Below are 72,089 nucleotides of genomic sequence, written 5' to 3' on the forward strand. Positions count from 1 at the left end.
TCTGCAGTCTTCATGCAGTTGTGCAAGCGTCCATGCAGATCTCTCTTGCACTTGACAATACACAGTCTCCAGAAGCACACTCTTAGCACACAGGCAGCTGATTTTCCTGCACTCCCATGCTCACTATTGAGCACTGTGTGGTATTTCAGATAGCAGTGTGTAACGCTAACACATTCAACATCACCAAGGCTCATTTCCTTTGCTCTAGTCTAATCACTCACCCATGTTCCACATGCTCATGGTCTCAAGTAGCTGTTAGAACATGTGCTCTTTTCTGCCTCTCTAAACTATAAGGAAAATGTGTCAGGCTGTTACAGTAATTATCACTTGCTCTACCACAGTGGTAAATGTGCTTTGAAATTGAAAATCAAATATCGTTTTCTGCCTAGAATCACACCATGAGTCTGTCTGCACACAGGAATTGTTGTCAGAGATTTAATTTGTTGTGCTCTTGTTCTATGAGACTTGCACTCGTAGGAAAGGGGCAGCTTGTTTTCTTGAACTGTGATGGTTAGCATTCAGCACAAATCAACATCTCACAAATGAGAGGCAAATGCTAACACATTTGAAATCAACATGGTAGTTTTTCCTTCCACTCCTGCAATGGGTGAGGTAGTTCCTACATGTTCAAAACTCCAATTAACCCTTACCACACATGTACTCTTACATACATCTCTGCAGTCTTCATGCAGTTGTGCAAGCGTCCATGCAGATCTCTCTTGCACCTGACAATACACAGTCTGCAGAAGCACACTCTTAGCACACAGGCAGCTGATTTTCCTGCACTCCCATGCTTACTATTCAGCACTGTGTGGTATTTCAGATAGCAGTGTGTAACGCTAACACATTCAACGTCACCAAGGCTTATTTCCTTTGCTCTAGTCTAATCACTCACCCAGGTTCCACATGCTCATGGTCTCAAGTAGCTGTTAGGACATGTGCTCTTTTCTGCCTCTCTAAATTATAAGGAAAATGTGTCAGGCTGTTACAGTAATTATCACTTGCTCTACCACAGTAGTAAATGTGCTTTGAAATTGCCAATCAAATATCGTTTTCTGCCTAGAATCACACCATGAGTCTGTCTGCACACAGGAATTGTTGTCAGAGATTTAATTTGTGTTACTCTTGTTCTGTAAGACTTGCACTCGCAGGAAAGGGGCAGCTTGTTTTCTTGAACTGTGATGGTTAGCATTCAGCACAAATCAACATCTCACAAATGAGAGGCAAATGCTAACACATTTGAAATCAACATGGTAGATTTTCCTTCCACTCCTGCAATGGGTGAGGTAGTTCCTACATGTTCAAAACTCCAATTAACCCTTACCACACATGTACTCTTACATACATCTCTGCAGTCTTCATGCAGTTGTGCAAGCGTCCATGCAGATCTCTCTTGCACCTGACAATACACAGTCTCCAGAAGCACACTCTTAGCACACAGGCAGCTGATTTTCCTGCACTCCCATGCTTACTATTCAGCACTGTGTGGTATTTCAGATAGCAGTGTGTAACGCTAACATATTCAACGTCACCAAGGCTCATTTCCTTTGCTCTAGTCTAATCACTCACCCAGGTTCCACATGCTCATGGTCTCAAGTAGCTGTTAGAACATGTGCTCTTTTCTGCCTCTCTAAACTATAAGGAAAATGTGTCAGGCTGTTACAGTAATTATCACTTGCTCTACCACAGTAGTAAATGTGCTTTGAAATTGCAAATCAAATATCGTTTTCTGCCTAGAATCACACCATGAGTCTGTCTGCACACAGGAATTGTTGTCAGAGATTTAATTCGTGTTGCTCTTGTTCTGTAAGACTTGCACTTGCAGGAAAGGGGCAGCTTGTTTTCTTGAACTGTGATGGTTAGCATTCAGCACAAATCAACATCTCAAACATGAGAGGCAAATGCTAACACATTTGAAATCAACATGGTAGTTTTTCCTTCCACTCCTGCAATGGGTGAGGTAGTTCCTACATGTTCAAAACTCCAATTAACCCATACCACACATGTACTCTTACATACATATCTGCAGTCTTCATGCAGTTGTGCAAGCGTCCATGCAGATCTCTCTTGCACCTGACAATACACAGTCTCCAGAAGCACACTCTTAGCACACAGGCAGCTGATTTTCCTGCACTCCCATGCTTACTATTCAGCACTGTGTGGTATTTCAGATAGCAGTGTGTAACGCTAACACATTCAACGTCACCAAGGCTCATTTCCTTTGCTCTAGTCTAATCACTCACCCAGGTTCCACATGCTCATGGTCTCAAGTAGCTGTTAGAACATGTGCTCTTTTCTGCCTCTCTAAACTATAAGGAAAATGTGTCAGGCTGTTACAGTAATTACCATTTGCTCTACCACAGTAGTAAATGTGCTTTGAAATTGCCAATCAAATATCGTTTTCTGCCTAGAATCACACCATGAGTCTGTCTGCACACAGGAATTGTTGTCAGAGATTTAATTCGAGTTGCTCTTGTTCAATAAGACTTGCACTAGCAGGAAAGGGGCAGCTTGTTTTCTTGAACTGTGATGGTTCGCATTCAGCACAAATCAATATCTCACAAATGAGAGGCAAATGCTAAGACATTTGAAATCAACATGGTAGATTTTCCTTCCACTCCTGCAATGGGTGAGGTAGTTCCTACATGTTCAAAACTCCAATTAACCCTTACCACACATGTACTCTTACATACATCTCTGCAGTCTTCATGCAGTTGTGCAAGCGTCCATGCAGATCTCTCTTGCACCTGACAATTCACAGTCTCCAGAAGCACACTCTTAGCACACAGGCAGCTGATTTTCCTGCACTCCCATGCTTACTATTCAGCATTGTGTGGTATTTCAGATAGCAGTGTGTAACGCTAACACATTCAACGTCACCAAGGCTCATTTCCTTTGCTCTAGTCTAATCACTCACCCAGGTTCCACATGCTCATGGTCTCAAGTAGCTGTTAGGACATGTGCTCTTTTCTGCCTCTCTAAACTATAAGGAAAATGTGTCAGGCTGTTACAGTAATTATCACTTGCTCTACCACAGTAGTAAATGTGCTTTGAAATTGCCAATCAAATATTGTTTTCTGCCTAGAATCACACCATGAGTCTGTCTGCACACAGGAATTGTTGTCAGAGATTTAATTTGTGTTGCTCTTGTTGTGTAAGACTTGCACTCGCAGGAAAGGGGCAGCTTGTTTTCTTGAACTGTGATGGTTAGCATTCAGCACAAATCAATATCTCACAAACGAGAGGCAAATGCTAACACATTTGAAATCAACATGGTAGATTTTCCTTCCACTCCTGCAATGGGTGAGGTAGTTCCTACATGTTCAAAACTCCAATTAACCCCTACCACACATGTACTCTTAAATACATCTCTGCAGTCTTCATGCAGTTGTGCAATCGTCCATGCAGATCTCTCTTGCACCTGACAATACACAATCTCCAGAAGCACACTCTTAGCACACAGGCAGCTGATTTTCCTGCACTCCCATGCTTACTATTCAGCACTGTGTGGTATTTCAGATAGCAGTGTGTAACGCTAACACATTCAACGTCACCAAGGCTCATTTCCTTTGCTCTAGTCTAATCACTCACCCAGGTTCCACATGCTCATGGTCTCAAGTAGCTGTTAGGACATGTGCTCTTTTCTGCCTCTCTAAACTATAAGGAAAATGTGTCAGGTTGTTACAGTAATTATCACTTGCTCTACCACAGTAGTAAATGTTCTTTGAAATTGCCAATCAAATATCGTTTTCTGCCTAGAATCACACCATGAGTCTGTCTGCACACAGGAATTGTTGTCAGAGATTTAATTTGTGTTGCTCTTGTTCTATAAGACTTGCACTTGCAGGAAAGGGGCAGCTTGTTTTCTTGAACTGTGATGGTTAACATTCAGCACAAATCAATATCTCACAAATGAGAGGCAAATTCTAACACATTTGAAATCAACATGGTAGATTTTCCTTCCACTCCTGCAATGGGTGAGGTAGTTCCTACTTGTTCAAAACTCCAATTAACCCTTACCACACATGTACTCTTACATACATCTCTGCAGTCTTCATGCAGTTGTGCAAGCGTCCATGCAGATCTCTCTTGCACCTGACAATACACAGTCTCCAGAAGCACACTCTTAGCACACAGGCAGCTGATTTTCCTGCACTCCCATGCTTACTGTTCAGCACTGTGTGGTATTTCAGATAGCAGTGTGTAACGCAAACACATTCAACATCACCAAGGCTCATTTCCTTTGCTCTAGTCTAATCACTCACCCAGGTTCCACATGCTCATGGTTTCAAGTAGCTGTTAGAACATGTGCTCTTTTCTGCCTCTGTAAACTTTAAGGAAAATGTGTCAGGCTGTTACAGTAATTATCACTTGCTCTACCACAGTAGTAAATGTGCTTTGAAATTGCCAATCAAATATCGTTTTCTGCCTAGAATCACAACATGAGTCTGTCTGCACACAGGAATTGTTGTCAGAGATTTAATTCGTGTTGCTCTTGTTCTATAAGACTTGCACTCCAGGAAAGGGGCAGCTTGTTTTCTTGAACTGTGATGGTTAGCATTCAGCACAAATCAACATCTCACAAATGAGAGGCAAATGCTAACACATTTGACATCAACATGGTAGTTTTTCCTTCCACTCCTGCAATGGGTGAGGTAGTTCCTACATGTTCAAAACTCCAATTAACCCTTACCACACATGTACTCTTACATACATCTCTGCAGTCTTCTAGCAGTTGTGCAAGCGTCCATGCAGATCTCTGTTGCACCTGACAATACACAGTCTCCTGAATCACACTCTTAGCACACAGGCAGCTGATTTTCCTGCACTCCCATGCTTACTATTCAGCACTGTGTGGTATTTCAGATAGCAGTGTGTAACCCTGACACATTCAACGTCACCAAGGCTAATTTCCTTTGCTCTAGTCTAATCACTCACCCAGGTTCCATATGCTTGTGGTCTCAAGTAGCTGTTAGGACATGTGCTCTTTTCTGCCTCTCTAAACTATAATGAAAATGTGTCAGGCTGTTACAGTAATTATCACTTGCTCTACCACAGTAGTAAATGTGCTTTGAAATTGCCAATCAAATATTGTTTTCTGCCTAGAATCACACCATGAGTCTGTCTGCACACAGGAATTGTTGTCAGAGATTTAATTCGTGTTGCTCTTGTTCTATGAGACTTGCACTCTCAGGAAAGGGGCAGCTTGTTTTCTTGAACTGTGATGTTTAGCATTCAGCACAAATCAACATCTCACAAATGAGAGGCAAATGCTAACACATTTGAAATCAACATGGTAGTTTTTCCTTCCACTCCTGCAATGGGTGAGGTAGTTCCTACATGTTCAAAACTCCAATTAACCCTTACCACACATGTACTCTTACATACATCTCTGCAGTCTTCATGCAGTTGTGCAAGCGTCCATGCAGATCTCTCTTGCACCTGACAATACACAGTCTCCAGAAGCACACTCTTAGCACACAGGCAGCTGATTTTCCTGCACTCCCATGCTTACTATTCAGCACTGTGTGGTATTTGAGATAGCAGTGTGTAACGCTAACACATTCAACATCACCAAGGCTGATTTCCTTTGCTCTAGTCTAATCACTCACCCAGGTTCCACATGCTCATGGTCTCAAGTAGCTGTTAGAACATGTGCTCTTTTCTGCCTCTCTAAACTATAAGGAAAATGTGTCAGGCTGTTACAGTAATTATCACTTGCTCTACCACAGTAGTAAATGTGCTTTGAAATTGCCAATCAAATATCGTTTTCTGCCTAGAATCACACCATGAGTCTGTCTGCACACAGGAATTGTTGTCAGAGATTTAATTCGTGTTGCTCTTATTCTGTAAGACTTGCACACGCAGGAAAGGGGCAGCTTGTGTTCTTGAACTATGATGGTTAGCATTCAGCACAAATCAACATCTCACAAATGAGAGGCAAATGCTAAGACATTTGAAATCAACATGGTAGATTTTCCTTCCACTCCTGCAATGGGTGAGGTAGTTCCTACATGTTCAGAACTCCAATTAACCCTTACCACACATGTACTCTTACATACATCTCTGCAGTCTTCATGCAGTTGTGCAAGCGTCCATGCAGATCTCTCTTGCACCTGACAATACACAGTCTCCAGAAGCACACTCTTAGCACACAGGCAGCTGATTTTTCTGCACTCCCATGCTTACTATTCAGCACTGTGTGGTATTTCAGATAGCAGTGTGTAACGCTAACACATTCAACATCACCAAGGCTCATTTCCTTTGCTCTAGTCTAATCACTTACAAAGGTTCCACATGCTCATGGTCTCAAGTAGCTGTTAGGACATGTGCTCTTTTCTGCCTCTCTAAACTATAAGGAAAATGTGTCAGGCTGTTACAGTAATTATCACTTGCTCTACCACAGTAGTAAATGTGCTTTGAAATTGCCAATCAAATATCGTTTTCTGCCTAGAATCACACCATGAGTCTGTCTGCACACAGGAATTGTTGTCAGAGATTTCATTCATGTTGCTCTTATTGTGTAAGACTTGCACTCGTAGGAAAGTTGCAGCTCATATGATAGGATTTGAAAAGCTAAAAAAAAATACAGTAATATATTTAAATTACATAAAGGTTTTTTTTTTAGTTTCTTTTAGGTATGGCTGAACAACACTGAAATAAATTAAACATGCCTATAAAATCAAGAAAGAGAAAAGAACAGCAAAAACATCTATATTTGAAGACAACTGGACAACACAAATTAGTTGAAGAACCTCATGTTGGAAAAAAGAAAAAGTCTTCTGGTAAGCAGACTAAGGAATTTTAAAAAAATATCCTGAAACATAGAAAAAATTTAAAAAATAGATCCACTGCAAGTAGAAAACAACAAGACAATAGAAAGAAAATACTAAATGCTGATGTACAATCAGAAGCAAGAAAGAATGACTTAAAAAGAAAAACAGAATTACAAAACATTCGTAGAAAAATGTTTCAGAGAAGAGTGATGTTCAATTTGCTAAAGGATGTGAAAAAATATAGGAAGAAAGCAAAATTTTATAAGAAAAAGAAACATATTGAATCAATTGTTGCAAAGGCTTTGGAATTAAAAAGAAAACTATTCATTTTAATTTTGAACAGGATCCGTACATTAGATAAAATAGTCAATGTAATGAAGTCAAAAAGCAAAAGGAAAAGAGTAGTGAAAAAAAATAACTTTTGTAAAGTGTTCTTAGGAGAATGGAAGCATAGTTCAAGTACTGAACCATTTTTTAATGAAGTGAGTTATCTTCAAAGTAATAGGTTGCTGCATGCAGTTGACACCAGTGGTCGAGCTTATGAAGTTAAAGATGGTTGTGTAATGGAAAAGGAGAAAATGGTTCCAAGAAATGAGGAAGAAGTGTTAGCTGATGAGGTTATGGGGAAAAGTCCTAAAGCCCCAGTGTACACTTGGAATCGTAGTAGTATTTGTACTGTACGACAAGAATCTATTACGTGACTTTCTAAGAGAATATAGTAAAAAAAAGTATTAAACAGAAGATTAAGGTGCTTCAAAGACTAGATCCATGCAGAGTGAGAAAGAATACTGGTTTGCAAGGACATTCTCTGGCTTGTCTTTCTAGGAAAGTTTGTCAAAGTGTTTTTCACCATTTTAGGATGCTGGCAGTACATCATACTGAAATGAGAAAGTTTGTGAGAAGATTGTATTTTGCTAAAAGTCCAGCACTAAAGTTAAATGAGTTCAATAGTGCTCTGTTCCGTGGATCTGTATCAGATGTAGAGAAGGTTACTGATGATATTCAGTTTTGTTACTTTGGTCCAGAGCAAGAAAGTGCAGGAATTGACGCAGTTATTGAGGAAAATGTGGAAGAGAATGTAGAACTCACTGTTAGTAAAATTTTTGAAGATCAAATGACAAAATTTAATATCATCTCTAATGAAAGACCAACTATTACTTGTATTTGTTGCCGGAGAAGCCATTATAAAACTCAAACAAGGAATGTTGATCTCTATAAAAAAAGTGAAAAAGAAAATAATTATGAGTGGAAGCATTTTGCTACATATTTATTTCTGGAAAATTGTTTTGATTTGGGTAAAGATCAGCGTATTTGTAAATACTGTTATAACAAGTTAGAAGAAAATAAAATGCCAGCTAGATCTGTACATAATAATTTAGAATTGGTTGATATTCCTCCAGAACTTTGTAATTTAAATACGTATGAGTCTATACTCATTCAATGTGTCCATCTGTTTCAGACTATAGTTCGTATGGAGCCCAAAACAGGTAAATTACCTCCTTCAGATTTACAAAGAGGTTTAAAAGGAAGAGTTGTCTATTTGCCATTAGATTTGAAAAAAAAATATTGAAACAATTTATGCAGATAGTTTGGAAACTGAACCATTAGTTATTCTGGTTAATGGTGTACCTACAAAGAATAAGAAAATTTGGCAGGAGCTAGTAGATGTACGAAAAGTACAAAGAGCAAATTTATATTTGAAAATAAATAATAAATGGTATGAATCAATTTATATGGATGAAGATGAAGAAGTTTTACTAGCAGACACAGGAATACCAACTGGGCAAATTGAAAAAGTGGATAAGTCAAAAGAAGAAGAAATTTATGAACATTTCAGCATACATCCTCTTCATTCTAAAGAAGTTATGGGAAACACTATTGATCTGTTTCAGATGAAAAAAGCAAAAGGAACTCCCGTGAGTGTATGGAAGGAGAGCTTGGAAGCTCGTTGTTTTCCCCAGCTGTTTCCTACAGGAAAAGGTGGACGATATGATGAACGTCCAGTACAGATTCCTGCTTCTGAGTATCGGACTACAAGATTATATGCAGAAGATCCAAGATTTCGTCAAACTATTCCTTATTTGTTCCATCTTTTATTTGAAAGTGCCTTGTCTGCACTATCTTATGCAGTAAATCACATTTTAAAAACTGGAGTACATCTACATAATGTGTCTGTAAAGGATTTTATGAACAAAGTGCAACAGCGAGATGATCATTTGGAATCTCAATTGATTAATCTGATGGCTTGTCAGCGTGGGAATAATGAATATTGGTACTGACGCCATGGAGAATTGAAATGTATGTTGCGGAATTTAGGAACTCCTACATGGTTCCTTACCCTAAGCTGTGCTGAGTACGCTTGGGATGATTTACTGGATTTTCTTCGAGAGGCAAATTCAAATATTGAAAACATCCAATACAAGACAGCAGGAGAATTGTGCTCATTGGATCCGGTTAATGTTTGCAGATATTTCAATCATAGATTTGAGGCTATGATGTCCTTCATCTGCAATAAAAAAAATCCACCTCTTGGAGAAGTTGTGGATTTCTTTTGGAGAAAAGAGTACCAAGCAAGAGGTGCTCCTCATATTCATATGCTGTTGTGGATCAAGGATGCCCCAAAATTTGGAACAGATTCTGATGATGCAGTTTTATCTTTCATTGAAGAATATGCAACATGTGCTATACCTAAAAGCACAGAAGAAAAAAACTTAAAAGAGCAAGTTTTACGTTTCCAAAGTCATCGGTGTGGAAAATACTGTCGACGAAAGTACAAGAGTAAAGATAAATTCTACACAAAATGTCGATTTGGATTTCCACGACCTGTTCTTTCAAAAGGAAGAGTAAACAGTTTTATGTCAGCTGTGCGACATACCATTACAAGAAAATCTCCGAAAAATACCTACAACCTAAGAAGAAAAGAAGAGTCAAAATATATCAATGACTACAACCCAGTCATTTTATCCATGTGGAATGCTAACATGGATATTCAGTATGTAGCTGACAATTCTATTGCTGTTGCTTGGTATGTCACATCTTACATCACTATATCTGAGAAAACGGAATTGAAACCAATGTGGGAAGAGATTTCTCACGAGAAGACTGTCAGTAAAAAGCTATACAGTTTCAGTTTAAAGATGTTATCGCATCGAGAAATTGGGTCATACGAATGCTCAGATAGGTTATCATCTGCAAGTCTGTACTCCAAATCCAGAAGAATAATTTGGGTAAGTTTAGGCCTTGCAGGAATGCGAAATCGGGTACTGAAATCTATTCGAGAAATTGAATGTTTAGCAGAGAACGAACCAGAAAGTACAGACATTTTGAAAACAAACATGTTGGACACATATTACCCAAACAGAAGTCATCATCTTGAGAACATGTGTCTCTATGAAGTGCTGCAGAACTACATTTTTAAACGGAATGCCACAGAAGACATCAACAATGGAAAATATAAAGTCATTGGTGAGGAAGGATGTTTGGTGAAACAAACAAAAGGAAGTTTGATTAATCACAGGAAGCTGAGTTGCGACACTACTGACAACAAGGAATTTTACTACTTAGCACTTTTACAGCTGTTTAAACCATGGCGTTCAGAGGATGAATTACTTGGAGATTTTCAGAGCTATGAAGATTCCTTTAATGCATGCAAAGATAACATAGAATGCAGTACTTTCTCAAATTATGTACAAATGTTAAATGAAGAAATTGAAGAAGAAGCTACAATTGCAGCTGAAGTAGCTAGAGACAGTTCTCAAGACAGTCAAAGTTCTGGTACGCTCAGTCAAGATCCCCTAGGACAACCAATCGTAGAAAATGAAGCTGCAATAGCCATGACTGAAGTGGAAACAGCTATGAATCAAGCTCAGGAAGATTTAATAGACTTACCAAATTTGGAACAACAACTGAATGATGAACAACAACAAATTTATGAAGAAGTCACAAAACAAATTGATCATGGATTACTACATGAAAATAAAGAGTGCTCATGCACATCATTTGAACCAATCAGAATGTATGTGAGTGGACAAGCTGGAACTGGAAAAAGTTTCTTAATTAAAGTAATTAGAAGCTACCTACAGAAAAAAACTGATTCAACTTTGTCTTGTGTTGTTACTGCTCCAACTGGGTTAGCAGCATATAACATAAAAGGAATTACCTTACATCGTTTGCTAATGTTACCAGTAGAGCATGAGAACAAAATAGAATACCACAAGCTAACAGGAGAAGCATGTTTTGAAGTTTCAAGAGTGTTGAAGAAAATGAAAGTTCTCATTATTGATGTAGAATGCAGCAAATTCTAAAGACAGACTATGACGTGTTATGTGTAGGAAAACATGTTATAGTTTTTGGGGATCTACTGCAGCTCACTCCAGTTAAAGGACAACCAGTAGTTAATACTCTTACACATGAAGACACGAAAAAGTTGTTAGGAAGTATAGGTAATGTGAATATTTGGTCATACTTTGAGTACAAAGAACTCATTACCAATATGCGGCAAGCAAATGATGATGATTATGCAAGTATTCTCAAAGATATGAGAATTGGTCTACTCACAGAAAATGGCAGAAAAGCTTTACAGAGTCGATTGCTATTTAATTTGTTTCCAACAGAACAAATAGTTCCAGAGAAAATATACAAGAAAATTGCAGAAAAAAATACTGTAATCTGCTTAATGCCAACACTACATGAATGCTCTATATTCAATGAAGAACTTTTGAAATTGGAAAATGAAGAGATTATGAAAATGGAAGCCGTGGATAAAATACAGCATGAAGGAATAACTATTACATTGACAGGCAAATTGAAAACTAAATTGGATTCTCTAGAGAAAAACATATCGAAAACAGCTGGTTTAGAAAAGAATCTTTATGTATGTATGAACTGTTGAGTAATTTTAAGACGTAATTTGAATGTAGAAAAAGGTTTAGTGAACGGAGCTATGGGTAAAGTTGTGGGTTTTGTTAACGACCAGAAAAAAGATGGAATTTAATTTTTAAAAATAAAATTTGATCAGATTGAAGAGGTTAAAGACATTAGTCGTTGTTCAGTTCGCTTGTGAAAGACTTATCTGTACGTAGGAAGCAGTTTCCGTTTTCTCTAGCATATGCTGTAACTATTCACAAATCTCAAGGATTAACTGTAGATAGTGCTTTTGTAAACATTGGATCTAGTGTGTTTAAAGAAGGTATGGCATATGTTGCTTTGTCACGAGTGAAAAAATTATCTGGTTTATTCATGATAGACTTTGATGACTCAAAAGTTAGTGCTGATGCAAATTGTGTAAAGGAGTAAAATAGATTAAGAAGAAGCTATGCTCCTCATTTAGGTCAGTATCCTGTGTTTGAAAAACGTGTTGTTTGTCGGAAAAGGAGAATTGAGAATATCTGTAATGAGGATGTACAGAAGAGAAAACAAAAGGAGAGTGACGTGATTGCAAGCAAAAAGAAAAAGGACAATGTTGAAGAGGTTGTTGGTTGTCATTTTGAAAATAGCTCTGGTGTCAACTGCTACGCTAATGTAGTGCTGAATGTTGTATTTTATCTTGAAAGTTTGCAAGAGCAGATAATACTAAATCATGAAAAAAGATTTTGTTCTCTGCTGAGTTTCCTTTATGAGAAGCTGAGTAATGATAAAACTAAAATAGAAAGTGCTTCTGATGTTAGAAATCTTTTAGATGTATGTTCTGGATGTACACAGTTTACTGAAAATGTCCAGCAAGATGCACAGGAATTCTTAATGTATATGCTTATGGTACTGGAAGATGAAGGGGTAGAAATAGAAAATATGTTTGGTCTCTCTTATAAATGGGAACATTGTTGTGAAAACTGTATGAACACATGCAGCACTAATGTTGATTCTGAAAGGTTCATACATTTAACAATACCAGAGAGTAAATCAGTGACTTTTAGTAAATTAGTTAAAGATGCAAATCACAACATGGAATGTTCTCAATGTAAATCAGAAATGTTATCAACGTTATTTTTAAAGAAATATGGACAGTATATAATTTTAATGATGCAACGTTGTAGAACTGATGGAACAAAATTGGACACTTTTATAAAGAAGTTTGTAGGAAATCAATTATCAATATCAGGGAAGACTTTTTTTGCAGTTGCAATAATTTTCCACGATGGACCTTCTATAACTTCTGGTCATTACACAGTTTATCTAAAATGTGAAAAAGGCTGGACACTGTGTAATGATTCTCAATTGATTTTCAAGCAACGTTTACCTACAGAATTACCAAATTCCTACTTAATTTTTCTAAAACCAAAATTTTAGATACAAATTGCAGCATCTGAAGAAACCATTATTTCGATTTTATAGGATTACCATTGAATATTTCACCTAAAAAGGGTTTAAAAATTACCATTTGGCCTCATGGAAAGGTAAATGTTTCTATTGTGGACTTCTCTGACGGATATTATTTTGGTGTATGTGCTTAAGCAACAAGATTTACAGACGTTATTTATTGCAAATAGTTATTGTTCTTAGAAGATATTTTTAATATATATGTTACATTTCTATCAAGGTATGTTTTACTGAGGATAGATTCAGGGCTTTTTTAAACAATCTTTCAGATTGTTTATTTTTTTGCCCGCTTTTAAGTGATGAATGCAATCGATATCACTATTTTCAGTGAAATTCAATATATTCTGAAAACAGCAAAAAAAGGGCAAAACATTACTTTGTTAAATATGAAAATATGTGTACTGTATTCTAAAATGTATTGTTAAATATTACTACTTTTTTTCTTTTTTTTCAGATCGAGAAAGAAAATTTAGGAAATTGAATCCATTTTTCTTGTAATTAAAAAAACCCATTTATTTCTAATTAAGTTATTTTGTTGGTCAGGTAAGTTTAAAATATCTGTATTTCTCACCCCTTCACTTTCATGCTCCCTTTTCTTCACTTCTCCTCACTCTGCTTTTCTCATTCCCCTTCTCTCTCTCTTCTTCCTTTACTGCTCTTTTGTAACTCCCTCACTCCTTCTCTACTACTCCCCTAGGTTTACTGCCTCCATCACTATTTTTTCAACCATGTTTCTCTCCCTGTCTCCATATGTCTCAGTCATTCTAACTGCTTTACTCCTTCTCAGTTCCTTGCTCTCTGTCTCTGTTTCTGTCTCTCTCCCTTTGTCTGTCTTACCCTTAATTTCCTTAACATCTCTGGTGCAGATTTACAAGCCCCCTGCGCCACCACTACGTCACGTACTGGTGGCGCAGGGGGCTCCTCCATATTTACAAGGAGAGGAAAAGCCACCCTGCGCGACTTTTCCTCTCCTCGTAAATACAGACACTTCACACACAGCACTGTGCGTTGAAGGGGCGTTCCATTGGTGTTGTTGTGGGTGTTCCCACGCAACAACCATAGAACTAGACACATCTCCAGATTTACGAGAAATCGTAACTCTGGAGATGCGTGTGAATGCTACGCCACCCTAGAGGTGGCGTAGCGGGGCACAACGAGGAGAAATGTTTTCATTTCTCCTCGTTTTTTCCTCTTTCAGTGCGTGCTGCATGCTACAGCACGCATTGAAAGAGGAAAAAGCCTCTTGTGATTGTTTTTGCACAGGAAGGTGTCCCTTCCTGCAGAAGAACAATCTCCCCACCACGCAGGCATCCTTGCAGCATGGTGCAAGGGACCCTGCGCCGGCGCATGGCTGCAGTTTGTGCGCCAGCGCAGGGGAAGCACAGAGATGCAACATATTCTTGTAAATATGTCGCATCACTGTGCTTCGAAACTAACGCAGCACGGCGCAGCAAAATTACTTGCTGCACCGTGCTGCGTTAGTTTGTTATAAATCTGCCCCTCTGTTTCTACCACTCCTCCTCTCTCCATCACTCATTTTCCATCTATGTTAATTTTTTAACCTTCTCCGTCATTCTCCTTCCCTCACCTTCCCTAACTGTCACTAACCTTTACTCATAGTCACTCCTATTCTCCTACTTCACTTCCTCCAGTCTGTATCTCACACCCCTTCACCTTTTCGCATTCTTTCCTTCACTCTCCCTCACTCTGCTTTGCTCATTGAAATCCTGACTCCCTTTCTCTCACTCCAGTTTTCTAAATCCCTCCATCCTCTCACTCCCCATCTCTCACTTTCTCTTACCCCCTTTTTTAATCTTCATACCTGTTATCTCACCATCACTCCACTTCTCTTACTTTCAATCCCTTTACCCTGCTGTACTTCATCCGCTTCGTCTGTTACTCCCTTTTCCTATCTCCGTCCCTTACTCCCCTTTTCTCACTCCCCCCTCCCTCTCTCTCCATTACTCACTGCCATTCCCTTACTCATTCACTCTTCTTACCTGTATCCTCTACCCTTAGTCCTTTTGTTGCAGTCAGTCTTTCACTTCCCTTTCATGACTGATTATACTTTCCTTTTCTCACTCATTCTGACAGTCCTTTCCTCAATCATTCTGTCAGTCCTTTCCTCCTCTTCACTCAGTCATTTCAATAATTTCAATCATTCATGTATACACTACACATTCATTCAATAAAATTTACAACACAGTATATTAGGAATATAGCTCTTCTTGGAGAAGTGAAGTGAGTTCTGAAAGGAACTGTTTTTTTTGTATTTTTTGTTTTGTCGTTTTTTTTTTAGTTTTTTAACAATTTTGTATTTTTTTTGATTTTTTTAGAGCAGCAAAAAAAAACAGGGAATGAAAAACTGTTCAACAGGAACAAAAACAAAAAATGAAAAAAACTTATGGGGTGGAGCATGTGTGCTGCTGTATTTTGTTCTCTATTAAGTTAATGCTGCTCTCACCATAACAGAGAACAACATTGCACACATTGCACCGTATATGAACCTTCTGGAACAGAGGGTGGATATCCAGAGGTCTTGAAGCAGGTGAATCTGCGGCCGCAGATGATGTGCTCGGCTGAGCAGCTGGAGGGTTGTCTCTTGTGGCTCTTCTAGACTCACGAGCATAAGCCACAGCATGCACTGTTTGGAAGTGCCTCAACATAGAATGAATACTAAAGGAGTATTTTTTTTTTGGATCTCCTCTAGATAAGACAACTCCACAAACAGTGCATGTGACTTTTGGGGCATTCACCTTCTTCTGGCCCTCTGGAAAAGTAAAGAACTTCCATATGAATGAGTCCTTTTGTTTTCTCTGCCTTGGTGGCACAAAGGTCTCCTCTTCACTCCCTGAAGAAGACTGCTGTTCTGCCATTTTCACGTACTGGAAAAGCTGTTCAGCTCCTTCTCCCAGGAAATAAAAAGAAATAATGAGGGGAGTGGGTGTGGTGTTTAAAGATTCTGGAACTGAAACTACTATGAACCAATGAAAAGTGTTGTTTTGTAATCACATGACTTGCCGTGCGCGCACCGTGCGTGCACCGTGCACGCACCGTGCGCGCACCGTGCGTGCACGGAGCACGCACGCATGCGCACACGGAGCACGCACGGAGCGCGCACGCATGCGCACTCGGAGCACGCACGGAGCACACACGGAGCATGCATGCATGCGCACACGGAGCACGCACGCATGCGCACACGGAGACGGTTTCGCGCACCGTACGCGCACGATGCGCGCACCGCGAAAAACCCTAACAAAAAAAAACTGTTTATAAGTTTATGGAAGATATTAACTATGCTGTTCAACTTTATCCAAATTAAAAAAAAAGAGCAGAGCCATTCCATATTACAGGATACAGTCAATCTATAACTATATATATAGGTAGTTTATTGTAAAATAAATATATATAAAATATGATAATACATGCATTAATTAGCATTTAAAAAAACTTGCAAATTCAGTTAAAAAATCATAGATTTCACACACGTTATAGTTAGGAATTAGCATTTAAAAAACCTTTGAAATTCACTGAAAAAACCATAGGTTTCACACACGTTATAGTTAGGAAATAGCATTTAAAAAACCTTGCAAATTCACTGAAAAAAACATAGGTTTCACACACGTTATAGTTAGGAATTAGCATTTAAAAAACCTTGGAAATTCACTGAAAAAACCATAGGTTTCACACATGTTATAGTTAGCTGGACATTTCACTCGTACAAAACCATTGAATTTCCCCCGTTATAGTTAGTTCAGCTAACTATAACTCGCGCGCCCGCAATCCACTGCTGATGACGTCACATATTACATCACTCATGACATGGTCAGTGACATCACTCATGACATCACTGATGACATCTCAAATGACATCACTGATGACATCACTGGTGACGTCATCCATGTGATAAATTACCGCATCTTCTCACACCCTAATATAACCTTTGATACACCGACTCAAAATTTCAGAGTTCCATTCTCAAAACCATAGATACTCCAATACCAATAACTACATACCCACTTATTAACTCTTAGGTCTACATACACCTCCACTCATTCACCTGTACAGTCACTCATACTTACAGTCACTCCATACAAGACTATCATATGCATTTATACACCTATATAGACACTCACACACCACCAATCATCCATAGAGGTACTCTCACACCTAGTCAGTCATGCAAATAATCACACTCCCATTTACTCACCTATGCGGTTATACACACTCAAGTTCACTTACTCATAAAAATAGTACCACATTGTTACGATCTTATAGAATCATTGATACAAGCCCACACTCATCCATACAGTCACTCTCACAATCACACACTCTCACATCTACCCACTTATATACTCTTACACGCATATATACTGCCTTTCACATAAGTAGTTAGTCACAAATGTACCACTGAGATATACATTCAATCCCTAACACACCCATACATACACTCACTCAACCATACAGTTAATCCTAGATGCACTCTTAAAACCATGCTCCCACTGAATCACCCACTCACACATCTAGTCTCAGAGTAACACACACCCTACCCACACAAACACTCAGGAACCCATACAGATACTCAGACAAGCAATCAATAACTCATATAGACACTCATATAGCTATTCACAAAACCATGCAGCCACTTATACACCAACATACAGACACATACAGACATTCACACAGTTTAGTCACTAGTCTGCAGTAAGATACATTTAATGACTCACTTATAGAGTCAGTTACGCACCACAGAAAATCATCCATTTACACACTTGTACACCCACCTATTCTTCAACAGGCCTTTCCCTATATATATTAAACATATTAAAACTGTTCAGAAACACATACTCAATGGATGACGTCATCAGTGATGTCATCAGTGATGTCATTTGAGATGTCATCAGTGATGTCATGAGTGATGTCACTGACCATGTCATGAGTGATGTAATGTGTGACGTCATCAGCAGTGGATTGCGGGCGTGCGAGTTATAGTTAGCTGAACTAACTATAACGGGGGAATTTCAATGGTTTTGTATGAGTGAAATGTCCAGCTAACTATAACATGTGTGAAACCTATGGTTTTTTCAGTGAATTTCCAAGGTTTTTTAAATGCTAATTCCTAACTATAACGTGTGTGAAACCTATGGTTTTTTCAGTGAATTTGCAAGGTTTTTTCAATGCTAATTCCTAACTATAACGTGTGTGAAACCTATGGTTTTTTCAGTGAATTTCAAAGGTTTTTTAAATGCTAATTCCTAACTATAACGTGTGTGAAACCTATGTTTTTTTTACTGAATTTGCAAGTTTTTTTAAATGCTCTTTTATGTATGTATTATTATATTTTATATATATTTATTTTACAATAAACTACCTATATATATAGTTATAGATTGACTGTATCCTGTAATATGGAATGGCTCTGCTCTTTTTTTTTAATTTGGATAAAGTTGAACAGCATAGTTAATATCTTCCATAAACGTATTAACCTTTTTTTTTTAGGGTTTTTCGCGGTGCGCGCATCGTCTCCGTGTGCGCATGCGTGCGTGCTCCGTGTGCGCATGCGTGCGTGCTCCGTGCGTGCTCCGTGTGCGCATGCGTGCGTGCTCCGTGCGCGCGCGGTGCGCACACGGTGCGCGCACGGCAAGTCATGTGATTACGAAACAACACTTTTCATTGGTTCATAGTAGTTTCAGTTCCAGAATCTTCACACACCACACCCACTTCCCTCATTATTTCTTCTTATTTCCTGGGAGAAGGAGCTGAACAGCTTTTCCAGTACGTGAAAATGCCAGAACAGCAGTCTTCTTCAGGGAGTGAAGAGGAGACCTTTGTGCCACCAAGGCAGAGACAACAAAAGGACTCATTCATATGGAAGTTCTTTTCCAGTGGGTCAGAAGAAGGTGAATGCCCCAAAAGTCACATGCACTGTTTTTGGAGTTGTCTTATCTAGAGGAGATCCAAAAAAAAAATACTCCTTTAGTATTCATTCTATGTTGAGGCACTTCCAAACAGTGCATGCTGTGGCTTATGCTCGTGAGTCTAGAAGAGCCACAAGAGACAACCCTCCAGCTGCTCAGCCGAGCACATCATCTGCGGCCGCAGATTCACCTGCTTCAAGACCTCTGGATATCCACCCTCTGTTCCAGAAGGTTCATATACGGTGCAATGTGTGCAATGTTGTTCTCTGTTATGGTGAGAGCAGCATTAACTTAATAGAGAACAAAATACAGCAGCACACATGCTCCACCCCATAATTTTTTTCATTTTTTGTTTTTTTTCCTGTTGAAAAGTTTTTCATTCCCTGTTTTTTTTTGCTGCTCTAAAAAAATCAAAACAAATACAAAATTGTTAAAAAACTAAAAAAAAAAATACAAAACAAAAAAGACAAAAAAAACAGTTCTTTTCAGAACTCACTTCACTTCTCCAAGAAGAGCTATATTCCTAATATACTGTGTTGTAATTGTATTGAACGAATGTGTAGTGTATACATGAATTATTGAAATGATTGAAATGACTGAGTGAAGAAGAAGAAAGGACTGACAGAATGAGTGAGAAAAGGAAAGTATAATCAATCATGAAAGGGAAGTGAAAGACTGACTGCAACAAAAGGACTAAGGGTAGAGGATACAGGTAAGAAGAGTGAATGAGTAAGGGAATGGCAGTGAGTAATGGAGAGAGAGGGAGGGGGGAGTGAGAAAAGGGGAGTAAGGGACGGAGATAGGAAAAGGGAGTAACAGATGAAGCGGATGAAGTACAGCAGCGTAAAGGGATTGAAAGTAAGAGAAGTGGAGTGATGGTGAGATAACAGGTATGAGGATTAAAAAAGGGGGTAAGAGAAAGTGAGAGATGGGGAGTGAGGGGATGGAGGGATTTAGAAAACTGGAGTGAGAGTAAGGGAGTCAGGATTTCAATGAGCAAAGCAGAGTGAGGGAGAGTGAAGGAAAGAATGCGAAAAGGTGAAGGGGTGTGAGATACAGACAGGAGGAAGTGAAGTAGGAGAATAGGAGAGACTATGAGTAAAGGATAGTGACAGTTAGGGAAGGTGAGGGAAGGAGAATGACGGAGAAGGTTAAAAAACTTAACATAGATGGAAAATGAGTGATGGAGAGAGGAGAAGTGGTAGAAACAGAGGGGCAGATTTATAACAAACTAACGCAGCACGGTGCAGCAAGTAAATTTGCTGCGCCGTGCTGCGTTAGTTTCGAAGCACAGAGATACGACATATTTACAAGAATATGTTGCATCTCTATGCTTCCCCTGCGCTGGCGCACAAACTGCAGCCATGCGCCGGCACAGGGTCCCTTGCACCATGCTGCAAGCATGCCTGCGTGGTGGGGAGATTGTTCTTCTGCAGGAAGGGACACCTTCCTGCACAAAAACAATCACAAGAGGCTTTTTCCTCTTTCAATGCGTGCTGTAGCATGCAGCACGCACTGAAAGAGGAACAAACGAGAAGAAATGAAAACATTTCTCCTCGTTGTGCCTCGCTACGCCACCTCTAGGGTGGCTTAGCATTCACACGCATCTCCAGAGTTACGATTTCTCGTAAATCTGGAGATGTGTCTAGTTCTATGGGTGTTGCGTGGGAACACCCACAACAACACCCATGGAACGTCCCTTCAACGCACAGTGCTGCGTGTGAAGTGGCTGTATTTACAAGGAGAGGAAAAGTCACGCAGGGTGGCTTTTCCTCTCCTTGTAAATATGGAGGAGCCCCCTGCGCCACCAGTACGTCATGAAAAGTGACATAGTGGTGGCGCAGGGGGCTTGTAAATCTGCCCCAGAGATGTTAAGGAAATTAAGGGTAAGACAGACAAAGGGAGAGAGACAGAAACAGAGACAGAGAGCAAGGAACTGAGAAGGAGTAAGGCAGTTAGAATGACTGAGACATATGGAGACAGGGAGAGAAACATGGTTGAAAAAATAGTGATGGAGGCAGTAAACCTAGGGGAGTAGTAGAGAAAGCGTGAGGGAGTTACGAAAGAGCAGTAAAGGAAGAAGAGAGAGAGAAGGGGAATGAGAAAAGCAGAGTGAGGAGAAGTGAAGAAAAGGGAGCATGAAAGTGAAGGGGTGAGAAATACAGATATTTTAAACTTACCTGACCAACAAAATAACTTAATTAGAAATAAATGTTTTTTTTTAATTACAAGAAAAATGGATTAAATTTCCTAAATTTTCTTTCTCGATCTGAAAAAAAAGAAAAAAAGTAGTAATATTTAACAATACATTTTAGAATACAGTACACATATTTTCATATTTAACAAAGTAATTTTTTGCCCTTTTTTTGCTGTTTTCAGAATATATTGAATTTCACTGAACATAGTGATATCAATTGCATTCATCACTTAACAGCGGGCAAAAAAATAAACAATCTGAAAGATTGTTTAAAAAAAGCCCTGAATCTATCCTCAGTAAAACATACCTTGACAGAAATGTAACATATATATTAAAAATATCTTCTATGAACAATAACTATTTGCAATAAATAACGTCTGTAAATCTTGTTGCTTAAGCACATACACCAAAATAATATCCGTCAGAGAAGTCCACAATAGAAACATTTACCTTTCCATGAGGCCAAATGGTAATTTTTAAACCCTTTTTAGGTGAAATATTCAATGGTAATCCTATAAAATCGAAATAATGGTTTCTTCAGATGCTGCAATTTGTATCTAAAATTTTGGTTTTAGAAAAATTAAGTAGGAATTTGGTAATTCTGTAGGTAAACGTTGCTTGAAAATCAATTGAGAATCATTACACAGTGTCCAGCCTTTTTCACATTTTAGATAAACTGTGTAATGACCAGAAGTTATAGAAGGTCCATCGTGGAAAATTATTGCAACTGCAAAAAAAGTCTTTCCTGATATTGATAATTGATTTCCTACAAACTTCTTTATAAAAGTGTCCAATTTTGTTCCATCAGCTCTACAACGTTGCATCATTAAAATTATATACTGTCCATATTTCTTTAAAAATAACGTTGATAACATTTCTGATTTACATTGAGAACATTCCATGTTGTGATTTGCATCTTTAACTAATTTACTAAAAGTCACTGATTTACTCTCTGGTAATGTTAAATTTATTAACCTTTCAGAATCAACAATAGTGCTGCATGTGTTCATACAGTTTTCACAACAATGTTCCCATTTATAAGAGAGACCAAACATATTTTCTATTTCTACCCCTTCATCTTCCAGTACCATAAGCATATACATTAAGAATTCCTGTGCATCTTGCTGGACATTTTCAGTAAACTGTGTACATCAAGAACATACATCTAAAAGATTTCTAACATCAGAAGCACTTTCTATTTTAGTTTTATCATTACTCAGCTTCTCATAAAGGAAACTCAGCAGAGAACAAAATCTTTTTTCATGATTTAGTATTATCTGCTCTTGCAAACTTTCAAGATAAAATACAGCACTACATTAGTGTAGCAGTTGACACCAGAGCTATTTTCAAAATGACAACCAACAACCTCTTCAACATTGTCCTTTTTCTTTTTGCTTGCAATCACATCACTCTCCTTTTGTTTTCTCTTCTGTACATCCTCATTACAGATATTCTCAATTCTCCTTTTCCGACAAACAACACGTTTTTCAAACACAGGATACTGACCTAAATGAGGAGCATAGCTTCTTCTTAATCTATTATACTCCTTTACACAATTTGCATCAGCACTAACTTTTGAGTCATCAAAGTCTATCATGAATAAACCAGATAATTTTTTCACTCGTGACAAAGCAACATATGCCATACCTTCTTTAAACACACTAGATCCAATGTTTACAAAAGCACTATCTACAGTTAATCCTTGAGATTTGTGAATAGTTACAGCATATGCTAGAGAAAACGGAAACTGCTTCCTACGTACATATAAGTCTTTCACAAGCAAAAAACGAACTGAACAACGACTAATGTCTTTAACCTCTTCAATCTGATCAAATTTTATTTTTAAAAATTCAATTCCATCTTTTTTCTGGTAGTTAACAAAATCCACAACTTTACCCATAGCTTCATTCACTAAACCTTTTTCTACATTCAAATTACGTCTTAAAATTACTCGACAGTTCATAGATACATAAAGATTATTTTCTAAACCAGCTGTTTTTGATATGTTTTTCTCTAGAGAATCCAATTTAGTTTTCAATTTGCCTGTCAATGTAATAGTTATTCCTTCATGCTGTATTTTATCCACGGCGGTACAAAAGGTGGTGGTGATGGACGGAGCATCAGAACCAATCAAACACTCACACCCAGTCAACAGATCTGGGTTTGATCCATCACCGTTCTTTAGCCCACTCTGCCATCCCAGTTCAGACATGACCATATGCAAATCAGTCTGACCCTGTGCCTCATGGGAACAGTCCAGCCCGAACTGCCAAGCCATGCCTTCCCTGGACCGGAAACAAGCTTCCTAGGACCGGTTTCTGGCATTTCAGCCGTCTTCAGCCATTTGCTTGCCGCATATTGGTTATGAGTTCTTTGTACTCAAAGTATGACCAAATATTCACATTACCTATACTTCCTAACAACTTTTTCGTGTCTTCATGTGTAAGAGTATTAAATACTGGTTGTCCTTTAACTGGAGTGAGCTGCAGTAGATCCCCAAAAACTATAACATGTTTTCCACCAAATAACACGTCTGTCTTTAGAATTTGCTGCATTCTTAAATGCACAAAGGCAAGCATTAAGTTTGATACCATGCTTACCTCATCAATAATGAGAACTTTCATTTTCTTCAACACTCTTGAAACTTCAAAACATGCTTCTCCTGTTAGCTTGTGGTATTCTATTTTGTTCTCATGCTCTACTGGTAACATTAGCAAACGATGTAAGGTAATTCCTTTTATGTTATATGCTGCTAACCCAGTTGGAGCAGTAACAACACAAGACAAAGTTGAATCAGTTTTTTCTGTAGGTAGCTTTTAATTACTTTAATTAAGAAACTTTTTCCAGTTCCAGCTTGTCCACTCACATACATTCTGATTGGTTCAAATGATGTGCATGAGCACTCTTTATTTTCATGTAGTAATCCATGATCAATTTGTTTTGTGACTTCTTCATAAATTTGTTGTTGTTCATCATTCAGTTGTTGTTCCAAATTTGGTAAGTCTATTAAATCTTCCTGAGCTTGATTCATAGCTGTTTCCACTTCAGTCATGGCTATTGCAGCTTCATTTTCTACGATTGGTTGTCCTAGGGGATCTTGACTGAGCGTACCAGAACTTTGACTGTCTTGAGAACTGTCTCTAGCTACTTCAGCTGCAATTGTAGCTTCTTCTTCAATTTCTTCATTTAACATTTGTACATAATTTGAGAAAGTACTGCATTCTATGTTATCTTTGCATGCATTAAAGGAATCTTCATAGCTCTGAAAATCTCCAAGTAATTCATCCTCTGAACGCCATGGTTTAAACAGCTGTAAAAGTGCTAAGTAGTAAAATTCCTTTTTGTCAGTAGTGTCGCAACTCAGCTTCCTGTGATTAATCAAACTTCCTTTTGTTTGTTTCACCAAACATCCTTCCTCACCAATGACTTTATATTTTCCATTGTTGATGTCTTCTGTGGCATTCCGTTTAAAAATGTAGTTCTGCAGCACTTCATAGAGACACATGTTCTCAAGATGATGACTTCTGTTTGGGTAATATGTGTCCAACATGTTTGTTTTCAAAATGTCTGTACTTTCTGGTTCGTTCTCTGCTAAACATTCAATTTCTCGAATAGATTTCAGTACCCGATTTCGCATTCCTGCAAGGCCTAAACTTACCCAAATTATTCTTCTGGATTTGGAGTACAGATTTGCAGATGATAACCTATCTGAGCATTTGTATGACTCAATTTCTTGATGCGATAACATCGTTAAACTGAAACTGTATAGCTTTTTACTGACAGTCTTCTCGTGAGAAATCTCTTCCCACATTTCTTTCAATTCCGTTTTCTCAGATTTAGTGATGTAAGATGTGACATACCGAGCAACAGCAATAGAATTGTCAGCTACATACTGAATATCCATGTTAGCATTCCACATGGATAAAATGACTGGGTTGTAGTCATTTATATATTTTGACTCTTCTTTTCTTCTTAGGTTGTAGGTATTTTTCGGAGATTTTCTTGTAATGGTATGTCGCACAGCTGACATAAAACTGTTTACTCTTCCTTTTGAAAGAACAGGTCGTGCAAATCCAAATCGACATTTTGTGTAGAATTTATCTTTACTCTTGTACTTTCGTCGACAGTATTTTCCACACCGATGACTTTGGAAACGTAAAACTTGCTCTTTTAAGTTTTTTTCTTCTGTGCTTTTAGGTATAGCACATGTTGCATATTCTTCAATGAAAGATAAAACTGCATCATCAGAATCTGTTCCAAATTTTGGGGCATCCTTTATCCACAACAACATATGAATATGAGGAGCACCTCTTGCTTGGTACTCTTTTCTCCAAAAGAAATCCACAACTTCTCCAAGAGGTGGATTTTTTTTATTGCAGATGAAGGACATCATAGCCTCAAATCTATGATTGAAATATCTGCAAACATTAACCGGATCCAATGAGCACAATTCTCCTGCTGTCTTGTATTGGATGTTTTCAATATTTGAATTTGCCTCTCGAAGAAAATCCAGTAAATCATCCCAAGAGTACTCAGCATAGCTTAGGGTAAGGAACCATGTAGGAGTTGCTAAATTCCGTAACATACATTTCAATTCTCCATGGCGTCGGTACCAATATTCATTAGTCCCACACTGACAAGCCATCAGATTAAACAATTGAGATTCCAAATGATCATCTCGCTGTTGCACTTTGTTCATAAAATCCTTTGCAGACACATTATGTAGATGTACTCCAGTTTTTAAAATGTGATTTACTGCATAAGATAGTGCAGACAAGTCACTTTCACATAAACGATGGAACAAATAAGGAATAGTTTGAAGAAATCTTGGGATCTTCTGCATATAATCTTGTAGTCCGATACTCAGAAGCAGGAATCTGTACTGGACGTTCATCATATCGTCCACCTTTTCCTGTAGGAAACAGCTGGGGAAAACAACGAGCTTCCAAGCTCTCCTCCCATACACTCACGGGAGTTCCTTTTGCTTTTTTCATCTGAAACAGATCAATAGTGTTTCCCATAACTTCTTTAGAATGAAGAGGATGTATGCTGAAATGTTCATAAATTTCTTCTTCTTTTGACTTATCCACTTTTTCAATTTGCCCAGTTGGTATTCCTGTGTCTGCTAGTAAAACTTCTTCATCTTCATCCATATAAATTGATTCATACCATTTATTATTTCTTTTCAAATATAAATTTGTTATTTGTACTTTTCGTAAATCTACTAGCTCCTGCCAAATTTTCTTATTCTTTGTAGGTACACCATTAACCAGAAGAACTAATGGTTCCATTTCCAAACTATCTGCATCAATTGTTTCAATATTTTTTTTCAAATCTAATGGCAAATAGACAACTCTTCCTTTTAAACCTCTTTGTAAATCTGAAGGAGGTAATTTACCTGTTTTGGGCTCCACATTGAATGAGTATAGACTCATACGTATTTAAATTACAAAGTTCTGGAGGAATATCAACCAATTCTAAATTATTATGTACAGCTCTAGCTGGCATTTTATTTTCTTCTAACTTGTTATAACAGTATTTACAAAAAATACGCTGATCTTCACCCAAATCAAAACAATTTTCCAGAAATAAATATGTAGCAAAATCCTTCCACTCATAATTATTTTCTTTTTCACTTTTTTTATAGAGATCAACATTCCTTGTTTGAGTTTTATAATGGATTCTCCGGCAACACATACAAGTAATAGTTGGTCTTTCATTAGAGATGATAGTAAATTTTGTCATTTGATCTTCAACATTTTTACTAACAGTGAGTTCTACATTCTCTTCCACATTTTCCTCAATAACTGTGTCAATTCCTGCACTTTCTTGCTCTGGACCAAAGTAACAAAACTGAATATCATCAGGAACCTTCTCTACATCTGATACAGATCCACGGAACAGAGCACTATTCAACTCATTTAACTTTAGTGCTGGACTTTTAGCAAAATACAATCTTCTCACAAACTTTCTCATTTCAGTATGATGTACTGCCAGCATCCTAAAATGGTGAAAAACACTTTGACAAACTCTGCTAGAAAGACAAGCCAGAGAATGTCCTTGCAAAGCAGTATTCTTTCTCACTCTGCATGGATCTAGTCTTTGAAGCACCTTAATCTTCTGTTTAACACTTTTTTTTTACTATATTCTCTTAGAAAGTCACGTAATTTATCAATAGATTCTTGTCGTACAGTAAAAATACTACTACAATTCCAAGTGTACACTGGGGCTTTAGGATGTTTCCCCATAACCTCATCAGCTAACACTTCTTCCTCATTTCTTGGAACCATTTTCTCCTTTTCCATTACACAACCATCTTTAACTTCATAAGCTCGACCACTGGTGTCAACTGCATGCAGCAAACTATTACTTTGAAGATAACTCTCTTCATTAAAAAATGGTTCAGTACTTGAACTATGCTTCCATTCTCCTAAGAACACTTTACAAAAGTTATTTTTTTCCCTACACTTTTCATTTTGCTTTTTGACTTCATTACATTGACTATTTTATCTAATGTACGGATCCTGTTCAAAATTAAAATGAATAGTTTTCTTTTTAATTCCAAAGCCTTTGCAACAATTGATTCAATATGTTTCTTTTTCTTATAAAATGTTGCTTTCTTCCTATATTTTTTCACATCCTTTAGAAAATTGAACATCACTCTTCTCTGAAACATTTTTCTATGAATGTTTTGAAATTCTGTTTTTCTTTTTAAGTCATTCTTTCTTGCTTCTGATTGTACATTAGCATTTAGTATTTTCTTTCTATTGTCATGTTGTTTTCTACTTGAAACACTATTTGCAGTGGATATATTTGTAAAATTTTTTCTATGTTTCAGGATATTTAAAAAAAAAAATCCTTAGTCTGCTTACCAGAAGACTTTTTATTTTTTCCAACATGAGGTTCTTCAACTAATTTGTGATGTCCAGTTGTCTTCAAATATAGATGTTTTTGCTGTTCTTTTCTCTTTCTTGATTTTATAGGTATGTTTAATTTATTTCAGTGTTGTTCAGCAATACCTAAAAGAAACTAAAAAAAAAATACCTTTATGTAATTTAAATATATTACTATATTTTTTTGAGCTTTTCAAATCCTATCAAAAGAGCTGCCCCTTTCCTACGAGTGCAAGTCTTACACAATAAGAGCAACACAAATTAAATCTCTGACAACAATTCCTGTGTGCACACAGACTCATGGTGTGATTCTAGGCAGAAAACGATATAGGGGGTCCGCAGGTAGCAGTTTTAAAAGCACTGCAATGTTCCTTGTAAAATTAGCAGTTTTCGAGCAACTATAAAAGTGTCAAGAAAATGCCAGTGATTAATGTACCTGCTGGAGAGAGATGAGAGTTTTGTCCAGTGGCAGCTTTTACTTATCTAATGTGACACAGAGGGTTAATATGCCTACTGCAAAGAACATGTACAATGCATTTTAAAAAACAGTATTTTATGTGCATAGGTCAGTGGGTTACTAATTTTGTCACAGAGATTCTTTTGTCACTGCGCAATTCATAAGGGACAATCATAATCTAGCAGTGTCCTATAACCTGTCATCAAAGAGCTGCTTGCAAACTGCATGGTAAAAGTTAGCAACATATGTTTATTCCCAGTCTATCATTATCCTGATGCTGCTATGTTCCCACTTCCTGCACATGAACAATTTTGTAATGCCGCTTTGTCACTTCTGTGTGTGCTGCCTAATGCAGCACACATGGAAGTTACAAAACGTCATTTTTATTAAAGATTGTTTATGTGCACATAAACAATCAAAGGTGTTTTGCTTTTTCCGTTGAAAAGAATCAAAAACGAGGAGAAATAAGGCATTTCTCCTCATTTCGCCAAGTTAAGACCAGGTTTTACATGGGCCTTAATTTTGATGCTGTCTCCTATTTAAGCTGACCTTGTAAATAGAGGGCAGCGTCAAAATCAATTGGTGTTGGAGTGAAACGCCCACTGCAACTCCCACTGCCCACCTTTTTCACCCTAAGCATTGCATGAAAGGGGGCTTAACTCTGCCTTGTAAATAAGGCGAAGTCCCTATTGCCACAGGAACATCGCAAAAAGTGACGTTCCCATGGCGATAGGGACTTGTAAATATGCCCCGAAAACCCTTAGTAATTTGAGTATTTGTTTTGTGTGCACATGTGTGTTTATTTGTTTTGAATTACTGTTTTAATGTTTGAAATTTAAATCCTACAAATTGCTCGGGGGTCCCTGGCTTTCAGTGGTGACTCAATGGGGGTCCTCAGGAGTCAAAAGTTTGGGAACCACTGGACTAGAGCAAAGGAAATGAGCCTTGGTGACGTTGAATGTGTTAGCGTTACACACTGCTATCTGAAATACCACACAGTGCTGAATAGTAAGCATGGGAGTGCAGGAGAAGCAGCTGGCTGTGTGCTAAGAGTGTCTTTCTGGAGACTGTGTATTGTCAGGTGCAAGAGAGATCTGCATGGACGCTTGCACAACTGCATGAAGACTGCAGAGATGTATGTAAGAGTACATGTGTGGTAAGGGTTAATTGGAGTTTTGAACATGTAGGAACTACCTCACCCATTGCAGGAGTGGAAGGAAAATCTACCCTGTTGATTTCAAATGTGTTAGCATTTGCCTCTCATCTGTGAGATATTGATTTGTGCTGAATGCTAAACATCACAGTTCAAGAAAACAAGCTGCCCCTTTCCTGCGAGTGCAAGTCTTACAGAACAAGAGCAACACAAATTAAATCTCTGACAACAATTCCTGTGTGCAGACAGACCCAGGGTGTGATTCTAGGCAGAAAACGATATTTGATTGGCAATTTCAAAGCACATTTACAACTGTGGTAGAGCAAGTGATAATTACTGTAACAGCCTGACACATTTTCCTTATACTTTAGAGAGGCAGAAAAGAGCACATGTCCTAACAGCTACTTGAGACCATGAGCATGTGGAACCTTGGTGAGTGATTAGACTAGAGCAAAGGAAATGAGCCTTGGTGACGTTGAATGTGTTAGCGTTACACACTGCTATCTGAAATACCACACAGTGCTACATACTAAGCATGGGAGTGCAGGAGAAGCAGCTGGCTGTGTGCTAAGAGTGTGTTTCTGGAGACTGTGTATTGTCAGGTGCAAGAGAGATCTGCATGGACCCTTGCACAACTGCATGAAGACTGCAGAGATGTATGTAAGAGTACATGTGTGGTAAGGGTTAATTGGAGTTTTGAACATGTAGGAACTACCTCACCCATTGCAGGAGTGTAAGGAAAATCTACCATGTTGATTTCAAATGTGTTAGCATTTGCCTCTCATTTGTGAGATAGTGATTTGTGCTGAATGCAAACCATCACATTTCAAGAAAACAAGCTGCCCCTTTCCTGCGAGTGCAAGTCTTACAGAACAAGAGCAACACGAATTAAATCTCTGACAACAATTCCTGTGTGCACACAGACTCATGATGTGATTCTAGGCACAAAACAGTATTCCTGAGTGATACCAATATCTTACAAGTTCAAGGCAGTTAAATATCTTCCAAAACATAAAATGTAAAACACAACTTTAAAAGAAGAAACACATTTCTATTATTTATATCAAAATGCACCACATACATCCCCTCTCAAATTCATAACTCACCTTTAAAAGTAGTTAGTTGAGAAAGAAATGTGGCACTCACACAGCAGATTATCCGAGCCAGAATCTCTGAGCTGTACACCTCTCACCAGAACCAGTAAATGGCAAACTTTCCCTCTCTTTTTTCACACATATACATGTTAACTTCAAATCACATTGCGTCCCACATTTTTTTCAAATGGAAACACACGTTTCTATTGGTTGCAAATTTCAACCCTTTCCAAATGATTCCTACCCCTAACATGACTTCTGCCTGCTAGCATAGCAACAGGTCATGGAACACTGGTGTGAGCAGAGAGGTCAGAAGTTCAGCACACAATGTTTCTAATCCAAGGAGCAAGAGTGCTTGACTTTTCAAACCTAACAGCAAATCCAAAGTAATGTTCTGTGGGAACACATTTTTCTGAACCAATACAAAACATGCTTGTAAAAATGTAAACATACAGCCTAGTTTTTAGTGCAGAATGGTGTGAAACAGCCAATGAGTTCTTTTTATTAAAAAAAAGTATGTAAGCCTCCATTTTACAACTATCTTTCTTTTCATATTGCCATTCTACTGAAAGACACCTTCTGAGTGCATCCAGATCTCCTTGAAAGATGTTCACAGTGTGGATTGTAGGTCATAGCTATGTCTTCTGGAGTGAAAAGTATGCAGAAAAAAGAGGTATTGTGAAAGACCTTGCTTTGCCAAATGTAGACATTAAATGGATTGGTCAGATCGGGTTTAAGTGGCACCAATTAATGCCTTTGGTGAAATCCTTTCTACATCTCCCACAGCCTGACCTTATAATTGTGCACTGTGGTGGAAATGACCTAGGCACTTTAACTGGGGTAGGTCTGGAAATGCTTGTTAAGGACACCTTTGTGCAATTGATGTCACTTTTTCCACAAACTACCTTTGTATATTCTAATATATGCCGAAGGCAAAAGTGGAACTGGTCCAACCAATATTGTCCATAGATTGAGAAAGCAAGAAAGCACGTCAATAAGTCTGTTTCCGCTTTCCTCAGAGACTATGGCATGGGTTCTATATACCACAACAACTTGCGTTACAACATGCAAGGCATTTATAAAGGAGACGGTGTACATTTCAGAGATGAAGGGAACAGAGTCTTCCTCTTGAACTTTAGACTGTGCATTGGTACTTACTTGTAGGTACCAAAAAACACTCAATGAACACAGTGGCTCTTTTTAGAGCCAACCAACATCTAAACTCTTCCACTTGATTTTTAATTCTATTTATTTTACAAATTTTTTGATGCCGTGCGCGCACCGTGCACGCACCCCGCGATTTTTTGAAAAAAAATAAAATGTTTTTTTCACCCTTCGGGATCCTTCAGAGACCCCCTGACAAAGGCTAGATGGTCAGGAACTCTCTACCTTGACCCCTTTTCACGTTCTCCACCTTTCTTTTAAATGGAAACACACATTTCTATTGCTTGCAAATTTCAACCCTTTCCAAATGATTCCTACCCCCACATGACTTCTGCCTGCTAGCATAGCAACAGATGATGGAACACTGGTGTGAGCAGAGAGGTCAGAAGTTCAGCACACAATGTTTCTAATCCAAAGAGCAAGATTGCTCGACTTTTGAAACCTAACAGCAAATCCAAAGTAATGTTCTGTGGGAACACATTTTTCTGAACCAATACAAAACATGCTTTTAAAAATGTAAACATACAGCCTAGTTTTTAGTGTCGAATGGTCTGAAACAGCCAATGAGTTCTTTTTATTAAAAAAAAAAGTATGTAAGCCTCCATTTTACAACTATCTTTCTTTTCATATTGCCATTCTACTGAAAGACACCTTCTGAGTGCATCCAGGTCTCCTCCTTACTCCCTGAAGTAGACTGCTGTTCTGCCATTTTCAAGTAAAATTGATAGCTGTTCAGCTCCTTGTCCCAGGAAATAAGAAGACATAGTGAGGGGAGTGGTTGTGGTGTTTGAAGATTCTGGAACAGAAACTACTATGAACCAATGCTTCTGAGTGCATCCAGATCTCCTCCTCACTCCCTGAAGTAGACTGCTGTTCTGCCATTTTCAAGTAAAATTGATACCTGTTCAGCTCCTTTTCCCAGGAAATAAGAAGAAATAGTGAGGGGAGTGGCAAGGCATTTATAGAGGAGACGGTGTACATTTCACAGATGAAGGGAACAGAGTCTTCCTCTTGAACTAAAGACTCTGCATCGGTACTTACTTGTAGGTACCAAAAAACACTCAATGAACACAACGGCTCTTTTTAGAGCCAACCAACATCTAAACTCTTACACTTGATTTTTAATTCTATTTTTTTACGAATTTTTTGATGCCGTGCGCGCACCCCGCGATTTTTTGAAAAAAAATAAAATGTTTTTTTCACCCTTCGGGATCCTTCAGAGACGCCCTGACAAAGGCCAGAGGGTCAGGAACTCTCTACCTTGCCCCCTTTTCACGTTCTCCACCTTTCTTTTAAATGGAAACACACATTTCTATTGCTTGCAAATTTCAACCCTTTCCAAATGATTCCTACCCCCAACATGACTTCTGCCTGCTAGCATAGCAGTCTTCCTCTTGAACTAAAGACTCTGCATCGGTACTTACTTATAGGTACCAAAAAACACTCAATGAACACAACGGCTCTTTTTAGAGCCAACCAACATCTAAACACTTAAACTTGATTTTTAATTCTATTTTTTTAATGAATTTTTTGCCGACGTGCCCCGCGATTTTTTGAAAAAAAAATGTTTTTTCACCCTTCGGGATCCTTCAGAGACTCCCTGACAAAGGCTAGAGGGTCAGGAACTCTCTACCCTGCCCCCTTTTCACGTTCTCCACCTTTCTTTTAAATGGAAACACACATTTCTATTGCTTGCAAATTTCAACCCTTTCCAAATGATTCCTACCCCCAACATGACTTCTGCCTGCTAGCATAACAACAGATCATGGAACACTGGTGTGAGCAGAGAGGTCAGAAGTTCAGCACACAATGTTTCTAATCCAAAGAGCAAGATTGCTTGTCTTTTCAAACCTAACAGCAAATCCAAAGTAATGTTCTGTGGGAACACATTTTTCTGAACCAATACAAAACATGCTTTTAAAAATGTAAACATACAGCCTAGTTTTTAGTGTTGAATGGTCTGAAACAGCCAATGAGTTCTTTTTATTAAAAAAAGTATGTAAGCCTCCATTTTACAACTATCTTTCTTTTCATATTGCCATTCTACTGAATCACACCTTCTGAGTGCATCCAGGTCTCCTCCTCACTCCCTGAAGTAGACTGCTGTTCTGCCATTTTCAAGTAAAATTGATAGCTGTTCAGCTCCTTGTCCCAGGAAATAAGAAGACATAGTGAGGTGAGTGGTTGTGGTGTTTGAAGATTCTGGAACAGAAACTACTATGAACCAATGCTTCTGAGTGCATCCAGATCTCCTCCTCACTCCCTGAAGTAGACTGCTGTTCTGCCATTTTCAAGTAAAATTGATACCTGTTCAGCTCCTTTTCCCAGGAAATAAGAAGAAATAGTGAGGGGAGTGGCAAGGCATTTATAGAGGAGACGGTGTACATTTCACAGATGAAGGGAACAGAGTCTTCCTCTTGAACTAAAGACTCTGCATCGGTACTTACTTGTAGGTACCAAAAAACACTCAATGAACACAACGGCTCTTTTTAGAGACAACCAACATCTAAACTCTTACACTTGATTTTTAATTCTATTTTTTTACGAATTTTTTGATGCCGTGCGCGCACCGTGCGCGCACCCCGCGATTTTTTGAAAAAAAATAAAAGGTTTTTTTCACCCTTCGGGATCCTTCAGAGACGCCCTGACAAAGGCTAGAGGGTCAGGAACTCTCTACCTTGCCCCCTTTTCACGTTCTCCACCTTTCTTTTAAATGGAAACACACATTTCTATTGCTTGCAAATTTCAACCCTTTCCAAATGATTCCTACCCCCAACATGACTTCTGCCTGCTAGCATAGCAGTCTTCCTCTTGAACTAAAGACTCTGCATCGGTACTTACTTATAGGTACCAAAAAACACTCAATGAACACAACAGCTCTTTTTAGAGCCAACCAACATCTAAACACTTAAACTTGATTTTTAATTCTATTTTTTTAATGAATTTTTTGCCGCCGTGCCCCGCGATTTTTTGAAAAAAAAATGTTTTTTCACCCTTCGGGATCCTTCAGAGACCCCCTGACAAAGGCTAGAGGGTCAGGAACTCTCTACCCTGCCCCCTTTTCACGTTCTCCACCTTTCTTTTAAATGGAAACACACATTTCTATTGCTTGCAAATTTCAACCCTTTCCAAATGATTCCTACCCCCAACATGACTCCTGCCTGCTAGCATAGCAACAGATCATGGAACACTGGTGTGAGCAGAGAGGTCAGAAGTTCAGCACACAATGTTTCTAATCCAAAGAGCAAGATTGCTTGACTTTTCAAACCTAACAGCAAATCCAAAGTAATGTTCTGTGGGAACACATTTTTCTGAACCAATACAAAACATGCTTTTAAAAATGTAAACATACAGCCTAGTTTTTAGTGTTGAATGGTCTGAAACAGCCAATGAGTTCTTTTTATTAAAAAAAGGTATGTAAGCCTCCATTTTACAACTATCTTTCTTTTCATATTGCCATTCTACTGAAAGACACCTTCTGAGTGCATCCAGGTCTCCTCCTCACTCCCTGAAGTAGACTGCTGTTCTGCCATTTTCAAGTAAAATTGATAGCTGTTCAGCTCCTTGTCCAAGGAAATAAGAAGAAATAGTGAGGGGAGTGGGTGTGGTGTTTGAAGATTCTGGAACAGAAACTACTATGAACCAATGCTTCTGAGTGCATCCAGATCTCCTCCTAACTCCCTGAAGTAGACTGCTGTTCTGCCATTTTCAAGTAAAATTGATACCTGTTCAGCTCCTTTTCCCAGGAAATAAGAAGAAATAGTGAGGGGAGTGGCAAGGCATTTATAGAGGAGATGGTGTACATTTCACAGATTGAAGGGAACAGAGTCTTCCTCTTGAACTAAAGACTCTGCATCGGTACTTACTTATAGGTACCAAAAAACACTCAATGAACGCAACGGCTCTTTTTAGAGTCAACCAACATCTAAACACTTAAACTTGATTTTTAATTCTATTTTTTTAATGAAGTTTTTTAGTGTATCATTAAGTGTATCTTAGTGAATACATGGCTTAGTGAGTAATGTTTAAATATGTAAATATCTGTATCAGTCTCTAACTTTCTGTATAAGTGGCTGCATGAGTTGGTGAGTAGCTACATGAGTGTCTATAAAGGTTATTAGTTGTTTTTTTGAGTATCAGTATGAGTGTCTGAGTGTCTGTATGGTTCGGGTGGGGGGTATTACGTAGTGCATAGGTGCATGAATGAGTGACTCACTGTTTGTATGTGTTGAAGACAGCATGTGTGCAGGACTGTATGGGTGGATGAGTGTGTGCATGGGTGTGTTAGTGAGTGAATGACTGTCTCAATAGTGTCTTTATGAGTAACTACATATGTTTTAAACTAGTATATCATGACATCACTGATGACATCTCAAATGACATCATTGATGACATCACTGATGACATCATCCAGTGAATGTGTGTTTTTCTGAAAATTCCATATCTTATATATATGTATATCTCAAGGTCGATGGCAGAATAAATGGGTATATAAGTGTCTAAATGGATGATTTGTTTTTGAAAAATTGATTGTATAACTGACTGATTAAGTGTATCTTAGTGAATACATGGCTTAGTGAGTAATGTTTAAATATGTAAATATCTGTATCAGTCTCTAACTTTGTGTATAAGTGGCTGCATGGGTTGGTGAGTAGCTACATGAGTGTCTATATGGGTTATTCGTTGTTTTTTTGAGTATCAGTATGAGTGTCTGAGTGTCTGTATGGTTCGGGTGGGGGGTATTACGTAGTGGTGAAGACAGCATGTGTGCAGGACTGTATGGGTGGATGAGTGTGTGCATGGGTGTGTTAGTGAGTGAATGACTGTCTCAATAGTGTCTTTATGAGTAACTACATATGTTTTAAACTAGTATATGTGACTATTGGTGCATATAAGTGAGTATATGTGAGAGTGAGAGATTGAAAGAGTTCCTGTATGAATAAGTATGTGTTTCTATAAGTGATTGTTTAAAAGACTAAGTATGTATAAGTTTCTGTAGAAGTAAGTGTGGTGGTGTGTGTATAACTGTATATGCAAGTAAATGGATGTTTGATTCTTTATTAGCATGAGTGACTATGTGTGTGAGTAACTCTATGGATGAGTGGTGTTGTGTAACAGGATGTATAGGTGTATGAGTACATATGATGAGTGAGTACATGTATGAGTGACTGTATAGGACTGTTGGTGAATGAGTGGATATGTATGTGGATCTTAGAATTACTGAATAGGTTGTTGTAACTGGTATTGGTATGTCCATTGTTTTGAAAATTTTAGTTTCTATTTTTGAATGTGTGTATCAAAGGTTATATTAGGGGGAGAGGAGGTCTGCCACTCTATCACAAGGATGATGTCATCAGTGATGTCATCAGTGATGTCATTTGAGATGTCATCAGTGATGTCATGAGTGATATCACTGACCATGTCATGAGTGATGTAATATGTGACGTCATCAGCAGTGCATTGCGGGCGCGCGAGTTATAGTTAGCTGAACTAACTATAACGGGGGAATTTCAATGGTTTTGTACGAGTGAAAAGTCCAGCTAACTATAACGCCCCTGAAACCTATGGTTTTTTCAGTGAATTTCTAAGGTTTTTTAAATGCTAATTCCTAACTATAACGTGCCTGAAACCTATGGTTTTTTCAATGAATTTCAAAGTTTTTTTTTTTTTTTTAAAACCTTTATTTACGTCAACATGGTACACAGCTATTCAGCCGACATCCCGGAGGTTCGGCAGCACGATGGGAACACTACGTAGGACGGTCCATATCCGTACATCAGGAGTAACAAAGGTTTCGTTTTAATGTAAACCAAAGAAATAAAAACACGAGCAAGGCAAAGCATATAATAAGCATGCGCTAGTTCTCAGCTAGGGCGAGGTCCCACTCCCATCAGCAGAGCGGTAGACCACGCCAAAGAAGTGAGGGGAAGCAGGGGTACGGACTCCAGGTTATGAACAGTTTACGTATATAGTTGGGAGTAGAGCTAGGGGGAAAGTTGCACATCGAGCATCTCAGCAACCGGGGGCACACAAATATCTCCCCTATAGTGGTTCCATTGCCCCCATATCTTATGCCACTTCTTAGGGCGACCCCGGGCACTGTACACCGTTTTTTCCCGGAACATGCCCCAGTCCATATTTTCCATCCATGTTACCAAGGTGGGAGGTCTCTGGGATCCCCACAGCTGCGCAATATCTCGCTTCGCCACCATATTCCCCAGAGTCACCCATTGGGTCTGAGCGGCATCATAGTCGGTGGGGCCCCAGACATTCAACAGGCATCGTCTTGCCTCCGGGAAGAGTGCGATGCCCGTGACCTCTTCCATCACATCATGCATTTGTTTCCAGAACTCTACGATCTCCCCACACTCCCAAATAATGTGTAGAAAGGTGCCCAACATCCCACAGCCTCTCTTGCATAAGCCATCGTCAGAGAAACCCATATGAATCAGGCGGGGCCCCGTGACATAAACCCTGTGAAGTATCTTAAGCTGCACCAGCCGCAGTCTAGCCGGGATCGCAACCTCCTTCGGAGAGGAGACGGCATATTGCCAGTCCTCATCGTCCAGTTCGAGACCATCCCTAGTCCATTGTTCTCGCACATCAAGGAGGAGGTTGGTCCGGACATTTACAAGCTTTTTGTAAATCAAGGAGATTGTACTCTCCGGCATATGACCATCCAGAATCCGATCCTCCAAAGGAGAAGACTCAGGCACGGCCTCCCCCTCGGCACGAACAGATAGCAGAGCGTGACGCACCTGGGCATATCGAAAGTATTCAGTACCCCCTAATTCGTACTCCGTCTGCAGCGTCTCAAACGATTTCACCTTACCCTTAGTCAGCAAATCGCCAACTCTAGAAATCCCAATTAGGTCCCACTTCTCAAACCCTTTCGTGTGCCATAATTTCCCTAGGATATCGGATTCAAAAAGCGGAGGAGCCTGGGTAAGTCTGTCCTTCCAGCCCAACGCGTTTGTAACCGCCTTCCACACATGCACTGCCGTCTTGGTCGGTCCTGTGAGGGACCCATCCAATGATTTGGAATACAGCGCCCTAAGGTAATTACCCCCGCGCAACAGCCACCGATCCATAGCAAACCCAGGGTTCAACGCCGGACCGTAAACTCCATGGTTGATCGCTCCCAATTGGGTAGCCCAATAATATCTTCTGATGTCAGGGAGTGCTATCCCTCCGTCATACCATGGAAGTGTCAACTTTGCTATAGCTATACGCGGTCGACCGTCCCATAACAGCGAACGCTGGAGGCTCTCCACCTCACGAAAATAACAGGCAGGAACTAACTCTAGGGTGTTCTGTAAGGCGTAGAGAAACCGGGGAAGAGACATCATTTTAAACAATGCGGCGCGGCCTAGGAGGGAGAGCGGTAGCCGCCTCCAACCCGCAACATCCCGACAAAGGTTTTTTAAATGCTAATTTCTAACTATGCCTACAGAGATAGGACATGTGAAGAAAGAAGAAAAACGCACAGAAAGAAAACAAAGAAATGCAGAAAGAAGCAACAGAAGTCTTCAAAGAAGAAGAAAAGTGCAGGAAGAAGGATAACGTGCAGAAAGAACAAACAGAAGAGCAGAAAGAAGCCTTGTTGCAAAATCATCCAGTACCCTCAACTTTTTCAGACAGATATTGGTGGTAACTGAGTCTGACTAACCAGTCCTAGAGCCAGTGCTATGTTAAAAGACACTCAGAATACAGTGAAAACACCTACATACACTAGGGAACACTATGCGTTGGGGTCCCCCTGTGATTAGCATGACCTGCTCTGTAAGCCCCTAGTATATAATATGGCAGGGGATTAAAACTACATCTTAAAACGCGCCACAAGGTGTGTTTGCACACTTCACCTCAGGCCCCATCCCCTCCCTTCCCCACTGTGTAAACACGCCCTGTGGCCGTTTTAAGTTGGGAGATTAAGTCCCCTTGAATCCTGAGGGTCCCTAGGGTTCAACTAGACCACTAGGTACCTCCAGTAAGCGCCACAGAGCTGCGTTGCTGGGAGATGTAAAAAGGGGCACGGCCTAGATCACCTCTCTGCAACGCAGCGCAGTGGCGCTTACTGGAAGCACCTGGTGGGCTAGTTGGCCCCCAGGGTCCCTCAGGATTGAAGGGGAATTATTTCCCCAATTTAAAACGCGCCACGGGGCTTATTTCCACACGTTAACTCTGGCCCCGTCCCCTCCCTTCACCACTGTGTAAACACGCCCTGTGGCAGTTTTTAGTTGGGAGATTAAGTTCATTTGAATCCTGAGGGTCCCTAGGGTCCAACTAGCCCACTAGGTACCTCCAGTGAGCTCCACAGACCTGCGTTGCAGAGAGGTGTATAAAGTGGCACGGCCTGGACCACCTCTCTGCAACGCAGCTCAGTGGCGTTTACTGGAAGTGCCTGGTGGGCTAGTTAGCCCCCAGGAGCCCTCAGGATTGAAGGGGAATTATTTCCCCAACTTAAAACGCGCCATAGGGCGTGTTTGCACACGTCACTTCAGGCCCCGTCCCCTCCCTTCCCCACTGTGTAAACACGCCCTGCAGCAGTTTTTTAAGTTGGGAGATTAAGTCCCCTTGAATCCTGAGGGTCCCTAGGGGCAAAATAGCCCACTAGGTACCTCCAGTAAGCGCCATTGCAGAGAGGTGTAAAAAGGGGCACGGCCTGCACCACCTCTCTGCAACGCAGAACAGTGGCGCTTACTGGAAGCACCTGGTGGGCTAGTTGGCCCCCAGGGTCCCTCAGGATTGAAAGGGAATTATTTCCCCAACTTAAAACGTGCCACAGGGCGTGTTTGCACACGTCACCTCAGGCCCCTTCCCCTCCCTTCACCACTGTGTAAACGCGCCCTGTGGCCATTCTAAGTTGAGAGATTAAATCCCCTTGAATCCTAAGGGTCCCTTGGGTCAAACTAGCCCACTAGGTACCTCCAGTAAGCGCCAAAGAGCTGCGTTGCATAGAGGTGTAAAAAGGGGCATGGCCTCAGAACACCTGTCTGCAACACAGCTCCCTGGCGCATACTGGAGATACCTGTTGGGCTAGTTGGCCCTCAGGGACCCTCAGTATTGAAGGGGAATTAATTCCCCAACTTACAACTGGCCAGGGGGCGCGTTTGCAGAGTGCTGCAAGGAGGGGGCGTGGCCTCCGGCGCGATGCCAATCTTTTATTTATTTAATTTTTTTAAGAAGGAGGGCTGTGTGGCCCCCCTTCTTTTTCTAATTTATAGGCACTGGGGACCCCACATCCCAGGGCCTGCACCCTAATTGTTTTTGTTGAAAAAAATAAATGTGGCCCTCCCAAGGCCTTAATCGGCCCCGGGGACCCCAACCCCCGGGTCATGGCCTCGTTGCCCCCCTCCTCAGGCCACTTATGGCCCCGGCAACCCCATCCCCCGGGGCCGGCCTTTGTCTTTTATTATTTAAAAAAAATATATATTTATAGAAACACCTAGGACATGCTGGACAAACCGTATGTACCTATCACCATGACGATTTGCGTGATATTCATTAAAAGGCGACTATGCATACAATGAATCCACGTGGAATGTATTTACACCGCTAGTGAAGCTCTGATGTGTCAGATGCCCTACCGTGCCTAATCCCGGCGCCCCCGCTGGTGGGTACTCTCCAAGTAGACACCCTTGTCGTTTATTTATAAAAAACATGGGTAGCTATTGACGGGCACATTTAATACACACGCACATCAAGCCATTCACAGAGGATTCGACAAAAATTCGACCAAACTATTCAAGAAACCCCCCTCACTGTTAATAAAACACACATCCACCGCCGGATGTGTAATACTTTTTATTTTACTCTCTGGAAAGGAGACAAACCTCACTTGAGAGTCACAGCGTGCTCCTGGCTGAGCCCAATGCTGTGTTACACCCACCAGTGCCCGCCGAGTGCCACACACCTCTGTGTTGTATTCCACCAGCTAGTGCGTATGCTATGACACTCTCTAGCCCATGTGCACTGTAACACCACCCCGTGAATATGTCATGCCACACTTGCCTTCGCACGGGTTATATTGCCCCATCTAACGTGCCTTCCTCGAGGCCTATGTTATAACGCACAGCGCTATGCCATACATATTACAATCTGGGATCCATGTCTTTGTCACAGTGCATATGCAACGTTACACTCCCCAGCACATATTTTATAATACAACTTTAGAGACTAGTTAGGTTACACAACACTGCCCTGTGCATATTACACTCCAAGGCGCATATCGCATAGCACACGCTAGTGCCTGTGCTATATCGCGCTCTCCAATGAATCTGTCATTGCGCACAATGTATTGCATATTATATTTCACGCCCTGGTTCATCTTATATCACACTTTTTGGTGCATAGTTTATACCATATACTATATCTAGTTTTCATTTTCAATCATGCTCTCAGGACTATGTTCTATATAACACTGCGTCCTACCCTTTTCACGGGCATTACATTTTGCGATGGGGGTGGAGGGTCAGGGGGTGTTTCTGCCAAGTGAACCCGGAGACACAGTCACAAACGTCCTCTTCTTCCTGAATAAAAGTGAGATTATGCTGCATACTTGTTCATATTTTAAGTAGTTCGCACAGACACACATTTTAAAAACAATAAAGTTCCTAATACCCATCGTCTCTGAACAGTTAGCTTGCTGCCCCATCCACCTCCTCCCTATCCTCTGTTGTCTGAATCCATGGACTCCCTCCTGCCATGCATGGTCTGATGTTCTACCACTGCCCTCCATTTAGCATGATGTACCAGTCCACTCCTCCTGCCCTCCATTGCCTAATTCTATGGCCCATCATTGACCTCCAGCTTAGCCTCTGTGCTTAGCTTGCTGCCCCTATTCTCCTTCCCCCTGCCCTCCGATGTCTTTGTGCATGCCCCTGCTCCATCCTTTTTGCCCACCATGTTCCATGGACCTGCCACTCCTATCTACTCTGAGTGTTCTGTTGAGCTGCCACTCCCCTCCCACCTGCCTAGCATTGTCAGATGACTGTAACCTGTCCCTGCCACCTCCACACTGCCTGTCCACATGCCATGCCCCTATCCCCTTCCTCCTGTCCTCCATGGTCCATTTTACTGCCACACCCTTCTGCCCTCCCTGGTCTGTTGTGCTGCAACTGCTCCTCCTGCCTGCCCCGCGCGGTCTGTTGTGAGGCCCCTTCCCCTGAACTCTCTTGTCTGTGCCCAGGTCCTGACCCTCCCTTCTATCCTCCATGGTCCTTTGTGCATGCCCCTGCACCCTCCTTCTTGCCCATCATAGCCATTGTGCTGCCACTAACCCTCCCGCTTGCCATGCATGGTAATCTGTGCTGCCATGGCCCCTTCCACCTTCCCTGTGTGGTCAGCTACCTGCCCCTGACCCCCTCCCACCTTCCCTCCATGGTCTGTGTGTATGCCATCATAGTCTCATTGTTGTTCTCCATGCTGTGTCTTGTTTCTAGTGTCCATCCTGCCTGACCTCCATGGTCATCTTGCTGCTCCTGCCCTGCCCCCTTGCCCCCAGCCCTCTGTTTCCATGTGCAGACCCCTATTCCCTCCCTCCTGGCTTGTCTGTTCCATTGTAATGCCCCTGATCCGTACCTCCTGCCCTTTATGGTCTGTTATGCTGCAGCTTTCTCTCCTGTCTGTCCATTATGGTCAGCTAGCTACCATTGCCTCTTTCCCCTCTGTTCTCTGTTGTCCATGTGCATGGTCCTGTCCCCTCCCTATTGCTTTCTATGCATTGTTGTGCTGCACTCCTGTCCCGCATGCCCTGTGTGGTGTATTGTGCTGCTGCAAACCCTGATGCCTGCCCTGTAGGGTCAGTTTGGTGCACCTCGCCATGTCCCTCCTGTCCTCTGTTATTCGAGTCCATGTCCCTACCCCAATTCCTCCTGCCTATCATGATCCAATGTACCATACTTGCGAACATTTTGAACTTGGTAAGAGGGAGATTTTGAAAAAAAACTGGGGTATTGATTTACCCCTTTGAGTTACATTGAAAAAGAGGAGATTGTAGACAGGAGACAGATCAAATAAAGCCCATTTGAGCTTAAAAACATTGGACGTTTCCTGGCTGAAACAGGTCTGTTGGCGTGTATGGTTGTACTATCACTGCCTCTTCCTTCTGCCCACAATGGTCTATTATATTGCCACAACCTCTCTTGCCAGTCCTGTATTGTTGGTTTGTTGCCCCTGCCCCCCTTTCCACTGCCCTCCATAGTCTGTTGTGCTGCCACTGCCCTTCCTGCCTGCCCAGTGTGGTCAAATTGTTGCCTCTGCACTCTCCTACCTGCCTTCAATTTTCAGAGTCCGTGACCCTGGCCTCTGCCTCTCAACAGTATCCCAATGAACAACTAGATTGCTAACATTCTATATTGATTACAAAAGTGTGGAACGCCTGACGTCATCTTGATGTAATCAAAACTGTAATACCTAGAGCATTTCCTTTAGAAATTACATATATGAGAGGGTCTTATTTGCTTCAAAATTATGGTTAGTGCTCTAAAAAACTAAAATGAGGACATATTTTCTGAGTTTTCAAATAGCGACAAAGAACTTTTAAATTATTTGCAATCTTTATGTTTTTTTATCCAGTTGACCACTTGATTAAATGTTGCACCTAGGGGAGAGGATGTGGTGTTACTTCCAGAGCTGCAGACTTTGCAACTGGGGAACCAGGTTGGAGTTTCTGCTTCAGCTCAACATTCTGTGATTCTGGTCAAATCACTTAATCTCCCCATGTCTACAACCAAAATGAATTTGATCTTGTGTGTTGTAACCAATGCTCATGTAAAACACTCCAATACCTGACAAGTCTGCACTATATAAAACTGCAAATACACAACAAATAAGTGTTTTGGACACTTCTGTCATTGGGCTACATGTGGGCTACATCTGGGTGATATTTGTGCTGCATTTGGGCTCTTTTGTCTCTGGTGGCCACCTTGGGAGATGTATTTGTTATGAAGTTTCCTAATTTCCTCATTTACTGCAGTCTCCTCAGTAGGAAATGCTTTCAGTTTTTTACTTTGATTCCATCAAGAAGGTATTCAGATATGTCACACATTTGCCATAAATTCTGAATGTTAGCACTCTAGTTGCTCATTAGATCACTGTAGTAAAGCTACTGCTCACCACGGAAGTCTGCTGCTGGTATTAAAAGTGCATGTTTCAGTCTGCATATCAGAATTTTTTAATGAAATAGAAGAGGATTTGAGAAGTCACTCAAAATGTGCCCTAATATTTCTTTCTTCAGCACTAAACATAATTTCTATGGCAAAATGAACCCCCTCATTGTGTTCCTTTTTAAATTAAATGTTTTAAGTGTTACCAGTTTATTCCAATCAAGATGGCTTCAGGTGTGTCATACTTTTGTCATAAGTAAGACAGTAAGCGCTCTAGTTGTTCTTAAGAACACTCTGGGACATTCTGTCATTGGGCTATACTTGAGCTACATCTGGGTGAACTTTGGGCTACATTTGGGCTCTTTTGTCTCTGGTGGCCATCTTGGGAGATTTATTTGTTATGAAGTTTCCTAATTTCCTCATTTACTGCAGTCTACTCAGTAGGAAATACTTTCAGTTTTTTATTTTGGTTCCATCAAGAAGGCATTCAGATGTGTCACACATTTGCCATAAAATCTGAATGTTAGCACTCTAGTTGCTCATTAGATCACTGTAGTAAAGCTACTGCTCACCAGGGAAGTCTGCTGCTGGTATTCAAAGTGCATGTTTCAGTCTGCATGTCAGAATTTTTATATGAAGTAGAAGAGGATTTGAGAAGTCAAAATGTACCCTAATTTTTTTTTCTGCAGCACTAATCATAATTTCTATGGCAAAATGAACCCCCTCATTGTGTTCCTTTTTAAATTAAATGTTTTAAGTGTTACCAGTTTATTCCAATCAAGATGGCTTCAGGTGTGTCATACTTTTGTCATAAGTAAGACTGTTAGCGCTCTAGTTGTTCGTTAGAACACTCTTGGACATTCTGTCATTGGGCTATACTTGGGCTACATCTGGGTGATATTTGGGCTACATTTGGGCTCTTTTGTCTCTGGTGGCCATTTTGGTAGACTTATTTCTTATGAAGTTTCCTAATTTCCTCATTTACTACAGTCTCCTCAGTAGGAAATACTTTCAGTTTTTTACTTTGATTCCATCAAGAAGGCATTCAGATGTGTCACACATTTGCCATAAATTCTGAATGTTAGCACTCTAGTTGCTCATTAGATCACTGTAGTAAAGCTGCTGCTCACCACGGAAGTCTGCTGCTGGTATTAAAAGTGCATGTTTCAGTCTGCATATCAGAATTTTTTAATGAAATAGAAGAGGATTTGAGAAGTCACTCAAAATGTGCCCTAATATTTCTTTCTTCAGCACTAAACATAATTTCTATGGCAAAATGAACCCCCTCATTGTGTTCCTTTTTAAATTAAATGTTTTAAGTGTTACCAGTTTATTCCAATCAAGATGGCTTCAGGTGTGTCATACTTTTGTCATAAGTAAGACAGTAAGCGCTCTAGTTGTTCTTAAGAACACTCTGGGACATTCTGTCATTGGGCTATACTTGAGCTACATCTGGGTGAACTTTGGGCTACATTTGGGCTCTTTTGTCTCTGGTGGCCATCTTGGGAGATTTATTTGTTATGAAGTTTCCTAATTTCCTCATTTACTGCAGTCTACTCAGTAGGAAATACTTTCAGTTTTTTATTTTGGTTCCATCAAGAAGGCATTCAGATGTGTCACACATTTGCCATAAAATCTGAATGTTAGCACTCTAGTTGCTCATTAGATCACTGTAGTAAAGCTACTGCTCACCAGGGAAGTCTGCTGCTGGTATTCAAAGTGCATGTTTCAGTCTGCATGTCAGAATTTTTATATGAAGTAGAAGAGGATTTGAGAAGTCAAAATGTACCCTAATTTTTTTTTCTGCAGCACTAATCATAATTTCTATGGCAAAATGAACCCCCTCATTGTGTTCCTTTTTAAATTAAATGTTTTAAGTGTTACCAGTTTATTCCAATCAAGATGGCTTCAGGTGTGTCATACTTTTGTCATAAGTAAGACTGTTAGCGCTCTAGTTGTTCGTTAGAACACTCTTGGACATTCTGTCATTGGGCTATACTTGGGCTACATCTGGGTGATATTTGGGCTACATTTGGGCTCTTTTGTCTCTGGTGGCCATTTTGGTAGACTTATTTCTTATGAAGTTTCCTAATTTCCTCATTTACTACAGTCTCCTCAGTAGGAAATACTTTCAGTTTTTTACTTTGATTCCATCAAGAAGGCATTCAGATGTGTCACACATTTGCCATAAATTCTGAATGTTAGCACTCTAGTTGCTCATTAGATCACTGTAGTAAAGCTACTGCTCACCAGGGAAGTCTGCTGCTGGTATTCAAAGTGCATGTTTCAGTCTGCATGTCAGAATTTTTTTATGAAATAGAAGAGAATTTGAGAAGTCACTCAAATTGTGCCCTAATTTTTCTTTCTGCAGCACTAATCATACTTTCTATTGCAAAATGAACCCCCTCATTTTGTTCCTTTTTAAATTAAATGTTTTAAGAGTTACCACTTTATTCCAATCAAGATGGCTTCAGGTGTGCAATACGTTTGTCATAAGTAGGACTGTTAGAGCTCTAGTTGTTCTTTAGAACACTGGGAAGCTGCAGTTATTACACAAAGGAATCAACTGACAGTCTCTGCCCTTGTTGGATAAACATGTTTTACTGAGAATGTCAGACTTCATTCTCACATGACTGAGAAAGATAATGTGAATTTACAGAAAATATGCTCTCAGTTTAGCTTATAGATCACCTTCCAAACCTCTGTGGGAAAAGCATGAGAAAATAGTTTTCCCTATAACATGATTCATTATATCACAGCAGAAGGCTTTTTCACATGGTAAAATCACCTTAGAACACACCACAATTCCTAAAATGAGTATGGTACCATCAACAAATGATTTATAAGGTAACTAAAGTTTTAAAACCTTCTATTAACTACAATGCTTTTTAATGAGGTGCTATCATGTATATTGGTCCCAAGATGGCTGCCAACACTTCTTGGATGAAGTACTGACAGCCAATCAGATCTCACGATGAGATGTGTGGTTAGGCTCTGCCCAGAGATATCTATCTTTTTAACTCTCATTTTCTCAGGAACTACTGAACGGATTTAGACCATTTAAGCAAAAGGCATGAGTCTGAACTGAGGACTACCTCTTTGCCAAATTTGGTGTAATTCCGTTCAGCAGTTCGGGCTATAGCTGCGTCAACAGGTCCTATGGAAAAATGCATGGGGAAAACGTGTTTTGGGACCCCCCTTTGTTCTCAGGCCCCCGCTTGATGAATCACCGTGACATTTTCAGGATAGGAGCGGACCGGAGCTGGCCAAAAGTTTAGAAAATTTCGCGAAGATTCATCAATCGGCGCCAACGTTATTCCAAATAGAATGTTGCGGATTTCCTATGGAAAATAGGTCCTAACTATAACTACCTACTGGCGACTGCCAGTAGGTAATATATATATATATATTTTTTTATATATATATATATATATATATATATATATATCCTGATTACCGTGTTGCGGATCTCGGCAATCCTCCGGACATCGACAGAACATGGTACACGGACCAGGGTAAAGTGCAAATTAGTATTTATTGCCGAAAGCAACAGCCATATATATATATATAAATATAAAAATAAATATAAATATAAATATATATATATATATTACCTACTGGCGGTCGCCAGTAGGTAGTTATAGTTAGGACCTATTTTCCATAGGAAATCCACAACATTCTATTTGGAATAACTTTTGCACCCGTTGACGAATCTTCGCGAAATTTTCTAAACTTTTGGCCAGCTTCGGCCCGCTCCTATCCTGAAAGTCTCTGAATGATTTGTGTAGTGGGGGCTGAGAAAAATGGGGGTCCCAAAACGTGTTTTCTCTATGCAATTTCCCATAGGACCTTTAGCCGCAGCTACAGCCCGAACTGCTGAAAGGAATTACACCAAATTTGGCAAAGAGGTAGTCCTTAGTTCAAACTCGTGCCTTTTGCTTAAATGGTTTAAATCCGTTCAGTAGTTCCTGAGAAAATGATATTTAAAAGTACATATATATCTATGGCCTCAGAGGATCTGCGTACCGTTTGCGCACCCAGCGCGCACCCTGCCATGCACGAGCTGCTTTCTAATTTTCTGTCAACACTCCAAATCAGGAAGTGTTGGCAGCCATCTTGTGCCTCGGTAGAACCGAGGCGCAAGAAATCCCCAAAAAACCTCGCAAAACGTGAAAAGGGGGCAGGGTAGAAACACCCTGACCCCCTAGGCCTGCTCAATTTTTATTTATTTTTTAAAATGGGAGGATGCATGCTGGATGCTCACATCCTGCTGATAAAAAAACAACCACCCCCTGGGGCTTCTTACACATGTGGGAGGGGGGCCACGCGGCCCCCCTCCTGGAGCCTTGTACAGGCCCTGGGGACCGTCATCCCCCCAGGGCCGGCTCCTGCACTGTCCCGGGGTGCCCACCCCCGGGACACTGCCGTTTGCAATGACAGGGCAGGAGCCTCGCGGCTCCCACCCTGTCATTGCAAACTGCTTTGCTATTTGGTAGAGAGAGCAGGAAACCTGCTCTCTCTTCCAAATAGCAAAGCAGTTTGCTTTTCCACATGAGGAGCAGCATGTTAGCAGTTCCCCATGTGGAAAAGCAATGCCGGCTCCCGGAGGATGTGGGGAGCCGGCTGGGACCATGGGGGGATTGGGGACCCCCCACAGTCCCCAAAGGAGTGGGCCAGCCCCGGGGGATGGGGTCCCCGGGGCCATAAGTGGCCACAGGAGGGGGGCAAGGCAGCCCCCCTTCAAATAAAAACATGGAGGGCGGGTGCAGGTAGTTAGCGTTCTAGTGTTTCCCTCTCTTTAGCCTGACAGCCACTCTGTTATTGTTCGCGCGCTGCAGCTGCTCTGCGCACTTCAACTGTCAAACCTTCAAAGGAGGCCGGTTCTGTACTGCGCTCCACAGTGACTAGATTTTCTCTTCAGAGACTTGAATATTTTGGGAGTTCCTGAAGAAGCGAGGAGTGTGAGGAGTTTAAGGCTGTGTCTGAGATGTGTTACTGCTGGTGAGGTTGTTTATTTCTTGAAGCAGTTCTAGCCAGCGCCGGTTCCTGCGCTGAATATTACATATGTGAGGCAGTCTTCATCTTCAGAAGGAACTCAGTATTTTGAATAGCGCTCAGACTGAGTTTATGAATTTTCCTGCAATAGACTGTTTGTTCGTTCTTCGCTAGAGGACTAAATCTCCAATTCTCAATAGAGACATATTACTAAAGATTTGCTCACTGTGCTCCAGAACAAAGGAGAAGACTGAGATAAGAAAAAATACTTTAAAGTTGTTTAGAATCCTACTTGCTCGTTATTCTTCTAAGTTAGTTTCTAGCCTTAGCATTAGTATAGAATACTACTTAGTTCTGGCGTCAAGTGACCTTCAAAAACACATCAGCAAGCAAAGTAAGGTCTACAATCATCATAATTCAACTGTATGTATTAAATATATATATATTATACTTACCAACCACCAAGTGAGCATCCTTTCAGGAAGAATACCTAAAAGAGAAGGAGAAAGACAGTTAATTCATTTGGATCTGGTCAATTCAAGTGCTTATTTACTAAACTCCAGTAAGAAAGGTTGCATAAGATTTTCTAACAGTATAGAGAGAGGCAAAATCCACTATCAGACAGGTAAAGAAAAGTTAAATGTGATGGTAAATTGTTAGATTCTCAAAAGGGTTTTCTGGATGTAGTAATTCTGTGCTTGTCATTGCAGGTGCAGATACTCACCTGAGGGATACAGCGAGGGCACCAGAGTGGCAGTATCTCTTGTTATTTTCCCATTTCCCTTTCCCCCCGTTTCTGAGTCCAGAGTGTATTCTGGTTCAAAGGTGTAGGGGAGTTGGGAACTATACTCCATTAGGACTTCAGCCTTCTGCTCCCGTGGACTTCAACAGGTTCAGGTATCGATTCTTGACAGGATTACCCCTGGGACCTTGCCCACCCAGAGGCTTTAAAAAATGAAGCGCGGGAGACCGCGCTTTGTTTTTCTTTCATTTTCGATGCGGTTTGCGCACCCAGCGTGACCCGGCCAAAAAATGTTAGAAAAAAAATGCTTTTATTAGGCCTGGGGCTCCCTGCGGGACCCCCTAAGCAGGCCTTGGGGGTCAGGGTTTTAAAAAAGCGTGCTTTCTGGACCAAGATCCATCTCTCTGCCAAATTTGGTGTAATTCCGTTCAGCAGTTCAGGCTGTAGCCGTGTCTAAAGTTTCCTATAGAAATTAACATGGAGAAAACATGTTTTGGGACCCACTTGACAAATCACCCCAAAACTTTCAAGACAGGAGCTGACCTGAGTGAACAATTTGTTTTGAACATTTCGTAAAGATTCGTCAAACGGCACCAAAGGTATTGGCAAATCAAAAAACGCTTTTCCTATGGAAACTAGGTTTTAACTATAACTACCTACTGGCGACCACCAGTAGGTAAATATATATATTGCCAATATCTTATGCGCCGTTTGATGAATCTTCATTACATTTTTAAAACTAATGGCCCTCTCAGGTCGGCTCCTGTCTTGAAATTTTCTGGGTGATTTGTCAAGCGGGGCCAAGAAAAAAGGGGGGTCTCAAAATGCATTTTCTCCATGTTAATATCCATAGGAAACTGTTGACGCAGCTACAGCCGAACTGCTCAACAGAATTCCACCAACGTTGGCAGAAAGGTAACTCTTGGTCTAGAATGCATTCTTTATGTTAAGTGAGGTAAATCCGTTCAGTAGTTTTTGAGAAATTAAATATTTAGAGATATCTATATATGGGTGCGATGGATCCCCAAACCCTCCCGATCTCGAACCTTGCAATCTGATTGGCTGTCAACAGTTCCAACCAGGCAGTGTTGACAGCCATCTTGTGACTCTGTTGAACCCAGTCACAAGAAAAAAGATTTAAAAAAGGATTAAAAATAAGAAAAGGAGGCAGGGTAGAAACACCCTGACCCCCCAGACCGCCTCAGGGGGTGCCATAAAAACTTTTTTTTAAATGTTCGACGGGAGTCGCATAGAATCCACAAATCCCATTGAAAACAATTTAAAAAACCAAACGCAGTGACCCCAGGCGGAGCTGGCATCGTCCCACCACGCAGAGGTCCACAGAGTTGGAAAAAATCTCTGGGGAACTTTGCTCTGCTCCGCTCCACCACCTGCCTCCACCCCTCTAATAAAAAATACTTAAAAAGTAATTTAAAAAGAAATAAAGTCCCTTACCTCTACTGCAGGGTCCCCGGGCTGCCCTCTTCCTCCTCGCAGTACATCTTTCAAGAACTGCGCATGAGTGCGCACACATGCATGCGTATTTCTCGCAAGATGACTTGCAAGAAATGTGCGCACAAATGCACAGTTCTTGCAAGATGTACAGTGAAGAGGAGGGCAGCCCGACGATGCCACAGTACAAGTAAGTGAATTTATTTCTTTTTTAATTACTTTTTAAGTATCTTTTATTAGGGGGAAGGAGGTGGGGAGCCAATTGTCCCTATACTCTGCATTCCCAGAGGAGCGCAGAGTAGGCAAATCCCCACAAACTCTGCTAGCGGAGCGGAGTTCTCTGTCCGCCCTCAGCGCGGCCTCCCACGCTTTGTTTTCTTTAAGCACCCGAGTTAGCAAGGTCCCAGGTACAATGCTTAATTATGATGCGGGGTCAACTGGGGCCCCCACAGCCCCGGGGACCGCCACCTTCCCAGGGCTATGTTAATGATATGCAGGGGCTCCTGCCCCCTATGCAGTCCCAGGGAAAGCCACCTCCCTGGGCTATATTCATGAAATGAGGGGTGCCAGGCTGCCCCCCGCAGCTTCAGGGACTACCACCTCTCGGGACTTTTAAAAAAAAATGATAGTGTGTGTGGGCTTGAGCCCCTCACATAGCCCTGGGGACCACCACCTCCACAGGGCTTTAATTATGAAGGGCAGGGGGCCACACAACCCCCCCCCGCAGCCCTGGGGACTGCCACCTCCTAGGGGCAATTTTTTAAATTTAGTGTGGGAGGCTCAAGCTCCCCCACACGTCCCAGGGCATACTTTACTCAAATGCGGGGGTCTGTTGCCGACCACCACTTCCCCAGGGCTACTCACAAGATTGGAGGGAGCAGCATAGTCCCCCTCGTGGAGCCCTCCATGGCCCTGGGGACTGCAACACACCAGGCCTGGCTCTAGCACTGTACAGGAGGGCCCACCCCAGACATTGTAGTTTGCTATGGCATGGCAGGAGCACTGCTCCTGCCATGCCATGCCATAGCAAACTTCTGCTTTGCTTCATGGAAGCGAGAGAAGGAAAACTGCCCTCGCTTACATGAACAGAAGCAGAATTGCTTTTGGGCAAAAGGAGCAGCATGTTAGCAGCACCCTCTGCCCAAAAGCCATGCCGGATCCAACAAGAGGCGAAGAGCCAGCAGGGATCGCAGGAGCATTGGGGCTCCCCCAGTGGTCCCCAACATGCCTCAAGCCCTGGGGGTAGGGTCCAAAAAGACTCCGATAGGGGGGCCGCACAGGCCTGCCTACCCATTTTTTAAAATAAATAAATGAATAAAGGATTAGCCAAGCCCCAGGGGATGGGTTCCCTGGGGCTGAAATGGGGCAATGGAAGTGGGGGAATAATATATATATTTTCCTCTCTTGATAGGAGTTGCGACCATATCGTGGCTCGTAGCACAGCCCCCTAGTGTAACATCGCGGTAGATTCGGGGATCCACCTTGAATAAATAATTAAATAGTATATAATTCAGAAAGAAGTGTTGTATTTGTGAACTTTTTTATAGAGCTAGTGAAATTGAAGTTAATTATCACATTAAAATTGATAGAGTTCGAAATAATGTAAAAAAGAAATATTAAAAGTTAAACTTGAAAAGTGTAATGTGTTGTAGTACATTGAATTTCTGCTTTTGTTTTGCGAATTCGTCACCGGTTCTCAAGTCCAGAAAATATTTAAAAACAGTATACATGTTACAAAATATATAACTTTCATTGTTAGGTTATAGGGTGGCTCTAACAAGAGCTGTTGTGTTCATTATGATTTTGTTGCAGCTACATGTAAGTCCGGATGCACAGCTGAAGGTTGTTGAGAAATTCTCTGTTCCCTTCATCTGTGAAGTAAACTCCATCACTTCTGAAGATGTCATGCATATCAAAACGTAGATTGTTGTTATAGATGGAGCCCATCATTTGGACTCTGAGGTAAGAAGAATCAGCTTTATTAACATTCTCCCTAGCCTTCTCAATCTGTGGACAGAATTGATTTGACCACTTCCACCAGAAATTGGTGCCACTTTAATCCTGTCTGTGCAAATCATTTAATATCCACATTTTGCAAACCTAGGTCTTTGTCAATACCTCTGTGTTCAGCATAGCTTTTGCCTCAGAAAACATAGCTGTGTCCTACAATCCATACTGTTAGAATTTTGAAGGGATGATTGGAAGGCATCTAAAAACGTCTGTAGCTGAGTAAGTCAGTTGGTACAATGGGAGGTATCTAAAATGGTGGCTAAGAGGCTGTTTTAGAAAAAGCAGATAACTGTTTGGCTGTTCATAAACATTGTGTACTCAAAAATAGGATGCTTCTAACTTTGTAAAACAAGCATCTTTCTGATTGGTTATAAAAAAACTTTGAAAGGTACAGTGGACAGGATAAGTTAGTAATTGCAATACTCAATTACACCTTCTATTTGCATTTATAAGCTAGTGTGCTGAACTTGAAAATATGGTGAACTTGTGACCTGCCAGTACAGTTGAATGTTGCAGAAACTGTTACTATGGAAAGTATGATTAACCCCTTCAGTGCCACGCCCTTTCCCCCTCCTGTGCCGGGCGTTGCACTAGTGGGTGGGGTTCATGACGAGATAGTCTCGTCATGGGCACAGCGCAACCGTGCTCCATGACGAGACTATCTCGTCATGGGCACTGAAGAGGTTAAGCAGAATGGGGGAAGGGTTGAAACTTAACTGTGGTTTTAAAATATGAAATGCCAACTTATATATAAGTGATATGCTACTAAATTAAGTTTTCCCAAATCAGTAGTATGTTTAGAAGCAGTGTGATGTTAAAATATAATGCTAGTATTAATGGAAATAGATTTTTGAACTCCCGTAAGGGTTCACGGCTCCATTGCGACACTACACTGCGGCACCGCCGTGCAGTCGCGATTCCAGTAAATTATAGAAAAAGTTTGAGCGCTTTTAGAAGAGATTAATAAAGGGGTTAATATGTCTAAACAATAGAAATGGGTTTCAGAATTTGAAACAATGAAGGAAGCATTTTGATTTGTTAGTTACATTTATTTGTGTGCAGAAAGAGAGGAAAAGTTTGCCATTACTGTTTTTACCTTGTTGAGAGTGGTGCATCACATTTATTGTGTGAAAAAGAAAATCTTTTATGAGTTTTGATATTTCATATTCTGCAATACTACTTGAGAGGTGAATTACAAATTTGTAAGGTGTGTTATGTATTGGGTAGCACTGTTCCCACTAACGTGCGCACGTGGGCGCGCGCGCACGATGGTCACCCGGAGCGCGCAGTGTCCTGCATTTAGCACGCACACTGTGAGACATCCCTACAAGACCCTTCGCGCCGCCGCTTTTTAAACGCGAGCGTCGCGAAATCAGGGCGTGAGGCAGGGGAAGAGACATGGTGCTTGCAGGCGTGCAAAGCCCATTGTGCTTAAAGGGCTTCTGCTTCAGTCCCCCACACCCCCGTCGTGTGTCAGCCCGGCTGAGCCAGCTTCCCGGGTGCACAACAGCCGCACCGAGTACTTCACGGGTCTTTAAAAGACCATTTGCATGTCAATGAGCTTTGTCATTCTCGGAGAAGACCTGTATTTTGGACTCCTCTTCCGAATGGTCCCCGGACTACCAAAAGCACTCCGGCCCTCATTTGCACTCTGAGAAAGTCACTTCTACTTCCTTTTTTTTATTTTTTATTTTTGCACATTTATATAGCGCGAACTCGAGCCGAAGGTATTGGAGCGCTTTATATGAGCACCGGTTACATTACACATTCAGGCACAGGGAGATGAAGTGATTTGCCCAGAATCACGGGATGTGGACGTGACCCCGAGGCTTTTACCCTGGTTTCCAGCACTAAAGTCGGCAGTCTAGCCGACAGACCACATCCTCACCCTTCCTTTATGTCTTATCTGGATGGAGGCTCAGGAAAGACTCAGCACTTAGTCCTAAAATGCGCCTATGGTGCCTTTTGGTCTTCTTGCATCAAAAAGCTTCACAAGATGAGCAGGCAGACTCGTCATGGTCACGTGGGTGGCAGAGTAGGGTGACCAACCATCCGTAAATTTCACGGACAGTCCGTAATTTCGGCCGTCTGTCCTTTGTCCGTGAAGGATTCTTTAACGGACGCCATTTGTCCATAATTTTAACCGGACACCGGTCGCACCACCCTAAAGCCGGCACAGTTTCCACCCACCTTCCTGCTTGACTCCGATGCTGCTGAGGTCGGGTGTAACAGACTCCGATGCAGCACCAAAGCTCAGATACCCAGCAGCTTTGGAGAGGCACAGCGGGATGGCAACCCTCACACCTTCCGCCCTTGATGAGCTGTTAAGAGTTGCTTGAAAGCTCAGATACCCAGCAGCATTGGAGAGGCACAGCGGGATGGCAACCCTCACACCTTGCGCCCTTGACGAGCTGTTAAGAGGTGCTTGAAAGCTCAGATACCCAGCAGCATTGGAGAGGCACAGCGGGATTGCAACCCTCACACCTTCCGCCCTTGATGAGCTGCTAAGAGATGCTAGAAGGTGACTGAGGATGAGGGGCTGCAGCTTCAGGAGCAGGGGCATCTATTCAGATGCAAACAGCCCTGAATGCGTCATGTCTCTGCAATTTAGAGGGGCCTCACACATTCCCTTTCTGCCCAGGGCCCCAAACATCCTAGAACCGGCCCTGATTACACCAAGGCAGCACGTGGTTCTCTTCACAGAGCTTAATTACTGTCACTAAATTGTAAGCAAACCTCGGTTCTTCAAACATGCAGTCTATAATGTAATAAAATAAAGAAATGGCACAATCGCACCCACACTGATTAACAACGTATGGAGGACAATCAGTTAAATCAGTTCTCTTGGAGTATCTGCTTTAAGTACTGTACATCACAGTGGGGGATGGCAAAACTAACATTTTGGAAAGAGAGTCTGTCTTCTCGTTGTCTTGTCCAGGAGGGGTGAGGAGCCCTACCCCACCCTGGAAGAGATCAAGATGATAGTAGAATACTGCATGCCCACCCCTGTGCCCACCCTGGTGGATCCTGTTCCCCCTCCTGTGATGGCTCCTGCCCCCCCACCCCAGTGATGGCTCCTGTCCCCCCCATGTGGTGGCTCCTGTCCCCCCACCTGTGATGGCTCCTGTCCCCCCTGTGGTGGATCCTGTCTCCGCCCTGGGTGGCTTCTGTCCCAGTCCTGGAATGGCTCCTGCAGCGAGGGTGAAGTTCTTGATGGGCCTCTTCTCAAAAAGGTTCAGCTCAAAATTAATATGAAAAGGTGGGCGAGTGATTAAATGAAGGGATGGGTGGATGGCTGGATGAATTAGTGAAAGGGTGAATGGATGAATGAAAGATTGAATAGATGGATAATGAGAGAGGATGGGTGGATGAGTGAGTGGAAGATGGATAAAAGAAAAGGTAAATAGCTGGATGTATGGGTGGAAGGGTAGCTGGATGGGTAAAAGGGTAGCTGGATGGGTAAAAGGGTGGATGGATGAGTGAAAGGATGGATGGATGAGTGAAAAGGTGGATGATGAATGAGTGGTTGGATGGATGAGTGAAATGATGGATGGATGGATTGATAACTTGATAAGTGCAAGGGTGAATGGATGGACGGGTGAGTGAAAGGGTGGATGTAAGGATGGATGAGTGAGTGAAAGGGCGGGTAGATGGACAAAAGGATGAATAGATGAGTGAAGGAATGAAAGTATAAATGAATGAGTGATAGGGACAATGGATGGATTCATGAGTGGATGAGTAGATGGATGGGTGGGTGGATAGAAGGAAGGATGGCTAAGTGAAAGGGTCGATGGATAGAGAAAGGGAGGATGGTTGGATGACTGAAATGGTGGATGGGTGGAAGGATGAGTGACTGGGTGGATGGATGGATGAGTAACTGAAAGGATGGCTGGATGGGTGAAAGGGTAAATGGCTGGATGGATGAGTGTATGGATGGATGGGTAGAAGAGTGGATGGATGAGTGTATAGATGGATAGGGTGAAAGGGTGGATGGATAGATAATGGATAGATGAGTGAAAGGATGGATGAAGGGATGGATGAGTGAAATGATAGATGGAAGGATACATGATAGATAGGTTTGCAAATGGTTGAATATGTTTGGATATGGCTGGGCTTACTTATATACTATTGCGCGGCCTCCTCTGATGTGTCTGTAAAACTTACCTATTGTCCAGAAGTTTTGTCCTGAATTTTGACCTCCTGTCCTGAATTTGTGTCCTGAATTTTGACCATTTGTCTTGAATTTTTACACTCACCGTCCTGAATTTGCACCAATGCCAGTTGGTCACCCTATGGCAGAGGTCACAGACAAAGTCGGTTCAACAAGAGAAATTTACTATTGCAGTTGTGCCAAAATATAAATGACGCTCTCCATACCGTCCACTTACGAGTCATTCTCATATGACCGGTTCCAAGGCTTCTTGATCCTATTCCGCTCTAAGGTGGCCGGAAGTCGTATGAGGGTCTATAGAGTGAAGCAGCTGGGGTTCGCACAAACAACTCGCATTTTAACTTATTTTTCCACTGCCTCAATGTCATAAGGATCGCCTTGAAACAGAAACTGCCCTTTCAAATAAAAAGAACTTGCAACATCCAAACCGAAAACTAGATAGCAGGATCGTAGCTGCTTTCTGTTTTAAAAAGAAAACTGTGCCAAATGAGGAGTAGCTCTGACCCCTGCTTAACGTAAGCTTTTGGCACTGGTGACTGATGACATATTTTAATGCACTTTTGCACAGCGAATAGGTTTGGCTTACGAATAGAGTGAAGTCACAGAGGGGCCTGGCAGACTATGCACGCACAAACACAGATCCCCAAGCACAAAGAGATAAAGATGCAAGCAGACAAATGGACATCTAGGCATACCAAGACATATGTGCATCAGAGCAAACAGACAACACATATGCACCTACAGACAACAGTACAAAGGCACACATACAGTCTCAGATATACAGGAAGAGGAATGCACAACTGTGTGAGTAGATGGATACGTGTACAACTGTGAATGCACACATGATTTAATGTATACACATGGGTGCATGAATAGATTAACAAATATACATTTGTTGTTTATGACTTGTTTTTTGGCTTACAACGGATTGGATTTGTTTTACTATGATGCGATTTTGCAATTGTTTGCATTGTAAGAGCAGAGAACAAAGATGCTGGCACTTTTTCTGTGGATTACGTTTTACTAAGATATATGCTTAAGAAGCGCGTTCTAAACTTCAGTCTCCTTTAAGAACATTCGGCAGTGAAAATATCAAACAAAACATTTGAATTATTCACTACACGCCTTTACGGAAAGCAACTCTGAAACACATTCAGGCAATTACCTAATGTGTGCCCCTATCCTGGTATCTGTGTAGAAACAACCCCTTTTTTAATCATAGATCAATGACATCTAGAGTATGTACATAATGCCTTGTTAGCCAATCACCGACCACAAAACGTATAATAATTATATAAAACAACCCTCAGACACTTATAGTGACACATGCAGAAAAGTGCACAGGAAGGGAGACCAAAAAAGCTCATTCGATAATTATTGCTCCTGTTTAGACAGAGTAGTGCACAGTGACAGAAAATAAACCTGATTGGCACATAAAAGAGCAAGGTCCACTTAGGGAGGCTATTTTCTTAACTGTCATAACCCTGCCTGGACTTTAGCTTTTGTTTTATTCTTGAAACACCAAGACTGACGAGCTCTGCTCAAACTTCATGTTTTTGTTCTCACTACTTGCACTTGAGATTTTTAGCTGGTCATAAACCTTCTCACTAAAAGAAACGTTTTCATGTGCTACTTCTGAGGCTATCTCTTTAACCTTAAAAACATGTTCCCTCTGACGTAGTACTTCTATAAAACACACACACAAATACACTCAACAACTCACAGATTTGCATTTTTTCTAGATACATAAAAGCCTTGTTCAAGAATAATGTGTTAAGAGCTGCAAGATACCCCAGTGTAGGACATTATCCAGAAAATGAAGCAAATGCAGAGGAAAAAAATACTCTAAATGCTGGATTCCACCTCAACCAGCTACATGTGTGGAAATGCACTCTTTTTTTCACTTTTTTAAGCAAAGGTTTGGAGTGATATTTGGCGCTGCACCACATACGCTGTCTGGTTTCCGGCGCACATAGCCTTAGTTGCAGTGCAGAGAAACCTTATACTGCCGCACACAGAGGAAAAAAATTAGAGGGAACATTGTTGGGTAGTGGTGCTTCAGTCTTTGTAGTGATATTTTTAACTTTGAAAAGCATTATATATAAAGTTTGCAAAGTATTAGAGAAGTGTGATGTTTGAAATATGTTACCAAATGTACAAAAGTGTATAGTAGTTTGTTTTATTGTACTACAATGAACATTGAAATAAGTTGTGCATAGTAATGTGTAATGGGAAAGATACAGATATACGCATGCATGCGTATAGAAATATGGTTAGACTTATAACTCTGACATGGGAAGGATTGCTGATTCAAATATGGGAAGGCCCAACATTCTGAGCAAAAGGTATGTCTCTGCTTGTACATGTATTCTCACATGTGTCTCACATGTGCTATGGATCTGAAGATGCTAGATGTTTGAAAGAGAGGTATACATCTATTTGTGTGTTTCTTTTATGTATGATGCCACTAGCAAAAGACACAGACATATGCAGGCATGCTTTCAGGAACATGGTGAGACTTACAACAGTAACATGGGAAGGATTGCTGTTTTAAATTTGGTAGCTCTAACATTCTGAGCAGTCGGTGAAAAATGAAGGTGCAGCAGAAAAGTGAGGTATAAGACATGTTGGCAGAGGGATTAGTGATTAGGCAATTTTGTATGAGTTTGTGGAAAGGTATACTTCAAATATGCAGTATAAATGTAGGTGTCTGCTTGAAATGGGAAGTGCAGTCTGTCTAGTTTAAAGGTCTGCATGGTCTTGTGCCTGAGGTATGTGTCTACTTGTACATGTATTCTCACACATGTTATGATTCTGAAGATGGTAGACATGTGAAACACAGGTATACAACTAATCAGATGTCTCTTTTATGTATGATGCTAGTAGCAAAAGACACATACACATGCATGCATGCTTTCAGGAACATGGTAAGACTTACAAAAGTAACATGGAAAGGATTTTTATTTTAAATTTGGTAGGTCTAACAATCTGAGCAGTTGGTTTAAAAAAGGAAGGTGCAGCAGAAAAGTGAGCTTTAAGCCATGTTGGCAGAGGTTTTAGTGATTGGGGTACTTTGTATGAATCTCTGGAAAGGTACACTTGAAGTAGGCCGTATACATTTAAGTGTCTGCTTGAAATGGGAAGTGTAGACTGCCAAGTCGAAAGGTCTTTTAGGTCTGGTGACTGAGGTATGTGTCTTGTTGTACATGTATTCTCACACGTGTTATGCATCTAAAGATGTAGATGTCTGAAACAAAGGTATACAACTAGTTATATGTTTCTTATGGTGCCAATAGCAAAAGGCATAGACACATGCATGCATGTTTTCAGGAATATGGTGAGACTTACAACAGTGATATGGGAAGGATTGGTGCTTTCAATTTCTGAAGTTCTCTGGTTCTTTCTTTACATGTCTTGCCTCTTTGTGTACCTCTGTTGTTTTTTGTGCATTTCTGTTGGCTCTTTTTGCATTTCTGTTGCTTCTTTCTGCACTCCTCTTGCCTCTTTCTTCACCATTCTTTCCTTTCTCCACCTCTGTTGCCTGTTTGTGCACCTCTCTTGTCTCTTTCTGCACTCCTCTTGCCTCTTTCTGCCCTTTTCTTGTCTCTTTCTGCACCCTACCTTACCTTTTCCAGCACCTCTTTTCCTAATTTCTGCACCTCTTTGCTTCTTTCTGCACGTCTCTTTCTCCTTTCTGCAGCTCTCTTACCTTTTTGTGTACCTCTATTGCTTCTTTTTGTACTCCTCTTGCCTCTTTCTGCACCCTTGTCCCCTCTTTCTGCATCTCTGTTGCGTGTTTGTTTACCTCCCTTGCCTCTTTGTGCATCCCTTTTGCCTCTTTCTGCACCTCTTCTGCCTCTTTATGCACTTCTCTTTCCTCTTTGTTCCCTTTTTTGTTGCCTCTTTCTGCACTTCTCTTGCTTCTTTTTGTACTTCTTTTGCGTAGTTTTGCACTTTTCTTGGTTCTTTCTGCACCTGATTTGCTTGTTTCTGCAGTTTACTTGATTCTTTCTGTGGTTCTCCTGATTCTTTGTACATGTCTCTTGCCTGTTTGTGCACCTCTGTTTCCTCTTTCTGTACCTCTCTTGACAATTTATGTACATCGTTTGCCTCTTTCTGCATGTCTCTGGCCCGTTTTAACACCTCTCTTGCCTTTTTTGCACCTTTGTTGCTTCTCTCGGTATTCTTCTTGTATCTTTTTCCACCCTTCTTTCCTGTTTCTGTTACTCTGTAGCCTCTTTCTGCACCACCTCACCTCTTTCTGCACCTCTATTACCAATGTATGCACCTCTCTTGCTTCTTTTTCTATGTGCCTTGTCTTTTTCTGTACCTCTCTTGCCTTTTTCTATACCTCTCTTGCCTTTTTCTATACCATTCTTGCTTCTTTCTGCACTCCTTTAGCTTCTTTCTGCACCGCTCTTACTTCTTTTTGCACCCCTCTTTCTGCACTCTTCTTGATTGTTTCTGCTCCACTGTTGCCTTTTTGTGTACCTCTATTGGCTCTTTCTGTAGTTCTTTCGACTCTTTCTGCACTTTTCTTGTCTCTTTCTACAGTTCTCTTGCTTTTTTCTGTAACTCTCTTGCCTCTTTCTACACTTGTTAGTTCTTTTTGCCATCACTTTCTTCTTCCTGCAGATCACTTGTCCCTTTCTGCATTGTTCTTCCCTCTTTATGTACCCTTTTTTTGCCTCTTTCTGCATTTTTCTAGCCTGTTTCTGTACTTTGCTTGTTGTTTTTGCAACTCTGTTTGTTCTTTCTGAAACTCTTTTGCTTCTTTCTGTACTTGTCTTGCTTCTTTGTGTACCCCTCTTGCCTCTTTCTGCACCCGTCTTCCACTTCTCTACCTCTCTTGTCTCTTTCTAATGTTGTCTTGCATCTTTCTGCACTTCTCTTGCCTCTTTCTGCACCTCTCTTGCCTCTTTCTGCACTTCTCTTGACTCTTTTTTTGTACTTTTCTTGCACCTCTTTTAGTTCTTTCTACACCTCATTTGCTTGTTTCTGGAGCTCACTTGCTATTATCTGCACTGGTGTTAGTTCTTTATACACCTCTATTACTCCTTTTTGTATCTCTCTTGGCCTTTTCAGTACCTCTCTTGCTTCTTTCTGTACGTCTCTTCTCCCTTTTTCACAACTCTTGCCTTTTTTGCACCTCTGTTGTTTCTTTGTGCACATCTCTTGCCTCTTTTTGTATCCTTCTTACTTGTTTCTGTACTTCTGTTGCTGGTTTCTGCACCTCTCTTGCCACTTTCTGCATCCCTCTTCCTTCTTTCTGCACCTCCCTCACCTGTTTCTGCACTCTCTCTTGCCAATTTCAGAACCTCTCTTGCTTCTTTTTGCACATCTGTTGTCCCTTTATGAACCTCTCTTTCCTTTTTCTGTTGCTTCTTTAGCACTCTTCTTGCTTCTTTCTTCTCCCTTGTTCCCTCTTTCTGAACCTATCTTGTCTCTTTCATCACCTCTCGTGCCTCTTTCTGCATCTCTCTTGCCTCTTTATATACATGTATTCCCCTTTCTGAAGTTCTCTTGCCTGTTTCTTCACTTCTCTTGCTTGTTTTTGAACGACAGTTGCTTCATTAAACACTTGTCTTGCTTTGTTCTGACCCTCTCAAGCTTCTTTTGTCACCTCTCTTGCCAGTTTTTGCACCCGTTGTGTCTCTTTTGCACTTCTCTTGCCTCTTTCTGCATCTCTCTTGCCTCTTTGTACACTTCTATTGCATGTTTGTGCACCTCTGTTGCTTCTTTGTGCACCCCTATTGTCTCATTCTGCACCATTTCTATTGGTTCTTTCTGAACCTTTCTTTTTCTTTCTGCTCCTTTCTTTCTCTTTCAGCACCTTTCTTCCTCTTTCTGCAGTTCTCTTGCTTGTTTCTGCACTTCTGTTTTTTTGTTAAAAAGAGAATAGCAATGTAATTGCTTAGTGGTTATTATGAATATTGACGTGTAATTAATTTAAAATTGTTAATTGATGTAATATACTATTGAAACTGTTCTTTTTATTTGGATCACAAACTAAAGATGGCAATAAAACATGAAAAGAGAAGAGAACACAGAAAACAGTACTACTTAAAAGTAAGTAAAAAAATGCATTATAAAAAGAGAGCAAAATGTTACTCAAGATAAAATCTGTTCTGGTAAGAGCACTGAACAGTTTCTTAAAACAGTTATAGAGAGATTAAAGAAAGTCAATAATAATGAACAGAAAAAGAAAAGTTTTACAACAAACCATAAGCAAAAGAAAAATTATAATGGTAAATAAAATTAGTTTTTGGAAAAACAACTCATATTATAAGAGGCAAAAACTATTTACAGAAAAAGGTATAAGAATGTTTAGCAGTAGAATAATTCAAAATTTGTTCAAAGATTGTAAAAAGTATAGAAGAAGATCAGCAATGTATAACAAGAAACAACACATTGAAAATGTAGTAGATACTGCTTTTGAATTGAAATGCAAAAACAACAGTTGAAGGACAGAAGGCAGAACAATGTCATACAATTGAAATGAATATTATTTATAATAATGTTGAAGAGAATGACAACATTGGATAAAACAATGGTGTTTATGAAAGAGAAAAGCAAAAGAAAAAGACTTCTTAATAGAAGTAACTATTATAAAACATTTACTGGTAAATGGAAGCACACTTCTAGTACTGAGCTTTTCTTTAATGAAGAAAGCTATTTTCAGGAGTACACCTTAGTACATGTAGTTGATACTAGTGGTCAATTCTATGAGATGAAAGATGGTTATCCCATTGCGAAAGTAAAAATGGTTGTTAAGAATGTGGAAGAAGTAATAGCTGAAGAAGTTCAAGGGAGGCGTACACAGGTTCCTGTATGAATGAAAAAGCTTTATTCGATTACTATAAACAAGAATCATAAAAGCATCATAAAAACACATAGCAGATAGTTAATATACACAATTTATACAAATAAAAAGAGATCACATTTGTACAGTAAAAAGAAATGCTACTTTTTGGAGATCTTGCTCAATCATATTATAATAGATTTCCTACATTTTACCACATTTTTCAGAAAGTTTGCCAAACACCAAATAACAAATTCATTATTTAAAAGTTGTAATACTAAAAACGCTGGTCGGCATTTTTTAAAATCTAGTTTCTTTAAAATTGGTAGCAGCCATTTTTTTCTTATCAAAGTATAAAATTTACAAAAATATACAGTATGAATTGTAAACTGTACTGAGGTGTCATCACAGGGGCATAATTGCATCTCTCGCGTCCATTCCTTCACTTTTGGGAAGCTTATATTGCGATGGAAAATATCTAATCTAAATCTGGCTAGCAGTAATCTTTCATATTGGCTTGATACTAGGGTAAGGTAGGGTTGCATACTATATGCAGTCATTGTCAGTTGGTGATGCACCACCGTAGGCTTTACTAGTTCTCTCGATAGCCGTCGTGATTCTAAAAGTGCCATACATTTTCTTTTCAGCTCTTTCCTAGCTATCACTCTCATGGTACATGGTTCATTATAAAAATTAGGATGACCTAAATCATTTAGGAAGTCTCGAACGTATTTTAACCATTTCAAATTAATTACATCGGTCATTCCCATTACATCCTTAAAAACATCTTGATTTACATGGGTTTCCTCATTTGTCCACAGCCTGTGCCACAGCATCACTGGCTCTTATTTAATTTTATGTTTTAAAAATGGGACGCCCAATTCTGCGTGGCAGACATACGATGATGTACTTCTGGGGAGTGCCAATATATATCTCAGAAATGTATTTTCAATTAACTGAAGCGGTTGAACGTTACAGTGCCCCCATTATCCAGAGCCGTACGTAGCTGTAGATATACATTTAGCTCTATAAATTTGTAGCAATATTTGCGGGGGCCTTGTGCCTAATTTCTTTGAGAAGTTATATAAAGCAGCAGTAGTTTTAATAAAAGCAAGTCTCCTCATTTGGACCACTTGGACCCATGTAGAATTATGATCAAATAAAATACCTAGGTAGCTAAAAGTATTAACAAAATTAATTTTGTGGTTATCTATAAAGATCTCTTTGCACTTTTTGCTCCCTCTACCACATCTCATAATAAAGGTTTTTGACGTATTTACCCTTAATCCTAACTCGCGCATGAAAACCACATAGCTGTATAATAATCTTTGCAACCCTACCTGAGTCCGACACATTAATACTGCGTCATCTGCATACATTAAGGATGGAATGGGGCCCCCATTAATTACTGGGAAGTCTTGACCTGATTGGAGCAAAGCTTTTTCCAGTCCATTTGTGTAAAGATTAAAAAGACAGGGGGCCAGATCACAACGTTGCCTGACCCCCTTCCTTATTGGAAAAAATCTTGTACACGCTCCATCATTACCATAGCGTACTCTCGCCTTAGCATTCTGGTACATTTCTTTCAGAAAGTCTATGATGTTACCATTTACCCCTATGTCATCGAGGATACCCACAGCCTCTCGTGTACCACACAGTCGAAGGCTGCGGTTAGATCTACGAAGGCTAAATATAGCTTTCCTTTTTTTAAGTGAGCATACTTCCCAATTAGAATTCTCAAATTAAGACTCTGTTCAACGCTTCCCAAACCTTTACGGAAACCGTATTGCAGGTCTGACAGAATCTGCTTATCCTCCCCTAACTCCGGTAGTCTGCCTAATATGACCCGCCCAACAATTTTCACAGAGGAATCCAATAAAGATATTGGGGGGTAACATGCCGGGTCATGTCTGTTACCCTTTATAAATATTGGGACCAAGATTGATTCGGTCCAGGTCTCGATATAATTTGGCGGGCAACTACCCCTTAATATTTGTGTCAGTATTGGTCCCCATAACTCTACGTTTGCCCTGTACAAATCAAGAGGAATCCCATCGGGGCCAGGTGCCTTGCCCCCCTTACTTGCTAGTATTGCCATATTAACCTCTTCCAATGTAATTTGAAGATTATTTATTTGTGTTTGCTGAAAGGGATTGGACTTGGCGTCTTCTTTATCTGTAAGTTCTATTTGATTTCCAGAATCATGATTACTGAAAATTTTGGCAAAGGGTTCTACCCATTGATCTTCCGTTATGACTATTTCTATTTTTGGAATGTCAACTGGCTTCAAAAAGGGTGCCCGGACAGCCTTCCAGAAAGCCGCCCCGTCCTTAGACTTGGCCGCTTCCTGTAGAGTTTGCCAGTGCCCCCCCCGAGTTCCCTTTTAAGTTCTTTTATTACGTTCATATAATCCTTCCTTGCCTCCCTAAATTTAATTGGGTTCCTGGGGATTGTATGGGTCTCTTTTTTCAGTATGGAATATGCTTTAGTGCACTTTGAGTCAAACCATCCTTTATCTTTTTTCCCATAACTGTTACTGGTTCTCCATAGCACTTCATTTATAACTCTGGCAACCTCTTAAAGGATGCCAAGACTGTCTCATTCATTGCATTTTCCTTTAGTATGGCTTCTATTGATAGTTTGCTTTTTACCACTATTTTTTTAGTTGTTTCTACCTGGTCTACCAGCTGCCATTTTAAAACATATCCATTTTTCCTGTTCATTTCCAATTGTTCAGGGGGGTAAATATCATTAAAAACTTGATCATCTTTACTGGTCAACAAGTTCAGCGATAAACTCAAGGGGAAGTGATCACTCAATGTGACATCATGAGTAATGAATTGATTCATTTTTGACGCCAAATTTGAAGAGAGTAGAATGTAATCTATCACAGTAGAGCAACCTCACCCGTGAAATGTACTCTTAAACGGCGCCCACTTGTTACTTAGTTCATTCGCATAGCCTAAATCAAGTTCGTATATCAATTCATTTAGAGCATTCCCATATTGAGTATGAGTGAAATGAGTTTCACCTTCACCGACTTCGTTCACAATCCCGCAGACATTGGTACCATTTTTTGAGCATAATGCAATATTAAAATCACTCCCCCAAATGAGGTACATATCCCCTCTTGTTTCTTTTGCAATTTTTACTAGGGCGTTTAGTAGTTTCGTAATACTTTCGACAATTTTATCTGGCAGTGCATTATTATAAAAATTTACCAGTATCATACTTTGCTTACTCCCCATACATATCTCCATTAGTTGATAATTTATGTCTTCAAGTTTCACTGTGATTTTCCCTATGCTTAACATATTAGAGACGTAAATAGCCAGTCCTCCGTTTGCCCTCTCATATTTTCCTCCAACTGTGGGCATATGATCAGAGCGATAACCACACAGATGAACGGGCTCCGTTAACCACGTTTCTTGCAAACATATAATTTGGAACCCGTCTACAAAATTACACCACTCTGTAATTTCTAACTTAGTTTGTAGCCCTGCCACATTCCAGAAAGTCAATTTTAGCAATTTATTATCATCAGCACAAGTTCCATCTAGGATAACTGCTTCATCCGTTGAGTTAGTGACATTAGGTTCTAATGCAAGACGATTGTTTGCCAGTTGTTCCTGAAAGGTCGTATTTAGGCATTGGGATTGTGCTGCACTAACTTCTTCAAGTCAATCTTGATCTTCTAAGCTATATAAACTTTCAAATCTATTTGTTGTAGGAATGTTATAACAAGAATTTTTCAGGTATACCCAGTTCTTAAGTTCCCGCTCTATAGACAGTTTGCAAAAATACCCTAGAGGAACCACATTAATGCCTGGAGGGTCTATTAAAAAGCTCCCAAGACGTTCCAGTATTGTTTGTACTAAATGGGTTGAGGCAAATGTTAGAACTATACAATCCCCTGCTATGTTTTTGGGGGGTTTTCCCACTCGCCATTTTGAACTCAGTAAACAATACTCTATCCAGACCTGTCCTTGTATTAAGCCAATATAAGGATTTATTTCTCAGGGTCTCCCAAGATTCTCTCTCTTGACTAATTAGCTGCGGGACATTTGTTAAAATTATAGAATATGGGGTTGCCTCTGGGGGGAGTTCTAAGCAATTTATGTTTTGCCCGTTATTAGTCTGTAAAGAGTATGGGAATGGCTGGTTAACTTGGGGGTTAGGTTTGGTAACTTTTCTCAATTCGGTACTTGGCAGATTATTCCCATCATTTAATTGTCTCGTATTGTACTGCGGTGGGAAACTTTGGACAGTTGGAAATCTTTGGGTCTTATTACCTTGAGGGTCATACTGCCATTTAAATCCTAAATCCCCTCTTTCTCTCATGTCTGCATTATTCTTATTTACTGAGGTGCTTGTTATTATTGGACTCGTTGTTACTGTTTCTTGCAATCTTGGTCTCCTTATAATCTCATTTTTATTATTCTCCTGTTCATTACAAGCTATATTTTTCTCTTGAATCTTTTCTAAGATTATATCAATGCTTTTCAATCTTTCATCCATTTTACTCAATGCTTCTTTAATTACTATTTCTAAGTTCTTTATCAGGGATGGGACTGCGTTTGCCTCGCTGTTGTTATGACATAGCTCCTTCTGTGTGGGTTTTTTCCCTGTCTGTCTTTGTTTGGGTTGAGCTGTTAGCTTTTTCCTTTTTGGAGTTTTTTTCTGTTGCCTTATGGACTCTGTATTAAGATCTCAGGACCCCCCATTTTCAGACCTATTGCCACCCTCAGGGTTTTTCATACGTTTTGAGGGAGGTTGATACCCTTCCTCATCATCATCACTAACCCATACTTGGTCATTTGTTGGTTGGACGCAGCCATTTCTGGGTGGTGTTTTCTTTAAAGATTTCTCTATTTGTCCCATTCCATCCTGAGTAGTTAGAATGTGTATCTCTCCCCTGCTTTCTGCATTAAGTGTCTCTTCCACTGTGCTTATTTGCTTTTCAATCGCCCCCATGGTGCCCGTCAAGTAGTTCAATAATGAGGTACAGTTTTTCAGGTCCTTTTTTAGAGTCGGGGGTTTCCCTTGCGTTTTAGCAGATTCTGTCTTTTGTTTCCCCATGTCAGTAAAACGAGTGGATAGAAAACTATAGTACTTACAGCAGGTCAGCAAACTTTGGATACACCCATTTACCAAAGTTGCGTCTTCAAAGTCCACCAATTGGATCTTCAACGGACTACCGGAAAAGAGTGACTTCCAACTAATTTCTCAGGTACTCACCAAATTGGACCGCTCACAACCGTGGGATTATATAGCAAAACCAAGGGGGGTGGCCCAGCCCTGTCTCCGACGGGCACAGACCAGCCCGCCCTTGGCCCAGGCTTCGCCCAGCGCGTGCCCGCACCCTTCCCACGTAGCGGGTGCTGCGAGGTGTTGATAAAGGGCCAGGTAGTGTTAGGGACTTCTGGTTCCTGTAGTCCTCACCCCGTGACAGCAAACAAACAAACAGGCTCCCTCAGCGATGCAGCTCCATCAAAGCGGGTGCCGCGAGGTGTTGATAAAGGGCCAGGTGGTGTCAGGGACTTCTGGTTCCTGTAGTCCTTGCCCCGTGACAGCAAACAAACAAACAGGCTCCCTCAGCGATGCAGCTCCCTCAAAGCGGGTGCCGCGAGGTGTTGATAAAGGGCCAGGTGGTGTCAGGGACTTCTGGTTCTTGTAGTCCTCGCCCCGTGACAGCAAAAAAAAAAACAGGCTCCCTCAGCGATGCAGCTCCCGCGAAGCGGGTGCCGCGAGGTATTGATAAAGGGCCAGTTGGTGTCAAGGACTTCTGGTTCCTGTAGTCCTCGCGCCGTGACAGCAAACAAACAAACAGGCTCCCTCAGCGATCCGGCTAGTGTTCCGGCGCTAATCACGTGGACCAGAGGGCGACCTACACGGTTCTGCAACTGTATCCCCTCCTGTATATAAGTGGGATTGTAGCAGTATTTGCAGTATTCAACAGGAATCTATTGAAATATTACGCATTTGTTTATGACAATCAGCATAAAAAATGTTAACCAGAAGATTTAGATGCTACAAGGACTAGATCCATGTAAAATAAGAAAATATACTAACTTGCAGGGTCATTCTCTGGCTTGTCTTTCAAGAAAAGTGTGCCAAAGTACTTTTCATTATTTAAGCATGTTAGTGGTACACCACTCTGCAAAGCAGAACTTAGTAAGGAGGCTCAACTATGTAAAAACTCCTGCATTATGTTTAAATGAAATGAACACAGCTCTTTTTTACAGTTCAATATCAGATGTACAAAACGTTTGTGATGATATACAGTTTCATTTTTTCGGTTCACAGTAAGAGTGTAGCGAAAGTGAGAGTATAGTTGTTGAAGAGCACGTGAAAGAGATTAGTATTGATGAGTTTGCAGAAGAAATGACAAAGTTTAAGACATTTTCGTCTGAAAAACCAAACTATGGGGCTAATTAGGAATGCGGGCATACTTTCATCCGCCAGCCACTCTAGCGGTGCTGGGACCATCCGCCAGCAGTGCAGCGGTCTTGCATTACTCATCTATGACATTGCGGCGGATGTGGCAGTTGGCAGCACACGCCGCAATACCAAAGAGGCATGTTATGCATTTCCATGCACAACGTGGCAGGCACCGCGCGGTGCCTGCCACCTTGTGCATGGAAATGGAGGGGGTACCATGGGTACGCCCCAAGTGTACCCCCCAACCCCCGAGGGGCTGCAACAGGCCCCCAAAGCCAGTCTCTGCCTGCATTTCTATGGCAGAAAATCAATCGCAAAAAGACAGGCGGAGAGGCCCATGATAATCACTACCGCGGTGCCTGCATGGCACCGCCGCAATGATTGCCTGGTTCCAGGTTCCCCA

Source organism: Triturus cristatus, chromosome 8 (assembly GCF_964204655.1).
Source record: "Triturus cristatus chromosome 8, aTriCri1.1, whole genome shotgun sequence".
NCBI lineage: Eukaryota > Metazoa > Chordata > Amphibia > Caudata > Salamandridae > Triturus > Triturus cristatus.